The following is a 72,089-nucleotide window of genomic DNA, read 5'->3' as shown; positions in this document are numbered from 1 at the left end:
CTCACATTGGAAAAACCTATTTTAGCTTTGAAAACTCAGTAAAGCTTAATTTGCAGAGAGTCTGTTTACCGCTAGAAACCAGCTCTTTAGGAAATTCAATGATTAAAAGGAGTCTCGTGGAGACATAATAAAATGACTGTTTTTCATGAGTTTGATGGTTCTGAAGACCACTGACATTGCTCGTATAAAGTAAAACGTAATTAGCGTAAATCCCAAAAATTAAAATTAACATAAAGTAGAAAACATGATATAACAAAATTAACATCTAAGCTTAAACAATACGATTCTTGTATATCGGACATACTCAACCTTTCGTTGTAACTCCAAGACATATGCATAGAGGCTATCCTCTACTCTGTATAGTCTCTTTGCAAGATTGGATGGCTGTTCCATTATCACGTATGTTTGTACAATGCGCATGCAATATTTTGATCCGTTGAATCTGAAAGAGGGTATAAACCAATGTATAAATTATGGTGAGGTACAGGAATTTGTGATTTTCCAGTCCAGTTAGCAGCTGACATCCTTTTGAGCTGTCCGGTGTGTTGTGTCTAAAATGAATAGGTAATCAAGTCTCCTTTCTGCAGGCATTGTTGTCATCAAAGGGCTTAGTAGTTCATGTTTTTGTGGGCAATATAGGTTCTCATGTATATAATTTTGAAAGGCTGATTTCTGACAGTACCGCATCTCGTGTCTTGTAGACAGTCTGTATCCTGTTACAGCAGATAACTAGCGCGGAGTAATAACATTTATTGTCATAATTGGTAAGTCATTTGTGGGATGTAAGGATTAAAGGCATTACTTTATTTACAATGTAGTGAAGCTGTTATTATTATTATGCCTGGCCTGTAGGTGGTACAAATGGCCCAGCATAATAATTAGCCCTATCAAGCGTAGCTCCTTATCCTGATAAACAACATCGGAATTGCGCGCCACGCCTACTTGTGCGTTTTCTAATGCGCTTCGCTTGAACAACACCTTAAATTGCAAGCGTATTTGACAAAGTACGGCAGCGTATCCGTAATTCCAATATTTTTAAAACAATGCGCTTAGGCTGAGGTTCCGCTTGATTGCCAGGCAACGCAACAATCCCGTTCGTAACGAAGCTGGTGGTATCTTAGAGCTATTACACATTCGGTAAGCAGATATTTAAGCTTTTACCTGATTTTGACAAATTTAACAGAATTGATGCAGTTTGCATCGGAAAATTGGAAAAATTTTATGTCTAACAGCAATACTTTTTACCCCGATGTCTTATTAAAGAATAAGCTTATTTATTCACGTACTTACTGCTAGGAAAATAGACGACGCTTTCATCAATTTTAAGATATGTCTGCAGTTTTTCTACATGAAAGAAAAAACCGCAATTCTAAAAGCTGCGTATCTTGTTTTTTTACAATAAGTTTGTATAACTAATTGAGCAATATATACCGTATTGAAATGTTTATATCGCTAACAATGCGTCAACGGGCTGGATCACAATTAATATTTTGTTCCCATTCAACTGCGACGAAAAATCATTAGCGTGTGAATTATTGTGTGTTACAAACACGTGTGTTTAAACAATTTATAATTAAACTTAGCACTTAGAGAGTTTAAAAAGAAGCAACATTATGTTTTACAAAATGGATTACCACAAAAACAGTTTCACGAAATGTCACAAATGCTTCAATGAATGAGTTTTTATTTAATAGCTAGTAATTCTATTCTATCTTTATGTAGGTTTTGATTGTTTGATCACAAGTATTTTCTTGTTTTTATTTAGTTAATAAACAAAGAATTCTATAGTACAGCATTTATTTAGTTATTAGTTTAGTAGCAATTAATAAAATATGTTATGGTGCTATTTTAATCTTCTAATCCTTCATGCAGCCTGAGATTACAAACAGTGATAAATTGTGCTGGTGAGATGCACTATATAACTTGAGTTAGTACTGTTTTGACCCATAAAGAGAATGTGATATTAAAAGTTATTAATTGTCTCCCAGCCTGAAATTACAGACAATAAACTGCACTGTTGAGATAAAAGATTGCTTTGAAATTGAATAAAGTTTTTTGCTGCTAAAATGCTCAGAAGAAAAAGATGTGCGCAGACTTGCCCAAAATGATGTATGTAGGGAGGCAGCCTGTCTCTTTCTCTCTTATTCAAATTGGCCATTGCGGTGAAAGTCGAGTCATACGTGGCTGTCTCAGCATAAGTTTAATTATGTATTTCCTCTTGATTGATAGATTAACATTTTTAGTTTAGCTATTTATATATTGCTATAATTGTCTCAAATAAAGTAATTAAAATTTGTCTCATTAATTTTTCTAAATGTTGTGTAAACATTTGAGCACCGACTACAATTCTGATAGTTTATGGTAATTAGGTCCTCGGGTAAACCTAGTTCATCGAAGCCTTGGTATCAGCAAAGTTCTCAGTTGCTATTCAAACTGAAAAGTTGTTAGTAGATGAAATAAGCAAGTCGCATCTTTGAAAAGATTATATTTGAATATAGCTGAAACCAAATACATTCCTAAAAATACATACATATCTAACATTATCTAGTCATTATTGGTATCAGTTCGCAATAATAAAGGCAATAATCTATTCCACGATGTACCTGGGCTAACTTCCTTGTCGGTTATGAAAGCTGAAATATATTAATCCATAACGGTTGAATATTCGAACTTATGCATAGTATTAATCCAGTGAGTAGAGAGTCCTAACAACAGTGTAATAATCATGCATTCTTATACACACACTACTAGTATCACCTTTATTATTTTATTAAAATTCATCACCGCTTGTCAAATCTATGAAAAAACTATTTCAGTTTCTGTATATTACATACACCATAAACTATTAATGATTTCCATCTAATGTTTATATATGTATCTGCTGGTTGCTGTCTGACAAGAGAAACTTATTTAAGGACTAAACAATTATTATACCACCTAGATTAAATGAACAAAAACATTTTATGTCTCTGATAGAGGGCTCGTTCCAATAGCCATTCACCATGGTGATGGTTGCAATGGAATACCCTTAATTTGGTGGAAGGAATGGCAGGACATGCCTGACATGAGTGTCACAGTGTCAATTACATAACATGATAAAATTGATTCCATAATAGGCCTACTGATGTGGTGTGAAGTTTACATTGCTTGTGATTGATAAAAGTGGACAAACATGTGGACAATATTTTAGGGGTATGTGTCTCCTCAGTATCGGTTCAACCAAATTTACAAACAATTTAAATAACTCATTGCTAAGAGAGAGATACATGCCTTTCCAGATTATGATGTTATGACTTATAATAACTTGATAACTTCCATGCTACGGAATAGAGTTCATCGCTACACTGGCAGGGTATTTGCAGCCAGACGTAAGACATTTGTGTAATAAATAATGTAATTTACTAATTGTTTCCTAATGCTGCTTGCTAGGCTATGAAATGTCACTCAAAGTTCGAAAGTGCATCTATATGCAGTAAGATGAATCTCAGACATGTTCATTTTCTTTCTAGATTATAATGGCTCAGGCTGTAGCAGATGTTGAGCAGCTCTTGTAATGAGCTTGAGGTTGAGTTTTTGAGTATTGTTTAGCGTTTGTAGCAGGTACTTGCAGGTGCTAATTTATCTCGACTGCAGACCTTCACACACCCTTAATCACCTTTTAAAACTGAATTTCAACAAATATTGGTTTTGTTAAAGTTAAACATCACAATGGCTGAAGCTCTAGCAGATGTTGAGTGTGAATTTTGCTGCCGTAAAAGTGACACCATTGTCAACCCCAAAGTGCTACCATGCAGTCATGTTCACTGTATGACTTGTTTGACCACCTACTATGAGAGCAAGCACCTGCTGCTGTGTGGAAACAGTGAATGCGGGTGAGTCTTACTATATATTGGTTAAACTTAGATTATATAATATTGCACGTAGCCAGGGCTGTGATGCATTAAAACTGCATTGCACCATTGAAGCATGGTATACAGTAACTTTGCAACCAATTACAACTTTCTAATGTGCAGTTGATACTTACTGCTACTGTATCTGCATTCTTACTACAGATTTCTCCCTGTGATCCACTCCAGATTTACTCCCATGATGCACATAAAAGTGAACCTAGTAATTTATGTACACTGCACATGTACATTCTTCAAAATCCTGAACTGCACATGTACTGCAGCTGTACTTTAGTATGGGGTTAATACTATGGATCAGCTTACACTGCTGATTTTCCAAGTGGTTATACTGCATTGTATAAAATTGCCCTCTGCTGGGTTTATCAAGACCATGAAATTACACTCTAACTCCCATATCATTTCATGTATTTTATGTAGCATGTATAGTCTGTGTAAGCAGGCATATCATGCTAAATGATATCACTAGTTGCTATTATTGCTATAGTAGTAGTATGTAGAGAGCAGATCTACACAAAAAAGTGACGGATCCAGCGGGGGGATAGAAAAAGGGGGTTGCGAATTAAATTGGCTAGGGGTGTAGATTGAATTGCATGGAGTTGAATGAGATGTTAGGGTTTGGGGGGAAATTGTGGTGTAGAGTAGGGGGTTGAATTCGAGAGGGTATGGATCCGCTCCTGGCGTAATCGGCGGATTATCTGTGGATGAGTCATCCGATTAGTGGGGGATGAGTCATCCGATTAAACGTGGATTGTCGCGGGATTAGTCGGGGCAATCGTTGCGGATTAGTCGGCCGAATCGTCGCGGATAATCGGTGGATTAGTGGGGGTGAATATCTGGGACATCGAGGGCTGGTTGGTTTTCCGGAGTGGATCTCGCGGATTATCGAGGAGAGCGAGAGATTACCGGATGAGTGAGGGGGTTAATATCTGGGACACCGAGGGGTTGATTTTCCGGAGATTGTTATATATTTGAAACATTGAATATATATGAGAAAGTGTTTATGTACAAAGTTATTTTTTTGAAGATTTGATGTTTTTGTAATGTTGAAGCTCTTGAATGGTTAAGAATTTTAAGGATTTTATTTTCGGTTTTTTTTGTATATATGTAAGATTGAAATTTGTTGGAGAAATTAATATGTTGAATGAAAGATCAGTTTTATTACAAAATTATTCACTTTAAAAGATATATTTATATGTATTATTCATTATTTCCATCATCATTTCGTTTCAATAAAAATAAAATAGTTTATGTTTAACTTGAAATATATGAAAATGTTCAAGTAGATAGGTCACAATAAAGATAATATAGTATAAATGAAACATTGAATATATATAAGAAAATGTTCATGTACAATCTTTAAAACGAAGTTTGTATCGAGTTGTTCATCAATCACTCATCGTCATCGGAAATAGCTATGATAGCAGGATCCTTTTTGCATTGTGCCGAACACTCGTAAAATCTGCTTGCTTCTTCATGTCCCATGACTACTACATCCTTCCGGGCCGTTTTAGGGGTTGATGGGGAGCTCGGTGGCGGCGGGTTGGCGGATGGTTTGCGAGAGCGTTGGCGTTCATACGTCTTCTCTTTCTTTGCCGTTCTCGAATGAGAATGACGTGTCTGCAATAGAATTATACGTTATTTTTAGAACTCGAATATATATTGAGTGGTAGTATGATATAGGAGATGAGCTACGGAAGGGATGGTATATAAAGTCAGTTGGAGCTCGATAATCTCGATAGGGTTTACAGACGGATTAGATAATTCGGTTAAAGTAAGAACCTCTTATTATTCACTTCGATTGTAAACTTCATAAATTCTGAAATTATCCACCACTGTTATGGATCCACCACTTTTTAAAAGAAAATATTATGTTATTGGAACTTCCGAGGACTCAACTTCACGTACTATGAAATTCAACAATATTTCTGAAAGATTATCCCAATAGGACATACAGACAGACTATGACAAAATAGGACTTATAGTAAAACTAAAACATTCAGACAAATTAGTTCATTCAGTTGAACTAAGGAAATAAATACATGTAATACTTACTGAAGAAGCAAATTCTTCCATCCTTTTCAGAGTATGTTTAGGGATATATCCATTTTGCTGGTGAGATATGGGAATCTACAATAGCATTGATTACAGTCAGACTACAATATACATTCAAACCAACTCATTCAATTAACTCTGAAGAACCAAATTCATCTGTTTTAATCTGAGTAGGGATATAACATACACTTTGCTAAGATATTGGAGTTTGCAATTGCAATGAATACAATCAGCCTAGAACACATAGTTACTACTCAGAAGAGAAGATTCATTGTAACATTCCTACATAACATCTATATTGAATTTGTAGTACTTACTGTAAACCGTAATCTTTCGTTGAGATCTTGATAGAACTTTTCACGTAAGAGAAATCGACAAGCTTTTCGCTTCCGGTCGCTTATTTCCATTCCATGAGAGCAGTAACCCCATCGCTTCACACATTTATCTGCACATTGTAATCGTTCTTGAAATATCCTTTTTCTGTTGTCTCTGGTACTCATTGTGAAGTTATGAACTGAATTGAAAAGGCATATTCGCTCGAAGGTTTTATAACAAGTAGAAGTGTTGTCAAGGTTCATTAATTTTGTGACCTAATGATATATATAAACAGATTTCGCGAAATTGAATTTCGCGAAATTCACTTTCGCGAAATTCAATTTCGCGAAAGTTGACTATATAATATATATAATGTGTAATTTCGCGAAATCCAATTTTGCGAAATTCAATTTCGCGAAAGTTGACTATATAATATATATATAATGTGTAATTTCGCGAAATTCAATTTCGCGAAAATCTGTTTACTATTTGCGCTTCATTGATTCTGTTGGATACGCCACTATTCTTCAATACACTGTATAAGAAGCTTGCTCAGTGTAATTTTCCTTTTCATCACTTAGTCCTGCTCCTGATGCCTACTTATATACAGATTGAGATTTTGGGGCAATCGAGCGTTGATACCATAAGGCTTGTATGCTTCAGCTAGAATTCTGTTAGCCGGCTACTCGCGATTAAGTTCGTTGAGTGTCGCTGTGTTCAGGCTGTCGTGTGGACAAGCGCCTTGGCATTCGACCTGACTGTTCTCCTAGGCTTGCCTATGGAATTCTCCTGTTTGGTTTGGCTAAACCATTCCATAACAGTCTCTTGCCCAGTAAATAGAGAGATGAGCAAAAAAAAGAAGGCCCAATGGACAGATGGAGGAATTGTACTAAGGTAGGTATAGGTAAGTATTCGTTTTGAAGAGAATATAAAGAAAATGAATATATGTATTGTTTTGAATAAATGTAGTACGTATCATTTATTCTCTCAAAGATTGATGAATGATAACAGGGTTCTCTTTACCAAAAGTATTTTGTCATGATTTTATCGAAAGATTGTGTGTTATATATTACTTCACAGTCTTTTCCATATTTTGAAGATATCAGTTAAAATGTGATGCGAGTAGATTCTGGTGTTATTTGGATTAGTTGGGGGAATATTTGAATGAGTGAATTTTTTTTTGTAATTATTCGTAATATTCAATTCGTTTGTCGTTCAGCTTTTGTCATTGGTTACATCATATAGATAGCAACTGAGAAGTTTTTCAAGTTTTGGATTTTATTTTAAGATTCATCTCTTCTTGATGAACAGGAAAATTACATCAACCCAATGAGATAGATAGGGTAGAGGCGATATGTACATTCTCTGTTATTAACTAATGACGACTCGAGCAGTCCACCGTATTGTTGTAGTCAAAACGTAAACAAAAGCACGTGCTCTACCATTGTTGATGTATAGGATGCAGCTAATGATTGGATCAGCAAGCGTACGCACCTACTTCTGTATACGTAATGGCTTTGCCTTTACAACCATAACTGAACTCTCGTCCTACCTCAAGTCACGTGATGTCGCCTATAGTCTGTCTATCTTATTGCGCAAACCTACCTTCATTTTATGAATGGTGAATCATAATCTGTAACTTCGAATTATAACCGAATAGAGCATTTGCAAAATCTCGAACACCACTTCAAGATATACTTATTTCAGAATTTTATCCATTGGATTTGTTATCAGCTCTGACTCATTTAGTCTCCCAAGTAGTTCAGTGTCAGTGCATGGAACTAGCAAGTCTACTAGTTTAATCTAATTAAAAGATCTATGGGTGCTTTACTACTTCATGGAATAATTCTCAATGTACTGATTACTCATGATGATCTCTCATAGTGAATGGAACTAGCAAGTCTACTAGTTTAATCTAATTAAAGGATCTATGGGTGCTTTACCACTTCATGGAATAATTCTCAATATACTGATTACTCTTGATGATCTCTCACAGTGCATGGAACTAGCAAGTCTACTAGTTTAATCCAATTAAAGGATCTATGGTGTTTTACCACTTCATGGAATAATTCTCAATATAATGATTACTCATGATGATCTCTCACAGTGCATGGAACTAGCAAGTCTACTAGTTTAATCTAATTAAAGGATCCATGGGTGCTTTACCATTTCATGGAATAGTTCTCAATATACTGATTACTCATGATGATCTCTCACAGTGCATGGAACTAGCAAGTCTACTAGTTTAATCTAATTAAAGGATCCATGGGTGCTTTACAACTTCCTGGAATAACTCTCAATATACTGATTACTCATGATGATCTTTCACAGTGCATGGAACTAGCAAGTCTACTAGTTTAATCTAATTAAAGGATCTATGGGTGCTTTACCACTTCATGGAATAAATATCAATATACTGATTACTCATGATGATCCCTCACAGTGCATGGAGCTAGCAAGTCTACTAGTTTAATCTAATTAAAGGATCTATGGGTCCTTACCACTTCATGGAATAATTTTCAATATACTGATTACTCATGATGATCTCTCACAGTGCATGGTACTAGCAAGTCTACTAGTTTAATTTAATTAAAGGATCCATGGGTGCTTTACCGCTTCATGGAATAATTCTCAATATACTGATTACTCATGATGATCTCTCAGAGTGCATGGAACTAGCAAGTCTACTAGTTTAATCTAATTAAAGGATCCATGGGTGCTTTACCACTTCATGGAATAATTCTCAATATACCGATTACTCATGATGATCTCTCACAGTGCATGGAACTAGCAAGTGTACTAGTTTAATCTAATTAAAGGATCTATGGGTGCTTTACCACTTCATGGAATAATTCTCAATATACCGATTACTCATGATGATCTCTCACAGTGCATGGAACTAGCAAGTCTACTAGTTTAATCTAATTAAAGGATCCTTGGGTGCTTTACCACTTCATGGAATAATTCTCAATATAATGATTACTCATGATGATCTCTCATGGTGCATGGAACTAGCAAGTCTACTAGTTTAATCCAATTAAAGGATCCATGGGTGCTTTACCACTTCATGGAATAATTCTCAATATACTGATTACTCATGATGATCTCCCACGGTGCATGGAACTAGCGAGTCTACTAGTTTAATCTAATTAAAAGATCCATGGGTGCTTTACCACTTCATGGAATAGTTCTCAATATACTGATTACTTATGATGATCTCTCACGGTGCATGGAACTAGCAAGTCTACTAGTTTAATCTAATTAAAGGATCCATGAGTGCTTTACCTCTTCATGGAATAACTCTCAATATACTGATTACTCATGATGATCTCTCACGGTGCATGGAACTAGCGAGTCTACTAGTTTAATCTAATTAAAAGATCCATGGGTGCTTTACCACTTCATGGAATAATTCTCAATATACTGATTACTCATGATGATCTCTCACGGTGCATGGAACTAGCAAGTCTACTAGTTTAATCTAATTAATGAATCCATGGGTTCTTTACCATTTCATTGAATAGTTCTCAATATACTGATTACTCATGATGATCTCTCACAGTGCATGGAACTAGCAAGTCTACTAGTTTAATCTAATTAAAAGATCTATGGGTGCTTTACCACTTCATTGAATAATTCTCAATTTTAAAGTGAATAATTTCGTAATAAAACTGATCTTTCATTCAACATATTAATTTCTCCAACAAATTTCAATCTTACATATATACAAAAAAAAAACCGAAAATAAAATCCTTAAAATTCTTAACCATTCACGAGCTTCAACGTTACAAAAACATCAAATCTTCAAACAAATAACTTAGTACATAAACACTTTCTCATATATATTCAATGTTTCAAATATATAACAATCTCCGGAAAATCAACCCCTCGGTGTCCCAGATATTAACCCCCTCACTCATCCGGTAGGTAATCTCTCGCTCTCCTCGATAATCCGCGAGATCCACTCCGGAAAACCAACCAGCCCTCGATGTCCCAGATATTCACCCCCACTAATCCACCGATAATCCGCGACGATTCGGCCGACTAATCCGCAACGATTCCCCCGACTAATCCCGCGATAATCCACGTTTAATCGGATGACTCATACCCCCACTAATTGGATGACTCATCCACAGATAATCCGCCGATTACGCCAGGAGTGGATCCATACCCCCTCGAATTCAACCCCCTACTCTACACCACAATTTCCCCCCAAACCCCAACATCTCATTCAACTCCACGCAATTCAATCTACACCCCTAGCCAATTTAATTTGCAACCCCCTTTTTCTATCCCCCCGCTGGATCCGTCACTTTTTTGTGTAGATCTGCTCTCTACATACTACTTATAGTTGATACCGTCTACATTGTTCAGAGTTGCTCAAGCCATTAGTTGCTATAGTTACTATCAGGGTTTAAGTTGCACGGTTAAGTGTCTCTATTCTGCCTCTTTGCACTTATGAACGTCATAATTGCACTTTCGCTCTAATCGCACTAATTGCACACAGTGATCAAAATTTGTCGACTTCAATCTTGAAATATTATTGCTGTCATTTCACCTGAAACATAAATAACAATTGTAGATGATAAAAACCTGCCGATAATTTCTGATAAAATCTATCAAAATTTCGTGCAAGTTCATCTTTAAGTTAGAAATATATTGTTCAGTTTAAAGACAACCTTAATATTAAGATTATATAACATACCGATACTTTGGATAAGATGTACTAATATTTAGTGCAAGTTCATCTTTAAGTTAGAAATATATTGTTCAGTTTAAAGACAACCTTAATATTAAGATTATATAACATACCGATACTTTGGATGAGATGTACTAATATTTAGTGCAAGTTCATCTTTAAGTTAGAAATATATTGTTCAGTTTAAAGACAACCTTAATATTAAGATTATATAACATACCGATACTTTGGATGAGATGTACTAATATTTAGTGCTAGTTCATCTTTAAGTTAGAAATATATTGTTCAGCTTAAATACAACCTTAATATTAAGATTATATAACATACCGATACTTTGGATGAGATGTACTAATATTCAGTGCTAGTTCATCTTTAAGTGAGAAATATATTGTTCAGTTTAAAGACAACCTTAACATTAAGATTATATAACATACCGATACTTTGGATGAGATGTACTAATATTTAGTGCAAGTTCATCTTTAAGTTAGAAATATATTGTTCAGTTTAAAGACAACCTTAATATTAAGATTATATAACATACCGATACTTTGGATGAGATGTACTAATATTTAGTGCAAGTTCATCTTTAAGTTAGAAATATATTGTTCAGTTTAAAGACAACCTTAATATTAAGATTATATAACATACCGATACTTTGGATGAGATGTACTAATATTTAGTGCAAGTTCATCTTTAAGTTAGAAATATATTGTTCAGTTTAAAGACAACCTTAATATTAAGATTATATAACATACCGATACCTTGGATGAGATGTACTAATATTTAGTGCTAGTTCATCTTTAAGTTAGAAATATATTGTTCAGCTTAAAGACAACCTTAATATTAAGATTATATAACATACCGATACTTTGGATGAGATGTACTAATATTCAGTGCTAGTTCATCTTTAAGTGAGAAATATATTGTTCAGTTTAAAGACAACCTTAACATTAAGATTATATAACATACCGATACTTTGGATGAGATGTACTAATATTCAGTGCTAGTTCATCTTTAAGTTAGAAATATATTATTCAGTTTAAAGACAACCTTAATATTAAGATTATATAACATACCGATACTTTAGATGAGATGTATTAATATTTAGTGCAAGTTCATCTTTAAGTTAGAAATATATTGTTCAGTTTAAAGACAACCTTAATACTAAGATTATATAACATACCGATACTTTGGATGAGATGTACTAATATTTAGTACAAGTTCATCTTTAAGTTAGAAATATATTGTTCAGTTTAAAGACAACCTTAATATTAAGATTATATAACATACCGATACTTTAGATGAGATGTATTAATATTTAGTGCAAGTTCATCTTTAAGTTAGAAATATATTGTTCAGTTTAAAGACAACCTTAATACTAAGATTATATAACATACCGATACTTTGGATGAGATGTACTAATATTTAGTACAAGTTCATCTTTAAGTTAGAAATATATTGTTCAGTTTAAAGACAACCTTAATATTAAGATTATATAACATACCGATACTTTGGATGAGATGTACTAATATTTAGTGCTAGTTCATCTTTAAGTTAGAAATATATTGTTCAGTTTAAAGACAACCTTAATATTAAGATTATATAACATACCGATACTTTGGATGAGATGTACTAATATTTAGTGCTAGTTCATCTTTAAGTAGAAATATGTTGTTCAGTTTAAAGACAACCTTAATATTAAGAATATATAACATACCGATACTTTGGATGAGATGTACTAATATTTAGTGCTAGTTCATCTTCAAGTTAGAAATATATTGTTCAGTTTAAAGACAACATTAATATTCCTGTATGATATAATCTGTATGTTTGTCTCAATTGGTATTTAAGAAAAACAGAGACCAGACTCTTAATCCAATGATGGAGTCGTGTCTACATTTTAGCTATTCCAGCTATTCCAGCTTTAATTATGATAATAAAACCTCCCCACTCTGCCCTTTACAAGTGCAGATTCATAGATTGATCTATTACCGATATACAAGCTTAGAAAAGGACTCACCTATCATAGAATGCCTCATAGATTGCACCACCTATCACTGTAAGACCAATATAGACAATAGTTTATCATTTATGGCTAATTGTTTGCAGCCAGGTGTTTGAGATGCCACCAGGCAGTCTCCCATCCTATGACTTGGGTACAGACAAGACACTGTGTGATGTTTGTCTAAAGAAGAGCTCACCAAGACAGAAAGCTATCAGCTATTGTACTTTCTGCTCTAAGAAGTTCTGCCCTGCTCATTTGGAGGTACTAGTGTTTCCTTTTCAGATTTTTATGTGAGAATTCAAATAAGGTATGAGCAGTAGTTTTATGTGAAGTTGTTAGTATATATTATTATTTGCATCAAGCTGATTTTAGTAACCAATTGGTTTTTAGTATCCTACTACGCAAATGCACAAAGGTACAATGGGAAGGTACTATGAATTGTAATAAAAAGTTTCTTGCTCATCATCAAAGAATTTAGCCATGTTTAATTTATAGGCTGGACTTTTTATTTTCACTAACAACAGCTGTTTGTAAAAAAATTTAAAAGGTATACTTCAACTTCAATTTTTTTGTAACTTCAACTATGGTGAATACGGTCTATTGTGGGTTTTATAGCCATTTAATGTTTTTGATTTTTTAAACAATGATAACTTATGTTTTAAAGCTGTAATTGTTATATTGTTGTGAATCAATAACTTAGAGAGCCAATATGATGTACAGCAAGAGAACATGCTTTAGTCTGAGTCTAAATAACTACTCATTGAGTGTTGGCAACTTAACAACTATCTAAGCCTCATAATCTATAAACTCTGGTAAAGGCAACCTGAAACAAATCTGTTCTAAACTAGTTTTATAATTGTCACGTGAATATTTTGCTGATGACAATTGTTCCTCACCATTTTGAAATAGAAAATATGAGATAGTAGCCAAAAGTCACAGTATTGTTTTGACTTTGATATTTCAGTCTCATGATGATGCGCTTGATGAACATCACAAGATTACAATACTTGAGTACCTGGATCAACAGCAAAAAGCTAAAATCAGCAGCTGCCCCAAGCATAAAGACCAACAATATATTCTTGGATGTGGAGTCTGCTATGTTCTCAGCTGCCTGAAGTGTGTTCCTGACTTGCCAACCTGTGACACTGGTATGTAGACTTTTTGTAGGTGTTTCTAGGTCTCTAAATGTTATTAGATATGTTAGACACAATATACAATTAGATCGTATCAGATCTAGTAAGATATTTATTTGCTAAGAACACAGAATGATTGTCTTTGGTTGTAGCTGCTGTGTATTCATTCACCACCACTTCACTCTCCTCTAGCAGGAAGAATAATGCTCGCTTAAACACCCTTCTCCATGTTTATTTACCTATTCCTTAGCTTTATCAATAAGCTGAGAAAGCAACATAATCCTGCAAGCCTGTGTGAGAGGCTTTGCCTCCAAAAGCCTATTTGGCTCCCTTCGCCTAAGTTCATGTAACATAGTCAGGTGCACAAGAGACGCCTGCATATACAACAGTAGCAAGTGTATTGTCTCTTTGTTTGCAAATAATGTAAACAATGCATAAACAAACATAATAATGTTTTTACTATTTACCAAAGTTGTTATTTGTTATGTATGGTTGGTATATGTGAAGTTATCTTCTTGATTTAGGTTCTACACATTCTCTGCTTCCATTAGAGGACTTGGCATCAGCCCTTCTTACAGGCACCATATCTGCTGAGAGTTCAGCTAGAGATGAGCAGTTTGAGGCGCTGTTCAAACAAATATCTAAGATGGTCTCTGAATATGACAGTCAGACTGAAGATATGCTAAATATGATTTATAAAAAGAGATATGAGCAGGTTGGTGAATTAGCTCAATCTTGGTTTGTGTTTAATTACTTTCTGCACCTTCTGACTTGCATTTTCAACTCACTTGTTCCCTATTTTATACATCAATAACAGAATAGAGAGAGATATAGAATTGTTTGTAATTAAAATCTGGTTCAATCAACAAGTCTTATTAGGACATATTCTCTATTTCAAGAGAACAACAGTTAGCTGAAGGAAAGTTGACTCCCATTGTGTATTTAAAAGATTTCCTCTCATGGCGTATGCTGACTTTGAGATTTATGTTGGTAGATTTGCACTTGAACTGAAGTTTGAAAATTTTGAAGATTCCCCCTTAACTCACTTCTTTGCTGCTTTCAACAGGAAAAACCTAGACTTAACTTTTTCAGCAAATGACTATTCTGTAACAGTAGCAGTATTGGTTTGTATCGAAAAATTCTCTCATTTTCATTTCGGTTTTACTTAGCTTATGGTTCATGGCTATGGTAATTCTACAATGATATAAGGAACGCATACTTTCAATGGCATCTCAAAGTGTTTTTGTTTTTATAGAAAGCATTAGGCAATATGGAAATAATAAAAATGTTTTGTTCTGTCTAATATAAAATAAAGCAAAAAACTGTGTCCTTACTTTACCTAAAATTATAATGTCTGCCTAACTTTCCATTTAATGTTTGGTTAAAATATAGTTTTTGATGAGACTCATGCCTGTGACATTCAGTATGATATATTGATACTCTGACGCCTGCAGCACTGATCAATCATTTTAAGCATTTCTGAAAGATTGTACCTATTCCCTGAACTTTTTAGACACACAATCTCACACAGTAAATTAAATATTGTATATATCCATAGAAATAACGGCATGCACTGTTTTCTCTCTATTTTTGGTCTAACTGTAATTATAACATCACAATTATACATTCAATTGTGACGCTACAGTTGCAACAGCATTATAATAATTTATACCGTGTTTGATAATTCGTGCCGTCTTGCTACTTTACGCCATGTGAAAGGTTGTATGTAGCTCGAAACAAAAACTTTACATAAATTTGTCAGGGATAGTGGAATTCACATTATAGGAGGAAGTACACTTTATGGGAGTGTCTGTTGTAGTTGCTGAATGGGGCCAGCTATGATGACCAATGTCAACATACTTTATTGAGTATGTTGGGGTGACTGGGGTATATTTAATTTGTTGAGTAAATCAACACTTATACATTTGCTGAATTATACATATGTGTAATAATATAAATCGTTTGTGTAATATGTCGCTTAGAATCATCTACAGCTGTAACATAAAGATAATATAGAAAGTGGTGGAGACCTTTATGCATGTGGTCGGTATTATCAAGGTGGCTGTAACAATAATGCATCAAATTATTACACATGATATTATAAGATTATTATAATTATAATTATTATATTATTATTATAATAGTGAGTAGAAAGCAATTAAATTTATATTCAGATTAAAACTAACTCAGTATACTTTTGAACTGCTCGAACAGAAAGTGAATGTACAACTTTATTTATATATATAGAAAAACATTTTGGTGTCCCGTTTATATTCATTTTTTGTATCAGATTTAACCGTGACTGTAGATAAACTCACTGAAGGAGCAGTATGATGAAATAGAGAAGAAGGTGCTTGAGAACAGACAGAAGTCTAAAGTACAGATGACTGATTTTCTGGAGGATGTTGTTCTCGACAAGTGGAAAAGCTTCAGAAACCACAGAGAAATGTTGGAGACTAAAATCAAACATTCTCCATCAGTAAGTAAATAATTGAATATATTTAGTGGAACATCAGAGTAGTAGAGGACTCATAGAAATGTATGTAATACTGAAGTTGTAAGTGAAATGTTATGACATCATACCATTCTCTATATAGGTATTATTACTTATAACATGGCTGTGAACTTCATTTATATATATAAATCACAATGTTTGTCTGTCCTCGTTCTTTTGTCCAGTTATAACGGTAAGGGTTTTTTGTAACGAAAAATCACCTTCATACTAAATTCTTACGGTGCGTGGGGCATAATGACAAGTTTATACAAACTTTTTGCTTTGTCATATGCAAAACGATGTTTTTGCCTTCCCGATCCAACATTTTTTGCGCCATGCGCCATTATAAATTTTGAGTTTTTCGAGTTTATATTGCTGAATAAATCAAAATAATGAAGATGCCGATACGCTGTTTGCCGAAATTCTTTCAGCCAATGTTTGAAAGAGATAGCTCACTTGGTCTCTCTCATTTCAGCATTATTCGTTATTACTTGTGGTATAGACTAACCTGGAAACAGAAAAGTAATAAAATTTTAGCTGAAGACAAAGTTGAAGTGTAGTAAAAAACATATTATAACTTATATTTAACTAAGAGATTAGTAAGCTATTATCATTTAAATTAAATTTAACATTTATGTTATACGTCTGTCTTAAAGGTAAGAACTCCTTACAGCAAGTACTACACATAGTTTCTTGTAACGTCACATTTTATTGCAGCTCAAAACCCCTAAACACTAAACACACTAAGGTTAGTGTAGGTAACTATACTTACTACAATTAACACAATATTATGTTGCTATTTTCATTATAACCAGTGTTTATATTAAACTTTGATGATTTTCACCAGGGATTATTGGCATTAGATAATTACTATGGGTTTAAATACTCATCTAAATGAAATGTTTGCCTGATGACGCCAACAGTAATACTTTTTTAAAATCATATGACAAGGGTTCATTTGTGTATTAACTATTGTTCTTTTTTGTGTTTTTACAATTTTCTCGAAAGCTGTCTTTTAACATTACAATTTTCTTTATTTGTAATTTTAAAATGTTCTGTTTTAATTTCAAATGTCCTGGTACACCTGTTATTTCTGGTTTGGGTAAATCTGCCAAAGCTAAATGCTTTTCGTTTGGGCGACAGTATTCTCTGGATCAGGAAATGCCTCTACATTTTCTTTTCATTCGGTCAGACAAAGTATCGTACATCAAAAGTTTAACCTATTGTTATGTCATAACACCGTTGTCCGAGCTGGAGGGGCCAACTCTGTGAGCATTGGCATAGTCAGACAAAATCTTCTTATTAGGGCAGGAGTGTGGCTATCAATAAGCTGAGGGGACTGGGAGTTATCATGAACAAAAGGGGTAGAGCCTATTGAAGAATGACATACTGTAACACCTCTAATTCAATGCCATGGCGCTCTATTTTTCAACCTTTCTCTCATAGTGGCCGTCAAATAGAGGTGGCATTCGATTAGACGTTTTACGGGATATATAGAAATGATTTAAAGTTTGAGTAGTCTTAATGCATCCAGTATGCTTGTTTCTGCTTCAACTTATAAATAAATATATTATATTGAATAAACACTTGGTTTGTTGGGTTATCTGATACGTTCTGTGGAGAGTAAAGGGCTGATGACATCTTTTACAATATTATTTTTACGTTTGTACCAAGAGGTACAAGTATCTTCCATGAAAACTTTAAGTACAACGAGCTTTCTCTGCAACAGTAATTTTTTTATACAAACACTTCCATGAACTCTTTTTGTATTTTTTTAATTCGTTTGAACTACGCGTCAACATTTGTTTATGATATAAAAGTTAAAAGTTTATCATGGTATGAAATTTAGAAGTTACAATGTTATACGTTGTATGTGTTAAATAAAAATAAGTTTTGTATACAAATAAGTTTTTATTATCGTTTACACTGTTTAAATTTTGTACTTGTAGAAAAATATTTAGTAAATACTCCCGTTTAATAGGCTACAAAAAGTTATATTATAACAACATTGATTATGTTAATGTTTTTAACTCATTCGCACCCGACGAATTTCTAGGCGATCAGCCCCAGATACCGCTAATTTTTCAGAAAGTTGTCGTAATTCAAATTGCTACTACAGGAGACAAACTTGAGATAATTTATTCAATCAAACTTCCAAAGAACCAACCAAGTTTCCTCTTTCAAAATATATTACATTCATATAGACACCTTGTATCCCTTTTATGTAGATCTGTGCCTCAAAGAAGGTAGTTTCAGGACATTTCGAATTTTGAAAAAATTGTCATTTGCTTAAACAAAGTTAGATTTGCACCATAAAAATTACAAAATATACAAAGTTTGACTGAAATTACTCATTTATTACAGACAATACATATTTATGATTATTATTTATACATATGCAGTTAGTGATGAACATGAAAATCATGAAACTCTAACTTCGAACTTTTCCTCACGAGCATCATCCTTCAAACAAAATCATAGCAAATCTATATGCCAATATAACTCAAATAAAACATTATGAAAATGTTTCCAATAATAAAAATATGTTCAATAACTCTGTTTTTGACTTTTCAGACTTCATAGACAGCTCTAAGAATCAATATGATCCTATCGAAACTAAAAGATAACGTTAGTCCGACTATTGCTGGCAGCGTGAAGAGTGCATTTTTATTCGAGCATAACGATACAAATTGGCAAAATTAAAAGTTAATAAAAACTTTGAAACACTAAAAATAATGTTTTGATTTGATTTATGCAGTCTTTGAATGTTTTACCACTTCTGAATCTGTATATTTACTTCTGGAGTTGAAAAAAATTATCACGAACGATAAAATTTCAAGTCGGCATGACGATTTCCGGTTTTGATAGAAACTGAGATGGGTGTACTAATTTGGTTATAACTTTCGCCGGAGACTTCGTAGAGGCATATTTTAAAGTTTGTCTGATTAGCCAGAAATTGTTCTTTCTAACTAATCAAAAATATTCTATTATAATTTAAAAATAACGATGCAAGGAGTTGGTAAATTTCAGACGCGTGTTAACTCGCGTTGGGTGCATAGCTACGTTATAAATATGCGAGTTAACTCGCGTTGGGTGCGAATGAGTTAACAGATCAAGAAAAATCAGTCAAGTTCAATAAAATCAACACAAAGTGGATATGTTCCCAGAACAAACTGTTTAACTTTTTAAATATATTCGTAAGCTAAGCTAACTAGCTAGAAACCTGAATAATGTATTCTCTGCTATAAGCAACATTTCTAGCTTTGTTACAATAGCTTATGCACATGCTGTTGGTCTATGTCAAGGTTATACCAGTTTTTAACCCATTGAACATATAGGATGACATCGTGAGAGGGTTCAAAGAGCTGAAAGAACAAATGGACCAATTTATTGGGGAAGAGTTGCCCCGACTGGAAGTGGGAGGACAACTCCAATTAAGGCAAACAGGTATGCTAAAAGAATAGAAATAAATGATGACACTTGTAGTTTTAGAGTAAAATTGTTATATGTACAAGTAAAGAAGCTATCTTTGGTAATTGCTTTGAAGGTGCATTGTGTTCAAAGATATGTTAGCTATATCAGAGCCGTATTAATAGTTTCAGAGTCCCATGACCAAAGAAGCGTATATGGGAGCTCGCTCAATTCTCAACAAACAGGCCGCGCCTACTATTTTTATATAAGTTATAATGGAGAGGCCACATCTTTAACTAACAAAATCTACTCCCACTGGCAGTTGCTTTAAAGTTGATTGTTGTATTATGAACCATTTGAAAGAAAAAAAAGTTTCCTACAAAAAGCTAATAATAACGTTTTTGTAAAAGAGTAAAGTAAATGCAAAAGATAGCGGCATTGAGAACGAGGTACGGATGTTCTATTAGATATCAGCAAGTTGATAGGGTTTGTTAGGAATTAAACATTTTTGTTTTCGGTTCAAGTCGCAAGACTTTGTGAAGCAATATTACTCTGACAGTACAGAGCTGTATAACTTCACAAAGTTTCGCTGTTAACGGAAGTGTATATCGGAACTTCCACGATTCCGAACAAACAAGACACGCCTACTATTTTTGTATAACTTATAATGGAGAGTCCCCATTACTAACCAACAAAAATTACTCCCATTGGCAGTCGCTATGAAATTGATTGTATTATACACCATTTGAACAACATTAGGCTGTAATAGAACTATCTCTTAACCTTAAATGAATAAAAAATCGTGCGTGCTGACCCGGCGCGACTCGATCTTGGCCTTCAGTGCTGACCCTGAGTCTGGCCCGACCCTGCATTCCTTGGTCTCGTTCCAGCTCTAATTAAACACCATTTGAACGAAGACAAAATTTGCTACAAGAAACTACAAATAGTTTTTGTATAAAAATATAGTGAATGCAAAAAAGTGAGATATTGAGAGTGAGGTAAAACTAGTCCATTATATATCAGTATGTCGATTGGTGTTGTTAGGAAACAAGCGTTTCTGTTTCTGGTTTCTGTCTGGGACTCAGAAAATATACGGCTCTGAGCTATGCATGCTCTATATAACAAGTCAAATTACACAGCAAATCGTGGGGCGTTAAAAGTAGGACACGGGTTGAGCCAACAATAGCTACTGGAAGAAAAGCAGCAATTGACCTATTCACATATTTGCAATAACTAAATAGGAATATACGATTTATGTTAAAAATAAGTGTAGAGTAAAATAGGTGATATTTTCCCTCTCCATCTTTTAATAATTAACTAATCTTACAATTTATACTATATTTGCCTGTAAATTAACAGAAATGATAAACACAATCAAAATGCAGAGATATGCATTCTCTACTCTCAGGTTAGGATAATACATAAATACCTATTGTTTTAATTTTTTGTGTGTATAGCAAATAGAAACTGTACAGTCTCTACATACAAGCTTTACTCCCAGGCTAAAATAGATTAGAGACACTGTTAAAAGCTTTTGTGCGCTGAGCTAGTAATTGTTAGCCAGTCTCTAGATGCATGATTTGCTCTGAGGCTAAAACATCATTAAAACACTGTTAGAGTATCTTGATGTATATAACTTGCATTTTGTCACTCCACAACTTTAAGCACCTCTAAACTTTAGTCAGTTATTAAAAGAATCTGTATTTTCATTATTATTATTTTCATATTACACAATTTAATATGTTAAACTTTTTCATGTCTCTCGTAGATGATTTGAGTCAATGAGTAATCAAGTCTTAATTATTTAAACTAAATGAGTAATTAGGTAATCTGTCATTATTCTTTTCTAGGATGTTGTACTGAGCTGCCTACATACAAATATTTTATTACACCTGGTAAGCATGTCATTATGTTATTATATTATTAATGTTTCAGGTGAAAAGCGTGAGATTGAGTTGAAGATTGTTTCAGCTGATGACATAGTAGTTAACAGTAACCAGCACTCTGTAGTTCCTCAACAACAACAACTTCCTTTATCCCCTCCTCCAAAGTCTATAACTCTACTCAAATCCATAAAACTACCATCAGGGCCTGTATCAGTATGTCATCATGAAGGAGTTACATATGTAGGATTGTTTAATGGTACAGTCAGTAGAATTGATAGCAACTACAAGCTGCATGACTCATTCATCTCTACTCCTGGTCCTGTTGAGTCCATCAGCTTCCATGAGAACAGACTATACATATTGTCTTATAGTGGGCCTCGCACAGTGGGTGTCTATGACCTGTCAGGGCAAGTAATCACAACCTGGCATCACCCTTGTCATAGCTCTATATGTAGCATGCTGACTGTAGCAGCAGGTAATGTAGTGGTTGCTGATCCTCTTAACAAGAGACTAACTATTTATTCTCTCACTGGTAACACTCTGCGTAACATCAGCTGCCTCCTTTTAAGTAATAACGAGGTCTCGATATGCGCTGGACATGGTGATGATGTCATCATAGCTGACTATAAGACAAATAAAGTCTCCAGGTTTAACATCACCACTGGGAATGTCATGTGGACTTTCACCCATCCTGATTATCCACAAGGTATGGTGTGCTATGGAGACTACATACTGGTAGCTGCACTCAGCAGCAGTATTATCTACACACTCAGCTATGCTACAGGTAAGTTGTGTGTATGAGGTGCTGGTTAGTAACATTTATTGAGAGTGTCATGTTAGCTTATGGAGTATTTCATAATTTGGTAAAGAGAGTAATTTAGAGCTTTTTTTTAGTAATTTAGTGCATTTTTCGCGAAAATTGATTAAAAATTAAGAAAATTCTTAGCAATTCAGTTACAACTAATTTTAAATACATCATCACTTCATTTATTATATTTAAAATTAAATTAAATTATGTTATAAACTTACACAACTTGAGTAAAATATCATGGAGATATCTCCTTTGGTTCTTCTCTAATGTAAAAGACATGGAAAGTAGTTGATTGTTTATAATTAGTTCACAGGCAATCCCATATGTTAGATATTTAATGTATAATTTCCTATCTGTAAATTAATCTTATGCTACATATAGGTTTGCACAAGTAAGCAAAAAAAATGTGATAACTTTCTTCTAGTAAATTTGGCAAACGTCCAAATGAAACTCTAATCAAATATTTTATAGAGCAAGCAGGCCAGGGCCCAGGTACCAGCTTGTTGCTTAAAGGTGGACTTGCAACAAAGTTCACATTACAGTTATTTGATATGAAAAGATTCACCATGTCTTGCTCTGTTGTGTTGTAGGTGCAAATTATGTGGAAATGTGATTACAATCTCTTAAAAGCTCAAAAACGAACAGTAAATCGCAGCCATCACGAAACCGCTGTAGTTTGGATTCTCTTTCCAAAACGGCTCAAATCTGACGTAGCTGTGGTAGATGGTTTCTGTTTACACTTTCATGCAACCTTATTCGTCGAAATATTTTCACAAATATACTTCACGCATTCAATAAAGCCATGTCTATTGTTCTTACGCATCTGTTTTTTCGCCATTGTAATGCTGTCATTTTTAGCATGGTTATCTTATAACTTACCATAAAAATTTATTTAATTTTTTAGCCTTAGCTTGAAGGAGTACATACCAATGTCTGACAATCATGACGAGCCTGTTGGTCACTTGTGATAATCGAAAAGTGCTGTAGAGATTATTTGCGAAGTATTGAGTCACATGATCAGATTATGACTAGCCGATTTGATCAAACCCAGAGAAAACTGTAAAGTAGCGAGCATCTATATTTGATACCGTGTCTTCGGTAAAACCCGAAGTGTTTGTCATAAACTAATCCTATGATAAGTTTTATATTGAGCTTTTCATTGGCTTTCAATTCACGAGAGAACTTCACGTGACAAGACAATAAATAAATTTCATAACTACGTCAGAGAAATAAAGAGATTCCAATATATGGCTGCTTTTCGTTTTTGAGCTTTTAAGAGCTTGTAATCACATTTCCACATATTTTGCACCTACAACTGTACAACACAACAGAGTAAGACATGGTGAATTTTTTGATACCAAATAACTGTAATGTAAATTTTGTTGCAAGTCAACCTTTAAAGGATACAATCAATTCTTGACTTACACCTTAATATAAATTTTAACATATCCGTAGTGATAAAAATTGACAACTGACAATAAAAACATGTTTGATTTATCAGCATATCATTGGTTTTGATGCTTGTTTACTTTTATAAATTTTCGATTGTAGAATAAATTAGTGAAAATACAGTGAATTCTTATGAAAATATGATCATCATCCGATGCCTATTCGTCATGAAAAAGGCTCATGTAAAGCAATGGAACAATTATAAAAATGAATGTTACAGTAACATATATGGTTGTCATGTAAAAGGTGTGCCAGGGATTGTAGCTACAATAAATGACTCATCCACACCCACCCACATTTTGAAGACTATGTTTTCGTTTTCGGCTTTACGACTGCTTATTAGCAAGATGAGGCTTTCTCGGATAAATTTCTTCCAGAAACACTATTTCCTCGAGTTGATCAATTGTTTTAAAACTAATCAACATAGTTATAATTAAATTGTATTAAGGTAGTTATAGTTTTTTCTGACTAAATGGTGGCCTAGAGATAAATTCATTTTTTCTCAAATAGAACTTGCTAGTTATCTCGTTGTAGCAAAGTGGAAACAAATTTTTTTGCTATGACTTATAATATTATAACATTATAATTCTTAATTAGAATTGCATTATCTTTTTAATAAAAGCACGGTCCTGTTCTCTGTGGAGTAATTATCCATGCAAGTATACAAGCATATAACAAGTGTAGACGTGATGATTGTACAATAATAATAATCAAGATATTCAGATACTTTTATTACAGGTGAGAAAGTATCGGAGATGAGAGATGATGCTATTGTTGGTCTCCTCAACCCTATCCATAGCCTGAGTGTCACTGGTAACACCTTGGTGGTACCTCAGTTGCAGATTAACAAGCTGCTCTTCTATAAACTGAGTGAGAAATAAGGACCACATTTTATTAATCATCATATAACAATATTCATGATCAGGTTTCATCAAGACTGACTACTCTACAGTGAAGTTATACTAACAGTATCATTATTATTATCATCATATTTTATCTTCTATCAACTTTCTTAGCTAAATGACTGACTGTATGATCTTAAACTGATTATTTAGATGTGGTCAGATGTTAAACTTTACTTTACATCATGATATTTCTTTCTAAAGCATGATATTTGTGTTCTAACCTAAATACACATTTGTACATGAAGTTAATACACTTTTGTGATCATCAAATTATACATTACCAATGATGCTGATAAATATATTATATTATAAGGATGATTTTGAATAAGATTCCTGTATGGTAGTTACCTCCTTTTTTATTTATGTTTTGTTGCATATTACTAAATAATATTTGTTGTGTAATTCTAATGCATTAAAATTATTATAAACAGCAGTTAACATCGGTATCAGGCATGAGCATGGAATTGAACGCAAAGCAGGAAATAGAGGACTAACTTTGAAAAAAACTTTTTTTCCTATAATGTAACCACAGCATTTTAGTTAGACCACCCCAAAATAATTTTTTTCACTCAGAACTTATGCTGTCTCCTGCTTATATATTAACATATTCAATCACCGTAAGCCTAAGTTTTGCTGTACTTGACTCGGCGTAAATATTTTGAGAGAGCAGACAAATCTAAGTAATAAAAGCTGCCCTTATCACACTGACAACCACGCTGGTTACATAGAATTGCCTGACTAACACAAAAGCAAACAAAGAGAAGACAATGTCTGTAAGAACTCTGACTGTACACAACTTGCTTGATGTAAGCTAAAATATCAATTTAATTTGACTGGCAAAAAGTCTATTGTCAATTGTTGGTCAATTCAGTAATTGACGCTGTTGTTTATTGGTAGTCTTTACATTTTTTTTGATAGCCATATAGAAAAAAATTTAAATATTTTCTGGATTAAAGTCAAACTAAAAATCGCTGTTGGAGAATTACGGCTTAAATGTCGTTACACGGGAGATAAATTAAATGGAGGATGTTTTAGTATATGTAAATGTGACTGAGGCGCCTTGTCTCTAGTTCCAAACTATCTGGCAGTTATTTTTGTTACTTTTATATCTTTACATATAATGTGAGGTATTATCTTGTTCTAACATAATAAGTTCATACACATTTGCCCGCACATATGTATACATACACAAACATGCGCATACATATGCCCAATCACACACACAATCACATGCATGAGTACGCACACGCATGAAAATGCGCACACACTCATATGCACACATGAACACGCTCAGGTTCACGGACACAATCACTCACATGTAGTACAAACTTTTACAATTAAATTCAAATGCATATACAAAGCTTTAAATAAACTGATGCTTTATTTGGTATTTCCAAATTGGAATTTAAGTTCTCATCCAAAGGCTTAAATGAACAAAACAAACATGTTATTTTATTTTTCCAACGATAATGCAGCTGAGAATCATATTTGTTGTCTATACATTATGCTTCAGACTAAGTTCCCTGAGTCTGTATAGATATCATCTGATAAACAGCCCCTACCCTATGTCTACTATAACTATAAGCTACCATTAAGTTTTAGATATATTATTTTGAATCTTAACATGTCTCTGTAGGTGTATCCATATCTACTGAAGTGAAATCAGGAGTATCGATCTCTTGTTCAAGTCTTGCAGCAGCACCTAAACTAGAAAGTGTTTCTTCTCTCTTTTACCTTCTAATAAAAGTATGATATACATATACACATACACATGAAGATATGGATTACTGTACTCTTATTAATGTCTGCATTGCACCGTTACTAGAATGTCAGAGTAACTCTGTCAGTAAGGAATTTTATGATTAATTCCACCTTCATTAAATTCTTAATGAATTCAGTTCTGAATAAAAAACATTAATATTGACAGGTTGGAGAAGCATAAAATAGCATCTAACATCTATCATCTCTACTAATCAGCCAATATATGTAGTCTATCAATAATAGTGCAAGTTGTTATTCGTTGTGTATGTCAACTTCTGACAATTTTTGAACAAATGAGTGTTTTGCCACTTTATGTTATTCAACTTGCTTTGAATCTAAAATGAGACAATAAAGAAAATTAGAAACAACTGCATTCTTATGTGTTCCGAATATTACATCATGCTTCAACTAGTATCAATAGCCTAAGATCATATAGGTTATACCTAGATGTTACAACTCTATAAGTAATTTTGGCTACATTTTTGGTGTTAAGTATAGGTTATTAAATCAGTGGGGATGTTATTTAAATTTTAAAAAGAATGTGTACAGACCTATCTTAAAAATAACACATCCTGATTAACAAACTTACAATCAAGTAAATAATAAAATATGTGTTTTACTGATTCTACATTTTTGATTTGTAAAACAAATGGGATAATTGTTTAAAACAATAAAAAGGTAAAACTTTATAAGAAAGTGGCTAACATAAATGTTATTATTTGGTCTCTTGAAGTTTAGCAAAGTACTTACAATGGTTTTTCAAAGAACAATCATAGACTGTTTGTTATTTGGATCAATAATATTTTTTTATGAATATATAAATTCTAATGTAATTTATTGTGTTTTTTGATAACCTGATCAGCTCTAAGCCAATTTAACTTAAAGGAACACAAAGACATACAAATATAATAAAAAACTTTATTATTTTTTTCTAGTTAAATTATAAAAAAATAAGTTATGAATGCAGAAGAACAACTGTGATATGCAGAGATTGTCTTATCCTGCAGGTTTGCATGATTTAATCTACTATTCCTTAATTCCCACATATTATTATTAGATTTAGTATTATGGCTAGCATAGAAGGTTTAACTCATTCTTGATATTTTGTCAAGGTTGTCAGTGTATTACCTGTTATTTCTAGCACTCAAAAACACCAGCTTGTCATGTCAATCAACGAGCCTACTCATTTCCTCGTTAACTTATTAAATGAATGACTTCATCGCCTTTGGCTTTTCCCAATTCAAATAACACATTTAAGGCAATTGATTAAAGTTGAAGATAAAACAGGTAAGACAGATAATTAAAAAGTTCACCACGTTTCACTGTCTGCCAGCTGATTTTTCTATATTTTCTATTTTACAAAACCACTTGGTTCAGACTGATTTACCAAAATCGACAATGTTGTAAAGAGTAGCTGCAGGGCTGATAGAATTCAATTCATAGTATCCCTTCAAAAGACAAGGAGTACCACATGCATCAACCTTAGAATTGTAACGTATGTCAAAGAACACTGGCTAAATTTAAACTAATTAGCACAACTATAGTTCAGGTAATTTGCTTTGAATCAATATTAATTAGTCTTAAACTCGCCTTATTGCAAGTTTTTATTGATTTGAAAGCAGATTATTGTCTTGTGTACTAGAAATGTAAGATCGCAGTCTGCTATGTATATAAATGTTGGGTCTTAGGTGTTATGCAAACAACATCAGAAAAATCGTAGAAAAGAGCCGACAAATGGTATACTTTTCTAAACATATTGTGACATGCTACGCATGACTAAAGACGACCGATCATCTGAGCCTTGATCTGAGATTACCCTTGTTAGCTGCTACCTTTGTAGCCTCATGGCAAATTCTAATTCTTACATATCTGGAGGTGATAGTTTTAATTAGCATCTCAGGGACGAGCTTGACTTTCATGATCTTATTTTTCCAGTTCATGGGGCGTTTTGTCAGCTTGTTAGCAAGTCTTAGCCCGATATTTTTCTGGAGTTTATAAAGGTTTTCAATGTAGGTATACATCACCAGGAGGCGATGTATACCCATATTGCTTTTAGTCTACATCGCCTTCTGGGGATTTAAATCTCCGCAAAGTGCCCAGCGAGTTCCTCACTAACTTTAGCATGTGTACCGGGTCCATTGTAACATACACTTTGTGGTCCATCATGGGTGTGGAAAGTATGGCTTTTCTGGGATTTCGGCACCTAGTTTTTTTCAGAGCAGTGATGTTTGCTTGTGCGCCATCGCAAGTTATGTTTATAATCCTGATTACATGTTCGGCGGTAAGGCGTAGGCACTGCTGTATCAGATAAGACAGTAAATCACTGTCAATCTTGTCTACATAGAACTAGCCACAATTGGATTTTGTACACAGCCCATCACTGGAACGAGAAGAAATACCAGTGACTCGCTAACTAGCTAAGTTTTTCCACAATGGTAACATGGCTCTGTACAGGGTCAGTTGATTTCTCCAGACTAAGCTGCTTTCAGATCGCCATACTATCTATCACGATACTGTATACGTTGATTGCACATGTCTTATTACTGATGATTTCAATGACATTTGTTAAAAAACCAGGATCACATTCTACAGACTCGAGCCAGCGTCTCAGAGTTTGTGGATTAGGAAGTTTGAACAACGTTCTGACATATGCATATGCTTTTGGAGATTAGTAGTACATGATGACCGCAAACTATTTAATTTTTGGACTGTAGACCATTTTGGATTTTGTATTTTTGTTTTTGGCTTCGTTTTCTACTAGCTCTTTCAGGCAACTGTCTATCGAGTCAATTGTAGCGCTTTGAAGTTTATTTTCTTTTTTGTAGTAATGTAAAAAAATTCTATCCCCTATGCAGTCTATCAATTTTACGTCAGTCGATGTGTTTTTCTTCCGATGGAAAGGTGTAAAAGATGAGTTTACTGTCTTTTGCTGGAGTATTAGAAATCCCAAACGCACAGCAAAAAGTTCTACACCTCGAGGCCCTCCAAAATAGTTAGTAAATAATCAGCATTCTTATGAGACCATAAAATAAGAATATTTTTGCTTGGGTTTAGCTACACTCCTGTGGTGATAGCACAGCCATCTCCATACTCATTCACTAGCCTATGTCTACCTGCCATGTTGATGAAAAACTTCATGAAATGGGCAACACTTTGTCTACTTCGCGGTTGGCACTTCTTTGCGCCAAACAACCTTTAAAATATTAGTGCAAGCAATTATCTTTAGGAAAAATTTTCGGAAAAACTATTATGTGTATGCATATCTCAAAAAAATCCGCAAGTTTTCTTGCTCTATATATCTAGATACCTCTCACAATCACACTTGAAAACCATTGGAAGAAATTTTACCTTCAAGTCATTTCTAGTGCTCTTAGTTGCTCCACTCTCCATGGCTTCATATTTAAAACAATGGCCTGGATTAGGCAAAGCGACCAAGCAATGATATTGTGTCACGAAGAATGTGACTATTTAAGTAGGACACAATGATGTGCTGTGATGCATTAGATGGTCCAGTCTAACATAGTTAATAGGTCTATGTTTTAGCTTCAATTGTATTTCGTAAATTTTAATCTTCAAACTTCTATGCGGTCAGGTCACCTTAAACATTTTCTGCAACAAAATAATTGAAAGATTGAAAAATACTGATATTTTACCAAATCCGTCTAAGTTTTATAAAATCAGAAAATAAATTTGTTTAAATGAAGTCGACTAAAAAGTTTTGGTAGGTTATATTGTAATTTGTTCTTTTTTTAATGCACTGTTAACCAATAGAAATGGAAGAGAGGCGTCTGCCAATAATATACACCGATAGAAGCGGTCGCTAATAATCGCTTATTGAAAAGGATACATAAAGATTATCTCCATAAGCAGTCACCTTGACACTTATGGTGAATCTTCTGATGCTCTGAGATACTTCCTTTAGTTACTAGCTAGCGAAAATGTTGGTTTACTTCTAACAACTTTATTTTTAACATTTATACTTCCACTTAAAATATTTTGTAAAAATAAAATAATGCTTTATTCGCTTTCAAATCAAATTTTAGCCAGATTGCTGAGAAAACTATAGTACAAAATTTTTTTCGAGGCACGTTTTTTCAAAGAGAACATATTTTTGTAGAACATAAATCTGCGCTTAAAAAGTAGTCTCTAAGTCAATGAAGGTTAGCCAAGAGCAGAATGTGATACATTTAGCTTAAAGTAGTCACCATAGGTAGGGGTGTTTCTGTCAACAGAAATTTTTACTAACTTATCATAATGAAAGAGCAAGCCACAAATACCTTCATTATATAAACTCAAAAATAACTGAACATTCAAATGTTGTATTTAAAAATTATCTAGATCAACAAAATCAATTATTAAAATTGTCTTTGTTGCAGCACCATTGGGAGTAGTCTTATGTGCTTCTCCGAAGTTTTTTTACTCCCTCTATAATTGCTGTCAGCTTTTGTTTTCCTTCAACCTTTGTACACTGAAAACACATTAATTCTTAAAAATACAAATATTTTATATCTTAGCATAATAAAAAATAAATATTAAATAATACATACGTAAACAGGTTTTAGCTAAAACCTCATTATCTAGGTTGTATAGAGAAATGAAAGATGTATTCACACATAAATTCACTTTGAAAACTCGGAAAAACATAATTAGCATTTGCCATTAGGAACCAAAATTCCTGATTTATTTTATTTAAATATTACAAAAATTTTCTAAAAATTATCTTTGAGAAAGGCTTTCTTATAAATAGAAAATAGAGACATAACTACATTACCCAAATAATACAAATTAGAAAGAAAAAGATGATATGACCTAATCATATATTTTAAAAACATTCTTCACACAGAGAGTTTATAAAAAACAACAATTAAATTTTTTTACAACAACAAGCTTGCAATAAAAATAAACAAACCTGCTGAACAATATACAACATATTTAATAAAAGCCTACATTTTGTCGCATTAAATATCTTTTGCAGCAATAAAACAAGATTTCACTGTTAAAATTCATAGCATTTTTTATTGAGCGGGTCAAACTTTTTTAATTAAGATTACAAATAATTGCATAAAAATGTTTGCCCGCCATGCTGTCTTAAAAATCCAGACTTTTGCCTTGTACAGTGCATTGGGTGAAGGTTTTGCCTGTGGCTCTTCGCAACAGTTGAACACTGCTGAACTCTTACGTTGACCGCCACCAACTACCCGCGGTACTCGGGGCGTGGATTAACATTTCATTGCTGATTGGCCTGCAGTGCCTTCATCGAGGTTTTCAGCATTTATGGAAGCCAGCCTGTAATGAGGCATCCACACGGCTCTGTTTACAAAAGCTGCTTTTAAGTGGCAGTGTAACCAATCAAACTAGTTCCTTCACCTGACGTTAAAACTAAAATTTTACATCTATTTCAATGGCTTCCAAATAACCTGCTTCTTTCATTATAATGGTGACTTTACTGAGACGATATCGCAAAATAATCCATATGAGTATTTGCTGTCTTTGCTCTATGTAATGAATGATTGGGCAGATAAACAATTATATGATAGTAATTATAATTTTGCAGATTTCTCTGAGTTTCAAAATGACGATGAAAAGGTGGTCGATAGATATGATGCTATCGCAGGTTTTTAGAAGTTTTTAACATCATACGTTTTTTTACGGTTTTATCCCGATGAACTGGGAAACAATATTGTTTGTATTTAGTGACAGTTACAGTGTTTTGTTAGCATGTGTACATGGTTATTATCTGTAGTTTTAGCTTTCCTGACAATCTCTTACAGTACATGATATTAATTAAATATTAGTATATCATAATATGAACATAAAATTCGATAAGCAATTTAATAATTAATTTTTATTCTAAAGTAGACTAACAAACAGGTCACCTCAAACATAAAACACAGTTACAAATTATGAAAAATACTGATATTTCTGATGAAAGCTGCCAACAACTTTTGACTATATATACTTTATACTATGACTAACCAGTGATAAAAAAGTTTTTGCATGACAAACTTATTTAACATATTCAATATTTACCATTTAACCTTTGACACTTGTCTCTGATGTTACATAAAATGCAATATATAACTTTGATGTACCATTTTATAATAAAGTATTATTATATACCAGAGTACCGTATGGTATAATACATTATAATGCACTATGGTATAATATTACATCACATATTATAACACAATGCTACAGTGTAAGTTCTTGTGTTTTACTTAAATTTGTAATCTCACTAGCTGCACTACCTGTACTACTTTCAAAAATCAGCTTCTAAACAATGAGAGGTAATAAGAGTTGCCTGACACTTGCTATTATCCTATCTCAGTGCCAATGGATAATTTGGGTAAGCTTGCTTATAAGAGCTACCCTTATTACATTGAGTCATCATTTTACGTTGTGACCTAAAGCAGTAGCCTATTTGCGCTATTTGCCTAATGTACTTTTTATCTATCCTGAACATATTCTGTAAGCAGTTAAAAAACTAGAGTTGTATTCTCCTACAAAGCCTCAAGTATAGAAAAGACAAGTACAAACATTGTATGATATTACTAAAAAAGTTATTTCATTACCGGTTTTCCAAATACTGTATACACTACCAAATTATTACAATTATGACAAAACTATTTATACTAAACTAATAAAATAAGCCAGAAAGCTTTGCTTTTACGTTAGTTCTACTTGGGAATTATCTACTCTCTGGGAGCAATGCATAAGAATAAGTAAATTGTTGATATAAGATAAACCCAAAAAAGTTATCTATGATAGGGGTTCAATCTAATTCTACCTTTTCTTCTTTACACAAAAGTAGAACCAATTAAGGGGCTAAAATTACTTCCTTTTCTACAGCCTCACTATGAATAAAGGTCATACGATGGTCAATATGGTGCTTGACTAGTTGCTTCCATGAGCTATGAACAACACCTCTGTAGGTTCGAAAATGCAAAATCATTGCAATTGTATCGAAGTTACCTTGACCAAAGTAATAAAAGTTGCCAGAAAGTTGTGTTTTTATGTGACTTCCACTTAGGAACTATCTACTCTCCGGAAGTATGGCATAAGAATAAGCAAGCCATTGAGATAAGCCAAACTTAATTAAGTTAATTGTAATAAATTTCAAGCATGTTCTACCTTTTCTACTTCACATAAAAGTAGATCCAATTAAGCTGATAAAAAGGCTTAGTACTCTACTACCTGACTATGAGTGAGATCATATGACGGTCAAAATGTTGTTTGACTGGCAGCTTCCATGAGCTGTGAAATGTGCTACTTTAACTTCAGAGTGGCAGCAACGGCCATCATAAAGTAAATCATGTCCTCAGCAGTTGGAGTAGACCTGCATCTACTGTAGCTTATGGCGCTGACTCTCTGGCAAAGTTGAGGCCCCTTTTTTATTGTAATACTATGTTGCTAGTCGGTAGGTTATATCACACATGAGTTGAATGAATTTTAATTTTGTGAAAGTGTCTGGATTGGAGTTAAAAGTCTTTTTTTAACAATTGTTTAAAACTGTTTTCACCTCAAGTTTAAAAACAAACACTATGAACCATTCCAGATTTCCATGAACAAAATCTGCCATCGGAAGAAGATTGGTGTGCAAAACTAGAAACTGACCATGTGGATGTGTTTTAATTCTACCAAGTTAAAAATATTTTGGCAGGGTTTTTATTCACCTTGCTCTGAAAGTCTGTGAACAAGTGTTTTTGTAAACTATAAGCCATTAATTCAAAATTATAAGATACTAGCTGCATTACCGGTCTACAGGAGCAGATTCACGGGCAGCATAAAGTTTATTGAGAGTTGGCTTTCATACCGTAAAACAACTCCAAATATGCATTTACATCTCCCTCTCTCCATCTCTCCCTCTTTCCTCTCTCTCCCCTCTCTCCCCTCTCTCTCCCTCCCTCTTCTCCCTCTTTCTCTCCCTCTCTCTCTCTTTCTCTCCCTCTCTCCGTCTCTCCCCTCTCTCTCCTCTCCCTCTCTCCCCTCTCTCTCCTCTCCTTCTCTCCCCTCTCTCTCTCCCTCTTTCTCTCCCTCTCTCTCCCCCCCTCTCCTTCTCGCTCTCCCTCTCTCTCTCCGTCTTTCCCCTCTCTCTCCCTCCTTCTTTCCCCTCTCTCTCCCTCCCTCTTTCTCCCTCTCTCTCTCCTTCTCCCCTTCTCTCCCTCTTTCCCCTCTCTCTCCCTCCCTCTTTCTCCCTCTCTCTCTCCTTCTCCCCTTCTCTCCCTCTTTCCCCTCTCTCCCTCTCTTCGTCTCTCCCCTCTCTCTCTCCCTCCCTCTTCCCCCTCTCTCTCTCTCTCCCCTTCTCTCCTCCTCTCTCCCTCCCTCTTCCCCCTTTCTCTCTCTCCCTCTTTCTCTCCCCCTCTCTCTCTCTCCCCCTCTCCTCCTCGCTCTCCCTCTCTCTCCCCCCTTCTCTCCCTCTCACTCTCTCCCCCCCCCTCTCCTCCTCGCTCTCTCTCTCCCTTTCTCTCTCTCTCCCTCTCTCTCTCCCTTAGTTCAACGCAACACATGCGGATAGACAACATTTTTGGTTTTTCTGTGGGGCGTATGAAGAAATAGTTTTCGGCGTGTGCCTACTTTTGAGCAGGCGACGTATAGCTGGTCATGGCTGATGCAGGGTGACAGTAAGTCAATAGCAGCTGCTCTCTTTCTTTTCACAATAGCATATCGCAACCCTCGGAGTACTCGTGAAAGTTCTGTAATAGTAAGTTACAATAGGCCTACTTGTAGCTGGAAAAAAATTAGTAACTCGGCTGCTGAAGGAAATGAACATGACCCACTATCACGAACAGCGGCAAATCCAACGTTATTAAGTGGTGGAGATATCAATCAATTTATCTTTGTATACGCTATCCTGCATTACTTATTAGAAGTCATCCTCTCATGTAAATTTTCTTTTAACTTTTACACAAATAATCTCAAACTAAAAATTGTGGTGGAACACAAGATTTCCATCCTCTCTTGTACAGTTTCTAACCAGAGTTATGTTCCCTTTCTTTATTTTGTTAGCCACGCCCCTAAGGGAGGCTGGTCTTATCATCTAATTTGCATAATTTCATGTACATAAGGCAGGGTCTCGGCCCTTTGTATTCATTCAATACATGCAGTGCAATTGAATCATACTCGTTCTGCTACATTAAGCGATACCAGAACCACCCCGGCATATAGCTATCTCCAAAGACTTGGTCTATGGACTGTGCTGTGGGAATAGACTCATAAAAACACTGTCGACCTCTGTCGACCCTGTCGACCTCGTCGACCCCCGGTCGACCTTGTCGACCTAGTATAAAACCTCTTTGGTGCAATCCCTTGTGTGAAGTGGTTAATGTTGACCGGTGGAGTAAGCCGACCTAGTCGCCTCTGCGTGTTGGTCACGGGAAACCAGCACACAGCCCCTGTGAAGGGTGAATGTTGACCGGTAGAGTAAGCCGACCTAGTCACCTCTACGTGTTGGTCGCAGGAACCAACGCACTGGTGGCAGCAGTGGGATTGGACTGCTGTAAAAAGGATTTCTAAGACGACCCTTGTAACCATGCCAAATAGCCGACGGACTGCTACCAGACATCTGTCTGAGGCAGAGCTACAATAGGTCGACCAGATTGGTCAGATGACAGAGGCTATTACCAGAGCTTTACAAATACCTAGGAAGGAGGCTAGCTTCAAGCCACGAAATTAGATGGGAGTGAAGATGTGGAACTATTCATCTCCCAGTTCGAAGAGGTTGCAGAAGCTAATGAGTGGAATGAGAAGGCCACTCTCCCCCACCTGTGTGAGACATTGAAAGAGGGGGCCAGAGGTTGCAGTCGAGGAGATTCACCCGCCTCCATCTTTTCGGCCTTACGCACAAAGTACAGACTCTCTCCGAGAGAGAACAAGAGTAGGCTCCACCTCAAGAGGGAGCCAAAGACTAGCCTTCAAGAGCACGCAACGGAAATGGAGCGTCTAGTGAAAATAGCACACGCTGTAGAGATGCCCCGATTCTAAATTCACCAGCCGATTCAGATACCGATCCGATATACCGATCCTAATTGAAAAATAATCTGATTCAGATACCGATTCAGATCTTTTGTGTTGCATAGATAGTAGCTCATTTTATTATGCAAATACAAACATAATGCAAAGAAAACATGAATATTATTGTATTTATTTGTTTGCATTTGTAACAAAAAATATATACATATTCACATACTGACATACCGTGCATGTAGTAACAAAACAGTCCATGTTTCTTGTAATTTGTAAATAAAGGTAATTACTGTTAGTGGTACAGTTCTATCTGTGATAACGAAGTCCCTCTTCTATTGTTGGATGAACTGCTGTGCCTGTACAAGTTTAGAGCAAATCAATGTTTCTTTTAAAAACCGTTAGTGATTCAATTATCTCAGTAAGACGTCTCTTTTTTTCCGGCATTATCAATGTAGCCAAGCGTACTGAAGGGGGATTCCCTTGCAACAGATGTTGGAGGACAGGCTACATACCGATACGCCACTGGGGTTACCGTTTTTTGTACAATACAAACGATCCATTGTATCGTCAGGATCAAGAGAGTGATAGATAACTTTATGTGTCGACTGTTTAAATTACTTTCGTAATGCTAGTAAATAGAAATATTAAACTGCGTTCTTGTTTCCCATTTTTGTTTTCTTGTTCGTGATTGCTTGCAATGAAACCTATCGCTGTAATTGGGAAATACCACACTTTTTGTTTACGTTCTGGCTAAAAAGTTTCCTTCGCTGTGTTGATCAGGCTATAGACATGAAATAAATTGTGTGGCAGGCCTGAAATTCATTAAGTAAAAGTAAGAAGCTTACAGCTGATGATTTTTTATTAGTATAGCAGGCTAAAATACAGTTTTCTGCTAAATGGTTGATCTGTAAAAAGTATCGGAAGGTTCAGATTTTTTAAGAAAAGATCGGCCGATACCGATTCAGATACTTGACACTCATATCGGCACCGATACCGATTCCGATACCAAAATCGGGGCAACTCTAATACGCTGACCTTCCGGACTCCTACCAAGCTAACATGGCCATGGATGCATTTTCCCTGACTCTAGGAAACACGTACCTCCAACGCCATCTTTTGGCAGTAAGAGCCCAGAGCTTAGAGGAAGCAGTGCAGGCAGGAAATGAGTTCCTGCAAATTCAGCCCACTCTTCCTCCGCCTGGTGCTCGACCCCTAGTAATGACAGTGGAGAATGAGGAGATTACCCCTGCTACAGTCGCCCCCATCCACTCGGATCCTCCATCAGCCACCTTGAATGACGTCCTACTGGCTATGAAAGGGCTAACAGATGGACTAAAAGAAGGAAACCGATTGGGGTGGCGAGGAGCAGAGCGAAAGGAACCTAACTGTTGGGGCTGCAGCCAGACAGGGCACGTACAGCGCCGGTGCCCTCAAACTATCCAAAGACAACCACCTCAAGCCACGAGGTTGGGAAACGGTTCCCATCCACAGCAGTAGGAGGAAGTGCTGACTGTGGATCTACTATACCAATGCAAGACCAGTGGCAACGGCCACAACGAACTAGGCGACATAGGCTCCCCCCTGGTCGCCACCGGTCCCCTTGCATAACCAGTATCAGCCCTTACCTGAGTGTGCAGGTCTCCCACCCTCAGAAACCAAGGAAGAAACATACGTCTGGCCAAAGCCGTCTCGGCCTTCCGAAAAAGGCCCCCAGAGAATGAGCGAAGCCAGACAAACTGATGGAGATGAATTGTGGAAGCCACATAATAGCAGCTATTTCTTGCCAGGTCGCATCGGAGGGCAGCCCGTCCAGTTTCCCGTGGACACCGGATGCACGTCTGATCTGTTGGGACAGCATGTTTTTGAGCGCTTACCCAAGGATGTCAAGAGCCGATTAGAGGTTCGAGAAGACTATGGGCGGATGGCAGATGGTACATGGCTGCAATTTCACGGACTCATCACTCTCCCGGTCAGAGTCAGAAGTGTCCAAGACACTGTATCTCTAGTGGTGTGTGCCCTGAAGGAGGATGCCATCCTGGGCATGCCATTCTTGGTCGACCACCACTGTGAGATGAATTTTCAGCAACCCACGTTGGTGTTAAATGGGCAGAAATTGACTTGTACTGACAGAGAGGGTCGACCCCTGACAAGTGGAGTTCAGATAATGCCAGCCACAATGCTTCCCCCTCGAGCCGAGGTCCTAGTTGCTGGGCATCTCACGTCCTCATCCTATCAGCCAGTAGGGCTAATTGAAGGAGTAAGAAGCAGTTATATGGTGGCCGCCAGCCTACATCAACCCGGTAAAAAGGGAAGAGTGGCAATTCGCTGTATGAATCCTACCGACCATCCAGTCTGTGTGACGACAGGGACGATTGTGGGACAATACACTGGAGTAGGGCCGCACGAAATAGGGGTTCTCTGGACAGCAAAGGAGGATGTCGAGACTCCTAAGGAACATCCCCCTTCACCTTCAAGCGTGCCCCCCCCCCCCCCCACATGCAGGACTTGCTCCAACAAGCGGCGCCGCATTGCTCGTCCCCTACCGAGCACAGAAGGATGGAAGACCTTTTGGTTCGTTATGCGGATGTGTTCAGCCAAGGAAGCGAAGACGTGGGGCGTACCACCCTGGTACAACATGAAATCACCCTTCTCCCAGAGGCACAGCCCATCCGTCAACTCCCATATCGAGTAGGACATGAGAATGAAGCCAAAATCGAGCGACAGGTTTCGGCTCTTGAGAAACAAGGCATGATTGAGCCCGCTCACGGGGCCTGGAGCTCTCCGGTGGTCTTGGTGAGGAAGAAGGACGGGGCGTGGCGACTATGTGTGGACTATAGAAAGCTCAATAGTGTCACTCGCCAGGACGCCTACCCCCTTCCCCGAATCGACGAGAGTTTAGATGCCTTGTCTGGCAGCAAGTTTTTCAGTACCCTGGATATGATGAGCGGGTATTAGCAGGTACCTCTCCCTGCTGAGGCCCAGGAACGGTCAGCATTTACCACACGCAATGGATTATGGAGATGGAAGGTGCTCCCCTTTGAGCTGACCTCCGCTCCGGCTACCTTCCAGCGGCTAATGGAACGCGTCCTTCAAGGGCTACACTGGAAAACTTTGCTGCTATACCTAGACAACATCATCGTCATGTCGGCAGACTTCTCTAGTCATGTAGCTAGGCTGGCAGAGGTGTTGGAACGATTGAGGCAAGCAGGATTAAAATTGAAGCCATCTAAATGCAGTCTGTTCCAGACCCAAGTCAAGTACCTGGGCCACATAGTCAGCGACACTGGAGTGGCTACCGACCCTGAGAAAATTCAGGCCATCAGTAAATGGGCAGCACCACAGGATGTGACTCAATTAAGATCGTACTTGGGTACAACTGGGTACTACCACTGATGCGTACCTGACTACGCCTCGATCGCCAAACCTCTCACCCTGTTGACTAGCGAGGGGGCCCCCTGGAAGTGGAGAGAAGATGAACAGGAAGCTTTCCTTAAGCTCAAGTGGTCACTGACGCACGCTCTAGTACTGGCATATCCTGATCCCTCTTTACCCTATGTACTCGATACTGATGCTAGTAACGTAGGGACCGGAGCTGTGTTATCCCAGGTCCAGCAAGGCAATGAGCAACCTATAGCCTACTATAGCAAGACCCTCTCCCCCGCCGAACGCAACTACTGCGTGACTAGAAGAGAGCTGCTGGCAGTCGTGCTAGCTGTCCGACGTTTCCGGCCATACCTATATGGCAGAGAGTTTACCATCCGGACAGATCATGCCTCCTTGGTTTGGCTGCACCGGAGAAAGGAACTCTCTTGCAAGGTGGCCCGGTGGCTGGAGAGCCTAGCCGAGCACAAGTATCGAATCATCCATCGAAAAGGCGTTAAGCACGGTAACGCCGATGGGTTGAGTCGACAACAGTGCATCGACTGCCGGCAGTGTGCTGCCATTGAGAAGCGGGATCGAGGGCCAACTAGGTCACAAGTGTGTGACTCTTTAGTACCCCCAGGGACCAATTGGGAAACTACTGTACCAGTGGACCAAGTTCCAGTACACCCACCAAGAGGTACAGGAGGACCCAGTCCTAGCGCCCACCAGTTGGACGAAGACGAATGGCCTCGACTACCCAGCAGCAGACATACATCATGGCCCAGCCTCTCAACTCCCACACCAGCCAGCCTAGTTCCAGTACGGCTGCCATGCGGTGCGGGGTCACCCAGAGTGTTGGACAACCTTCTCAGAAAGTCGCAAAACCCTCGGTTATGGGCCATCAAGGTGGCAGGTGAGCCAGGACTCGTTGTGGAGACTGACCAAGTTACAGTACGATCAGAGGCTAGGGCCACGAGTTTAGATTTCTCACCGCCAGATGCCCTAAAGGTCCCAAAATTGTTGACAGTAGTACAAACCTCACTAGATGAAGTACGAGCATTGCAACAGAGACCCACTACCGACCTAGGGATAATTTACCAGGCCGTCAGGAACCGGAAAAGAGTCGAAGAGGCAGTATTGCAAGTAGGCAGCTCCGAGTTGCAGCGGTTGGCCCGGATTTTCCATCAGCTCCAGATTGACGAATCAGGTGTATTGACCCTTCATCTCATTCAGAATGGGCGAGAAAGGGTGGTGGTGGTGTGCCCCCAAACTCTGCGACAGGAGATCCTGTGGAAGGCCCACAAACAAACTCACTGCGTTGTGGAAAGGACCCTGAAGCGCGTCTAGTTGGATTGGTACTGGCCGGGCATGACTGGAGATATCAGGAGGGCAGTTCTCTCTTGTGAAGTTTGCCAGCGGGCTAGGACGGGAAAGGCTCGGACCTCCGGAAGTCGACAACGGTTGTACGCTGGTAGGCCATGGCAACGTCTAGCAATAGATTTAGTGGGACCCCTACCTCAGACACTTCGAGGAAATAGCTGGGTGTTGGTACTCACTGACCATTTCACTCGGTGGTCGGATGCCTTGGCTATCCCTGACGCTACAGCTCCAACGGTGGCCCAAGTCTTGGATGAAAGAGTATTCAGTTACTTCGGTCTGCCCAAAATTATCCACACCGACCAGGGGAGCCAATTCGAGTCCTCATTGCATCAAGAGCTATGTGACTTGTGGGAAGTCGACAAATCTAGGACCACTCCGTACCACCCCGAAGGAAATTGTGTGGTTGAAAGAAACAACCGAGTATTGGGTGACTCCCTACGAGCACTTTTACTGGGCAGAGAACAAGAGGACTGGGATCAACTATTGCCACAGATCATGCGGACGCTGCGAGGGCTACCGCACTCCGCCACTAAGGAAACACCCAATTATTTGATGTTGGGTCGAGAGCTTCGTCTTCCTGACCAATTGCTGCATGGAAATAGGTTGGAGTTATTTACTAGCACACACGAGTATGTCCAGACTGTTCACGACCGGTTGATACAAGCTCACACTCTTCTCCGAGATAGACAGAAGGAAATTGTATCAACCGACGTAAGGGAGCCCCCGCTGTTCAATGAGGGTGACCTCGTATGGTTGCTAAGCAAGCGAAGAAGAAAAGGCAACAAATCCGAAATTAGCGGCCAAGTATGTGGGGCCCTATCGCGCACTAAGGAGTCACGAAAATCATAAGTACGAAGTAGAAAGATATGGACAGCGATTCACTCAGGCCGAAGGAAGATTAAGGCTCTGTCACCCTAGCCCTGCGCAACAAGGTCGAGCCCCAACTGAAGTCGAACCTGCCAGACGTCCCAACATGAGAGGTTATCCCCGGAGACGAGTATCACAGAAAAACGGTAATCCAGATGCTGTTATTTCCGAATCACTTCTGCCTAGTCGATTAATAGATTTACCAATACCGCAATCGCCAGGAAGATTGGAACCACCTCGGCTCCACAACAAAGATTTTTTGGTCTCTCCGAGTAAACACAACTCTGACTCGAGGGCTGGCCTCGACACTAGCTGCGAATTGGCGACCGAAGAAACAAGAGCTACGGGGAATGAAGGAGTCCAGGCTAGTACCACTGGGACCGGAAATACCACGCGGCCACAACGAATAAGAAAGCCCCCTGCGTATCTAGCAGATTACGACGCAAGTACTGTCCAATCAGAAGAGGCCAAAAGGGGTCAAGGCCGAAGGGCGGCCATTTTAAAAAATAAAGAAAGCCCTCTCACTGTTTGTTACCAGCTCGACACGCACGCACGCGCACACTTACACCCTCCAGCCTCAGACGAACGGCCCGCCGCCTGGAAGAGTTGGCTAACCAGATGTCGACTAAGTGAAAGATTACGATACAGATTCCATTAAAAACATTGACTATTCCTAGAAACCATTATTTACACATCCTTTATCTTGTAGTATATTCTAGCTCGTTTGTGTTTTTTTTTGTTTTTTTTGTTTTTTTATTATAGCCGATTGCCGTCTATAGGGGCGGCGTGTGTGGTGGAACACAAGATTTGCATCCTCTCTTGTACAGTTTCTAACCAGAGTTATGTTGCCTTTCTTTCTTTTGTTAGCCACGCCCCTAAGGGAGGCTGGTCTTATCATCTAATTTGCATAATTTCATGTGTATAAGGCAGGGTCTCGGCCCTTTGTATTCATTCAATACATGCAGTGCAATTGAATCATACTCGTTCTGCTACATTAAGCGATACCAGAACCACCCCGGCATATAGCTATCTCCAAAGACTTGATCTATGGACTGTGCTGTGGGAATAGACTCATAAAAACACTGTCGACCTCTGTCGACCCTGTCGACCTCGTCGACCTCGTCGACCTCCGGTCGACCTAGTATAAAACTTCTTTGGTGCAATCCCTTGTGTGAAGTGGTTAATGTTGACCGGTGGAGTAAGCCGACCTAGTCGCCTCTGCGTGTTGGTCACGGGAAACCAGCACGCAGCCCCTGTGAAGGGTGAATGTTGACCGGTGGAGTAAGCCGACCTAGTCGCCTCTACGTGTTGGTCGCAGGAACCAACACAATATGAATTGTTCACTACTATATTGCATTCAGGATTCTTCTACAGTTTCCGTTTTATTGGATAATATGCCTGCAAATAGAGGCTTTTTGTTATTTTGTTATCAGCAAAATAAAAGATTACTAACTAACTAATGATCGAATCGAAAAAAAAGACCGCCATATACGGTAATTTATTTATACTGCTCATATTTGGGAGTTATCGGTGACTCAATATATCGAGAGGACAACTCATACTATTAGCATATCAGTATTGATCGTCCATCCCTCCGATGAATAGCAGGTTATGTATTATAAAAGAGGCGTGTACTAACCGGAGATTCCCGTTAATGCGCCCTAGTGGTGAAAAAAGCTGCAGAATAGACACGCCCTTATATAAAAGTAGCGGCTAATAGTCGGAAAGGTACGGTACTCTATAAAGCGGACAGACACACAGATAGATAGATAGATAGATAGATAGACAGACAACGATTTCCGTTTATATAGTAGATTACCAGGATGTCCGGGTCATACATGTATGTTCCAAATGCAATGTGAATTACTGATTCAGATATCATGTTATTTGTAATCTTACTGCTCCACCTTAAAACAACACCTGCTAGCTAACAATAAAACATTCAAACAAAAAATGACTGTTTTGCAGCTTTTTACGTGATCCAACTTGCTTTAAATCTAAAGTAAGCTCACAGAGAGAAAATAGAAACAACTGCATCATTTTGACTTCTAGATAATATTACATCATACTTCAACTACTACCAATAGCCTGGGATCCTATGATTTTTACATACATGTATCTGCTCCATAATTATTTTTTACTACTTGTTTTGTGTGTAATTTATTAAATCAGCAGTGATGTTATATAAATCTGGATAGAAACTTTTAAATCCCTACTTAAAAAAGAACACCTTATGGTTGACAATTCACTTACATTCAAGTAAATATAAAAATAAGTGTTTTTTGGATTCTTAATTTTGTTCAAGCTAAAAAGGTGAATAATGATTTAAAATGATAAGTAGGTAAAAGGTGATATAAAAGTAGCTTTCATGAATGTTATTTGTAGGTATTTAATAAATTTAACAGAGCACTTAAATGGTTTTCTAAGGAATGATCAAACCATCAACAATAAATGAAAGCATAAACTACACTGTCCTTTGAAGTGACCTTTGATAAACGGATCAGCGTTAAGAGGCCTGAAATATAGAATTTTGAAAAATTCAAAGACATAAAAATGAACTTGAAAATAGAAAGAAAACAACAAATTGTTCAAAACTTTTATTTGTAAAATTATGAAAAAAATTGGGAAAGGACCACTGTTATATGCTGAAATTGTCTTATCCTGCAGGTTTACACAGTCTACTACTCCTGAGACCTCCCATATTATTAATACATTTAGTATGTGACCAGCATAGAAAGTTCAGCTCATTTTTGAAACTCTGTCAAGGCTGTCAGTGCATTACCTGCTATTTCTAGCAGCTTAAATCACCTGCCTAACATGTCAACGAACCTGCTTACTCATTTCCTCATTGGCTTATTAAAGAAATGACTTGATCATCTTTTTTGGCTTCTCTCAATTCAAATAAAGCAGTTAATGCACATGATTAAGGAAATTCAGCCCCTTTTATTTTTGCTAGTTATTTATCTATATTTTTTATCTCTATAAAACCACTTAGTAGAAAGGAATTTACTAAATTCAGCAATGTTGTAAATGGTAGCTGCAGTGCTGATTAATTTCCATTCATAGTATCTCTTCAAAGGACTAGGAGTGCCGCATGGATAATTATTAGAATTGTTACGTATGTCAAGGAACATTGGCTAAACTTCAACTAATTAGCTCAACTATAGTTTAACTAATTTTCTCCAAATAGCATGTCAGTTAGTCTCAAGCTTGTCTTATTGCCAGTTTTTTATTAGTTTCAAAGCAGATTTTTATTATGTGCATCAATATTATAACATCCCCAAATTAGCAACTGGAGCAACCTTTCATAATTTTTCACAATAATTTGAATCCGGAAATATAAATAAAATGAATGTAGAAACCTCGTTTGTATGGTGCTTTCAAATAATCAACAATCTGTGGAGCACTGCATAGTGGTAAGACAACCCCCAGGTATATTTACAGAATTCTTGAAGACCCGCTCGCAGCGAATTTTAATTGGTTCTATCATAAAGCATTGGTATCATTTTATCATTTGCAATTGTTATTGATGTCTGAGGGAATCTGACAACTAAGATGTTTCAAGATTAAAATCAACCAAACTTTATGTTGGTTAAAATTGTCAGACAAAAAAATGCCTAGACTTGCTTAAAAATAATCTACATAATAATGGCCGCCTGTCTCTTGCTCGTATTCACATCAGCTATTGATATCCATTTCTTTTAAATCAATTTACCACCGATTCAACTCTGAAAATAAACTTTTCGGAAAAAAAGAGTTAACAAAAGCTTTCCTGATTCTGGTTGGTGGTTTGTGGAGTGGACTCTACTGTTTTCACTTAGTAGTGTGAAGCATGAAATTGTTCAAGTAGTTGTTTATATTTGGTCCATTAGAACTGAATCGATCTAAGCAGAACTACATCTTAAAACAGCTCTAATTACACTTCATAAATCAATTTATTAGGCAAGATTTCAACACTGGTGGCAACAGGGCTGTGATGAATTCAAGATGTTTTGCAAGTCATGTTTTGCATTAGCTTCAACAATATTACTTTCTTATATAATTTTTACAAACCAAAGATTTTTTATCACTCCATAAAGTCTTCATTAAAAAAATCTATTGAAGATATGGTCACTCAAATAATTTCAGCTCACATAACAGGTATAATTACTCTACTGCAGTAAACTCAAACTCTGTATGTATCATATCTGGATATTTCTCCCCATCTTTAATCCTAGGATAAGTAGCTCTCACTATAATGTATATGCAGGTTAGCAGTGGTCACTATGTTGCTATTGTAAGTCATTCTGGGTATGTCCAAAATACAATTGATCAGTAGATGCTTGAATCCTTCTGTTTCTGCATACCACGTCATACATCTTATGTTCCTGTTGCCTTTTAAATGGTTTGAGACTCTGCACATCGAGATATTTGGGTACTAACAAAGTATTAAATTTTCATTACTTTTTGATAATTTATTGAATGTCGCTTGGAAGTTATATGATATTCAGTAAAATGGCAGCAGCAAAAATAGAATAAGATTTGAGAACAGCTGCTATTAATTGACTTTTGGTCATTGAGCTCAAAGTGTTTACAAAACTTTGTCATTTTACTGAGTGTAGAACTTATAAAAGTGTCTCTACCTCTTTTTTAAAATTTGAGATCTGAAAAATGTCCGGTACATATTTTGCTCCACTATTTTTGTCTCCCTAAATGTCATATTTAAAAAGATTAGTTTAGCTTTAAAAAATCATTCAAGCTTATGTTGCAGAGGCTCTGTTTACCGCTAGAAGACAGGTTTTGGAAAACTCTATGAATAAATGAAATCTTGTGGAGACATATCTTAAATGACTGTTTTTCATGAGTTTGATAATTTCTGAGAACCTCTTTGACATTGCTAGTGTACAACTAAATAAAGTTGGCATAAATTAAAAGTAACACGAAGTAGAAGCTGTAAAATACAAAAATTAAAAAGTAAGCTCAAGCGATGCAATTCTTGTCTATGTGACAGACTCAACCTTTCCTTGTAGCTCGGGGATATATGCAAGAAGGCTCTCCTCTACTCTATATAATATCTTTGCAGGATTGGATAGCTGTTCCATTCGTGTGTCTCTTCTTTTGATGTTTATTCAAAATTCTGCTGAATTGAATCTGAATGATTATACAAATAAATATTTAAATAAATATATTTTAGTGAGATCCCGAGATTTGTGGTTTTGCCATCAAGTCAGCATCTGATACCTTTTGTGTGGTCTGGTGTGTTGTGTCTAGGATGAATAAATAGTTAAATCTCCTTTCTGGACGAACTTTTGCCATCATAGGGACAAGTATTTTACAATTTTTTTCGGCAAAACATGTATTCATGTGCATATTTTTTGGCAGGGCTGTTATCTGACAGTACTGGATCTCATGTTTAGTAGACAGTTTGTATTATGCTACAGCTAACAAGCAGCATGATGTATCAGCATTTACTGTCATAATTGATTAGTTTGAAGGCTATGTGGAATGAAAGGTATAAAGGAATGACTTAATTTACAAGCAGTAAAGACGTGATTGCCCAGTCGGGCCCAATCAGGTGTAGCTCCTCATTTTAATAAATAACATTTGCATGGCGTACCACGCCTACCTGCACGTTTTCCAGTGTGCTTCGCTTGAACAAAACCTTTAATCACAAGCTTATTTGGCAGAGTACGGGAGCGTCTGCTTAATTCAACTAATTATATAATAATGCACTAAGGCTAAAATTCTGATTGATTGCCAGGCAACGCAACAATCCAGTTCTTAACAAAGCTGGTAGGGTCTTAGAGTTATTACACATTTAGTAAGGAGATATTTAAGGTTTTGCCGCATTTTGAGGAATTAAACAGAAATTACAGAGTTGGCAGCGCAAATAAGCATACGTTTATAGTCAACAACAACACAGTACCAATTTGGTCTACCAGTACCTAATGGCGACCCTGCTGGTCAGCTTACATTAATCTTGATTTGCACTAAAATTGTCTATAATTATAGAAGACTATGTCGACTCTCAGGTTCCACAGTCTGAGTAACTTAGGTTGACCCTTCTTTCAGGTGATGACCAGGTCGACCCATTCAGATCACATTAGTTGCTGACTCGCGTAGTCAACTGATTAACTGATGACTGTTATACTTGTACTGATTGTCTATCAAGAAAGAATTATTCAATTGATCTCTCAAGCATGAATGAAGAGAGTGTGCGCATGTGTATAACTGTATTGCTATCTCACTAAAACTGGCCCACTGCGGACTATACATTCATTTATATAGGTTGTTCAATCAAGCGTACGGTTCAGCCATATAAGGGAATAATGGCTATATAAGGTAATGGTGACCATACAAGGATACCTGACTGGTAGGTCAATTAAGGATATTATAAATGAGATAAAAGATAAAAACTAACCAAAATGTAATAAGAATAGTAGCAAATCTGCCATAATACTTTTTACCGTTACGCCTCGTCAACAATAATCTTATTTAATCGCTGTTTACTCTGATGAAAATATACACTTCCATCAATTTAAAGACATGTACAGAGTTTTCTTAGACAAAACAGAGTCGTTATTCAAAAAGCTGTCTATATTGTTTCATCTACAATAACATTTATTATTCAATTGAGTATTATATGGCGAAAGGAAGTGTTGAAATTGCTAAAGATGCATAAACTGGTTAGATCACTATTAGTATGCTGTTCCCATTCATTTGCGACAATATAACATTATATTATTACCGCGGGAGTTTTTGTGTGTTGAAAATAAAATATGTGTGCTTAACAGATGTTTAATTAAAAATACCATTTGGAAAATTTAAGAAGAGGCCAAATTATATTTTGTAAAAGGACTGACACAAAAAATTTCATGACATGTCACACGTGCTTTAATGAATATGGTTTTATTTGATAGGTCCTATTTTTCTTTTTATACACTTATTGATTGGTTGATTACATGTATTTATTAGTTTTTATTTAGCTATTAAACAGATAAACATTAAATACAGGCTTTATTAAGTTATTTAGTAGCAATTAATAATTTTTTTTAGCAACTTAATTCATTTTTCATACAACCAGAGACCAACAGTGATAATTTTTGCTAGTGAAATGCGTTAAATTACTATATTTAATACTGTATTGCCATATAAAGATAATGTGACATTAAAGGTTATTAATTATCATGAAACCTGAGATTACAGACAATAAACTGTACTGTTGAGATAAAATATTGCTTTGAAATCAACAAAACCTTGTCCCTGTTGAAATTCTGAAAAAAAGATGTGTTCAGACTTGCCAAAAATGATATATATAGGGAGGCAGCCTGTCTCGATATCTCTTAGTTACATTGGCTATTGCAGTACAAATCGAGTTCTCCGCGACTGTATTGGCATGCGTTTAATTTTATGTTTGCTCATGAACGCTAGAATAAAATTTTAAGTCTAGCTACAGATACATTATTACAGTTATAAATGTCTCAAACATCTCAAATAAGGATAATTTAACGTTTGGCATATCAGTTTCCTCTAAATGCTGTGTAAACATCTAAGTACCGACTATGATTCTGCCAGTCTATAGTAACTAGGTTATTGCCTGAACTTACTTCATTAAGGCTTTTGTATCAGCAAAGTTCTCAGTTCCAAACTGAAAAGTAATTAGTAGATAAAATAAGCAAGTCACATCTTTGAAATGAATATGTTTGTATATAGCTGAAGCCAACCACATTTCTAAAAAGTCATGCATAGTCAACATTATTTAGTCATTATTAGTATAAGTTTGTAGAGATAATTTTATTGGTCACATTTAATTAGTTGATTTAAGTACAACACAAATGGATTTTCTAAATTGACATAACTGCGTACTCAAAACAACGAGATTTTTGTTTGAATTAATTTATTAACCCACTGATTCTAGCAAAGGGTTATTAAGGTTACTTCCCACACCTATTTGGCGTTTTTAGTGTGGACTCACCTATTTTCACTTAGTAGTGAGGAGCATAGAATCTATTGACTAGCTCTCAATATTTGGCCATAATAACAATATAAGGCAAATATAACAATATAACAGGCAAATAACAAGTCATGTGATTTTAGAAAGTGATGTTCACTGTAAATAATATAAAAAAGTTGGTAAGATATGCCTTTCTGAGTGTACTGTAAGATATAGTTTAGGGAACACAGGCTAACATGAATGTACCTTTGTAGAGGTACTTTTAACTTTACTGTTCACTTCAACCTTTTGTTGTAACTTTCAAAGCGTATGCAATATTTTGTTGTGTTGAATTGGAAAAAGGGTATAAACCAATGTTTAAATTATGATGAAATACAGGAATTTGTGGTTTTCGAGTCTAGTTAGCAGCTGACATCCTTTGGGCAGTATGGTGTGTTGTGTCTAAAATGACTAGGTAATAAAATCTCCTTTCTTCAGGCTTTGTTTTCATTATAGGACAGAGTTGTTTATGGATTTTTTTGTGCAAAATGTGTCCTCTTGTACATAATCTTTGCAGTGTTAATATCTAACAATACAGAATCTCATGTCTAGAAGACAATCCGTATAATGTTACAGCTAACAAGCAGCGTGGTGGCTAATAACTAGCACTGCCTAAAAACATTTATTGTCATAATTGGTAAGTTATTTGGGGGATGTAAAGATTAAATGCATTAATTTATTTACGATGTAGTGAAGCCGATATTATTATTATTCTTATTGTTGTAAAAGTTTTTCTTCCCAGTCGTGTGGTGGCAGGTGACTGGTTTTAGTCCGTGTTGAGTCCGGGCCATAACAAAGGGCCAAAGGATCCAACATCTTCCTCAATTCCACTAAGAGAGGACCTTTCTCAATATGTGAGCTATTCCTAAGATGGCTGTCTTCTGTATAGTCTCAAAATACATGTTCACTCCCACCTCGGCCAAGTATGCTATATGCTTCATTGATATTGTTCTGAGTGCACCAATTACTATTGGTATCAATTCAGTCTTCACCTTCCACAGTCTGTTTTTCTCGAACCCAAGCCTTTTGTATTTACCAATCTTCTCATCTTTCTTCTGTACTACTCTTGTGTCTCCAGGTATCGCTATGTCTATGACCTGTCAATGTTTGATTTCTTCGTTTATTAGTATCAGTATTATTATAACTATTATAATTATTATGTCTGGTCTGTTTACAGTAGGGGCTACAATAGCCCAGCATAATAATTAGCCCAACCAAGCATAGCTCGTCATTCTGACCAACAACATTCGCATACAAGGATAACTGACTGGTGGATCAATTAAGAATATTATAAATGAGATAAAAGATAAAAACTAACCAAAATGTAATAAGAATAGTAGCAAATCTGCCATAATACTTTTTACCGTTACGCCTCGTCCACAATAATCTTATTTAATCTCTCTTTATGGTGATGAAAATAGACACTTCCATCAATTTAAAGACATGTACAGAGTTTTCTTAGACAAAACAGAGTCGCAATTCAAAAAGCTGTTAATTTTGTTTCATTTACAATAACATTAATTAATCAATTGAGTATTAAATTATGGAATGAAGTGTTGATATCGCTAAAAATGCATAAACTGGTTAGATCACTATTAGTATGCTGTCCCCATTCAACTGCGACAATATAACATTATATTATTACCGCGGGAATTTTTGTGTGTTGAAAATCAAATACGTGTGCTTAACAGATGTTTAATTAAAAATACCATTTGGAAAATTTAAGAAGAGGCCAAATTATATTTTGTAAAAGGATTGACACAAAAAATTTCATGACATGTCACACGTGCTTTAATGAATATGGTTTTATTTGATAGGTCCTATTTTTCTTTTTATACACTTATTGATTGGTTGATTACATGTATTTATTAGTTTTTATTTAGCTATTAAACAGATAAACATTAAATACAGGCTTTATTACGTTATTTAGTAGCCATTAATAATTTTGTTTAGCGATTTAATCATTTTTCAACTGACCAGAGACCAACAGTGGTAACTTTTGCTGGTGAAATGCGTTAAATTACTATATTTAATACTGTTTTGCCATATAAAGTTAATGTGACATTAAAGGTTATTAATTATCATGAAACCTGATATTACAGACAATAAACTGTACTATTGAGATAAAATATTGCTTTGAAATCAACAAAACCTTGTCGCTGTTGAAATTCTGAAAAAAAGATCTTTTCAGACTTGCCTAAAATGCTGTATATAGGGAGGCAGCGTGTCTCGATATCTCTTAGTTATGTTGGCTATTGCAGTACAAATCGAGTTCTCCATGACTGTATTGGCATGTGTTTTATTTTATGTTTGCTCATGAACGCTAGAATAAATTTTCAAGTCTAGCTACAGATACATTATTACAGTTATAAATGTCTCAAACATCTTAAATAAGGATAATTTAACGTTTGGCATATCGGTTTCCTCTAAATGTTGTGTAAACATCTAAGTACCGACTATGATTCTGCCAGTCTATGGTAACTAGGTTATTGCCTGAACTTACTTCATTAAGGCTTTTTGTATCAGCAAAGTTCTCAGTTCCAAACTGAAAAGTAATTAGTAGATAAAATAAGCAAGTCACATCTTTGAAATGAATATGTTTGAGTACAGCTGAAACCAACCACATTTCTAAAGAGTCATGCATAGTCAACATTATCTAGTCATTATTAGTATAAGTTTGTAGAGATAATTTTATAGGTCGCATTTGATTAGTTGATTTAAGTACAACACAAATGGATTTTCTTAATTGACATAACTGCGTACTCAAAACAACGAGATTTTTGTTTGAACTAATTAATTAACTCACTGATTCTAGCAAAGGGTTATTAAGGTTACTTCCACACCTAGTTGGCGTTGTTTAGTGTGGACTCACCTATTTTCACTTAGTAGTGAGGAGCATAGAATCTTTTGACTAGCTCTCAATATTTGGCCCGTAGGAATTGAGTCGAGTGAAATATTACTTGTCAATACAGCTCTTATTAAACCCTCATATGCCAATCTAGCAGAACAAAACTTTTGCAAAGGTAACAGCGAGGCAAAGATTTCATCCACATGTTATGCAAATTAAGTTTTGCATTATCTATAAAGCTAACATATTATTATATAATTTTCAAGGCTTCAAAATTTTCATCTCAGCAAAATATTTTCATTTAAAAAATCCATCCAAGATATGGCCCTTCACATGTTTTTTGCTCATACAGTAGAAAAACTTACTCTACTGCAGTAAATTCAAACACCTGTATGTATCATAGGACTCGACCTTCCTTTGAACTAACATGTACTTATATACTGTGTAGTACTGTGTAATCCTTCGGTTCACTTATCATAACCTTTGGTTCACTCCACTTATCATAACTGCCTTGACTAACCCTGACAGCCGGAAGATCAGACACCGATATAGTCTGAGTGTCATGCATCCCATCATTCAACAGCTATTCTTTTCTAGTTATTTGTTTCAAGCCTGATCAATTGTGAGTTTAATCATTGGCTAAGCGACTGATAATGAGACCCACATAATACTTTGGGTTAGCGATTCCCTTTGTAGTTACCCTTCCTTGTACTCCACATTTGACATAGAGTGTGTAGAACATAGGCCTATCCCTTTCTACTTTCCAATGTTTGTTATATTGATAAATGTGTGAAGCAAGAAATTAATCAGACATTCAGATAAGAATTATATTATTATTTGTTGCTTTCATATTCTTATATATCTTTTGTGCAATACTAAAACAGAATATGAATCAATTGTTGTTTGTCTCATTTAGTAAGCTCTTATTTTGGAGAAGTATTATTTGCCAAATATTGGTTCACATGATCAGATTGCAGTCTAATCATTAGACCAAGTCAAAACAAAACAGTAAAGTAGTGACCGTCTATATCTGATACAGGGTCTTCGGTAAAACCAGAAGTGTTTGTCATAAACTAGTGCTACGATAAGTTTTATATTGAGCCTTTTAATGGCCTTTCAATTTACATGATAAAACAATAACCAAATTAAATGACTATATGTCAGAGAAATAAACTGATTCAAATCTACGGCATTTTTTCTTTTTTAGCTTTTAAGAGCTTGTAATCACAATTCCACATATTTGGCACTTACAGCACAACAGAGTAAGACATGGTGAATATTTTGATACCAAATAACTGTAATGCCAAGTTTGTTGCAAGTCAACCTTTAACGTTATCCTTTCTTGCGCTCCATAGAGTAATTGTAACATATGGCTAAAATGTATGAACATATATACTTACATGTGTTGTAGCAAAGAAAAACTTTATCTTTTTTTGCAATAACATATACCTATATACTGTGTAGTACTATGTAATTCTCCGGCATGCTCTACTTATCATAACTGCATTGACTAGCAGTAACAGCTGTGAGCTGATGTGAGTATCAGTAGTACAAATAACCAATTATACATGTTCATAATTATTCCTTGTTTCTGTATATGGAGTCATTATATGTGTAGCCATTATCTAATCATATGTTGAGGGTGGGCCTGTCTTTCATTACAAATTTTCATGAACCTAGCTGATCTTTTGACCTGGGTGAACTGGCTAAGATATATATATATATATATATAACTATAAATTCCTAAGAATTATGGGCTAGTATTACTAAAATTAGAGTGCTCAACAAATATATTGGAGCAGCTATATACTAATAAATTATTTGAAAGCAATACTTATCTTTTTTTTCCAGCTACTGTCAGTTTCATGATATTCTCATTCGTCAGGCTGTGTTGGAATAAACAAGATGGTGACTAATCTCTTCTTGGCTATTTTTCCCTCCCTTTTGTTCTTATTGTTTAATTTCTTCTTCTTCTGATTGGCTGTTGGTTAGTAGCTACAAAATGAGAGAGAAGATAATTTCTGGAATGACGACAGGTTGAGACTAATTCAGATTTTTTATTAAGTGTTGCTAAGTCAGGTCTATTAATGATGTAGTATTTTTCTGTCAAACATAGGTTGCATCTTTTGCTGGAGTTGTTGTAGGATTTTGTCTGTTTTAGTACAGTCCAGTCTAGTTTGTAGTTAATGTCTTGGTCTTTCAGTTTCCAAATGTGTTTGCTTAGTTCAGTTGCGTTTCGCTTGGTGCTGTTTTTGATACTAGTTTTGTGGTTACTATATCGTGTTTTAAAGTCAGTTTCACAAAGTCCTATGTATGATTCAGTAGTGTTGTTGTCTAGTCGTGTCACTTTGGCTTGGTATATCACACTTTTTTGCAGGCAGTTTTCATTAAGCGGGCATTCACTTTTGACACGGCAGTTACAGTTTTTGTCATTTACTGGAGTTTCATTGCTTTTACCAAGGATTTTTTTGTTGTGTGCATCAATTTTATTCTTCATGTTGGGCATTGTGGAATAGCTGATTTTTACTGTGTTCTTGTTGAATATTTTGCCTAGTGGGTTCTTTTTGTCAAAGCATTTGTTTACAATTTTTAAGAATATTTTGCCAATGTTAGTCTGTACATTGCTGTTATATGGTGGGTTGTACCATATTACTTTTCGTTGCCTGTTACGTTTTTTAGTTGTGGTTTCTGGTTTGTATTTTAGCCTGTACTTGTAGTTACTGTCATTTAGTGCTTGCTGGTATGGTGTTTTTGATTGCTCAAATATATGTTTGTTAGCAGAGAGTCGAGAGAGTCTTTTGTTGACATTTTCTGGTAAGTTTTTAATGATGTTAGGGGGGTGGTTACTTTGGGCATGAACATATTGTATGTTGTTGTTGGGTTTAGTGTATGGGCTGTGTGTACCACTGTTTAGGTCTAGGGTTACATCTAAAAAATTGATGATTTTTTGGTTAGCTTCAATAGTGATTTTTAGTTTGTTCTGTTTGAATGTTTTGCATATTTGTTTCTTCATGTTTTCGATGCTGCGAGGTGTGCCATCGCAGATTGCAAGTCCGTCATCACGATAGAGTCCAGTGTTGCGTTTGAGTTCGTCTGGAAGTAAAGAAAGTAAGTAAGTCCCTACCAGTTCACAAGTCTCAGCTCCGTCATAGCTTCCCATAGTCACGTCGAACATGCTAGCATTGTCTTTTTTTCTCCAAGTTTCTTGTCCATATGTCAAGTATGCGTTTTTTGTGTGAATGATTATGTGTTCTTCATTGTCAGTAATGGTAGTATATTGTCGAGCAAAGCGTATTGCATTAGTTAGTAGTTCATGTGTTATTGAAGGGTAAAATTCACAGACGTCAAATGAGATGAATGAGTAATTTTGCTTGTTAGCAATGTTTTTGAACCAATCTATCACTTCTGTAGTGTTTCTCCATAAAGTCGCATGGGTTTTAGTTCGCAGTGTTTTATTTATTTTCTCAAGTATGTGCTTACTAACTTTTCCAAGTTCTGGTTTAGTAGGGTTGATTAGTCTGTGAGTAGGGTTATTGGGAAAATTGGGTTTGTGGTCTTTTATAGTGATAAAGGCATCTCTTCGAGCGGTTTGTTCAATGCGGTCGTCAAGTTCTAGTTGTTGGGCAATTTGTTGGTCATTAGCAGTTATTTTATTTATGGTGTCATTGTCAGTCTTTTTGTAATTTTTTGTAATGTTGTTTTGTAGTGCCTTGTTATAATTTTCTGGAGATATTTTGTAATAGTTGGTCGTCTTGTCAGCTTTCACTAGTATGCTGTTTTCTTTATTGATAGTTTTTAAGTCTAAATTGAGCTTAGTTTGAAAGTGGTTTTTGTTGCTTTTGAAGCTTAAGTCATGTATTAAGTTGGCCATTTCTTCTTCAAAGTCAGTCATATCTTTTAGAGTAGGGGCAGTTTTTCTTGAATTAAATCCAAAAGTTTCTTGAGTCTTAGGTTTAGTGTTAGGGTTAAGGTAAAAGTAGGCTTTCCATCGCATTCTCTTGATTAGCTTCTCAGTCATTTCAATCAGTCTAGTTTTGTATTCACATACATTAGCTACAGGGATATTCTTCATAGAGTACTGCAGATTAAAACAATCCATTTTAGCTATACAAAAGTGCTCAACTTGTAAAGTGAAATCAGTGAATCAAGAAATTAGTTCACTAAATCAGTCTAAAGGAGCTGTATAAACTATAAATTCCTAAGAATTATGGGCTAGTATTACTAAAATTAGAGTGCTCAACAAATATATTGGAGCAGCTATATACTAATAAATTATTTGAAAGCAATACTTATCTTTTTTTTCCAGCTACTGTCAGTTTCATGATATTCTCATTCGTCAGGCTGTGTTGGAATAAACAAGATGGTGACTAATCTCTTCTTGGCTATTTTTCCCTCCCTTTTGTTCTTATTGTTTAATTTCTTCTTCTTCTGATTGGCTGTTGGTTAGTAGCTACAAAATGAGAGAGAAGATAATTTCTGGAATGACGACAGGTTGAGACTAATTCAGATTTTTTATTAAGTGTTGCTAAGTCAGGTCTATTAATGATGTAGTATTTTTCTGTCAAACATAGGTTGCATCTTTTGCTGGAGTTGTTGTAGGATTTTGTCTGTTTTAGTACAGTCCAGTCTAGTTTGTAGTTAATGTCTTGGTCTTTCAGTTTCCAAATGTGTTTGCTTAGTTCAGTTGCGTTTCGCTTGGTGCTGTTTTTGATACTAGTTTTGTGGTTACTATATCGTGTTTTAAAGTCAGTTTCACAAAGTCCTATGTATGATTCAGTAGTGTTGTTGTCTAGTCGTGTCACTTTGGCTTGGTATATCACACTTTTTTGCAGGCAGTTTTCATTAAGCGGGCATTCACTTTTGACACGGCAGTTACAGTTTTTGTCATTTACTGGAGTTTCATTGCTTTTACCAAGGATTTTTTTGTTGTGTGCATCAATTTTATTCTTCATGTTGGGCATTGTGGAATAGCTGATTTTTACTGCGTTCTTGTTGAATATTTTGCCTAGTGGGTTCTTTTTGTCAAAGCATTTGTTTACAATTTTTAAGAATATTTTGCCAATGTTAGTCTGTACATTGCTGTTATATGGTGGGTTGTACCATATTACTTTTCGTTGCCTGTTACGTTTTTTAGTTGTGGTTTCTGGTTTGTATTTTAGCCTGTACTTGTAGTTACTGTCATTTAGTGCTTGCTGGTATGGTGTTTTTGATTGCTCAAATATATGTTTGTTAGCAGAGAGTCGAGAGAGTCTTTTGTTGACATTTTCTGGTAAGTTTTTAATGATGTTAGGGGGGTGGTTACTTTGGGCATGAACATATTGTATGTTGTTGTTGGGTTTAGTGTATGGGCTGTGTGTACCACTGTTTAGGTCTAGGGTTACATCTAAAAAATTGATGATTTTTTGGTTAGCTTCAATAGTGATTTTTAGTTTGTTCTGTTTGAATGTTTTGCATATTTGTTTCTTCATGTTTTCGATGCTGCGAGGTGTGCCATCGCAGATTGCAAGTCCGTCATCACGATAGAGTCCAGTGTTGCGTTTGAGTTCGTCTGGAAGTAAAGAAAGTAAGTAAGTCCCTACCAGTTCACAAGTCTCAGCTCCGTCATAGCTTCCCATAGTCACGTCGAACATGCTAGCATTGTCTTTTTTTCTCCAAGTTTCTTGTCCATATGTCAAGTATGCGTTTTTTGTGTGAATGATTATGTGTTCTTCATTGTCAGTAATGGTAGTATATTGTCGAGCAAAGCGTATTGCATTAGTTAGTAGTTCATGTGTTATTGAAGGGTAAAATTCACAGACGTCAAATGAGATGAATGAGTAATTTTGCTTGTTAGCAATGTTTTTGAACCAATCTATCACTTCTGTAGTGTTTCTCCATAAAGTCGCATGGGTTTTAGTTCGCAGTGTTTTATTTATTTTCTCAAGTATGTGCTTACTAACTTTTCCAAGTTCTGGTTTAGTAGGGTTGATTAGTCTGTGAGTAGGGTTATTGGGAAAATTGGGTTTGTGGTCTTTTATAGTGATAAAGGCATCTCTTCGAGCGGTTTGTTCAATGCGGTCGTCAAGTTCTAGTTGTTGGGCAATTTGTTGGTCATTAGCAGTTATTTTATTTATGGTGTCATTGTCAGTCTTTTTGTAATTTTTTGTAATGTTGTTTTGTAGTGCCTTGTTATAATTTTCTGGAGATATTTTGTAATAGTTGGTCGTCTTGTCAGCTTTCACTAGTATGCTGTTTTCTTTATTGATAGTTTTTAAGTCTAAATTGAGCTTAGTTTGAAAGTGGTTTTTGTTGCTTTTGAAGCTTAAGTCATGTATTAAGTTGGCCATTTCTTCTTCAAAGTCAGTCATATCTTTTAGAGTAGGGGCAGTTTTTCTTGAATTAAATCCAAAAGTTTCTTGAGTCTTAGGTTTAGTGTTAGGGTTAAGGTAAAAGTAGGCTTTCCATCGCATTCTCTTGATTAGCTTCTCAGTCATTTCAATCAGTCTAGTTTTGTATTCACATACATTAGCTACAGGGATATTCTTCATAGAGTACTGCAGATTAAAACAATCCATTTTAGCTATACAAAAGTGCTCAACTTGTAAAGTGAAATCAGTGAATCAAGAAATTAGTTCACTAAATCAGTCTAAAGGAGCTGTATAAACTATAAATTCCTAAGAATTATGGGCTAGTATTACTAAAATTAGAGTGCTCAACAAATATATTGGAGCAGCTATATACTAATAAATTATTTGAAAGCAATACTTATCTTTTTTTTCCAGCTACTGTCAGTTTCATGATATTCTCATTCGTCAGGCTGTGTTGGAATAAACAAGATGGTGACTAATCTCTTCTTGGCTATTTTTCCCTCCCTTTTGTTCTTATTGTTTAATTTCTTCTTCTTCTGATTGGCTGTTGGTTAGTAGCTACAAAATGAGAGAGAAGATAATTTCTGGAATGACGACAGGTTGAGACTAATTCAGATTTTTTATTAAGTGTTGCTAAGTCAGGTCTATTAATGATGTAGTATTTTTCTGTCAAACATAGGTTGCATCTTTTGCTGGAGTTGTTGTAGGATTTTGTCTGTTTTAGTACAGTCCAGTCTAGTTTGTAGTTAATGTCTTGGTCTTTCAGTTTCCAAATGTGTTTGCTTAGTTCAGTTGCGTTTCGCTTGGTGCTGTTTTTGATACTAGTTTTGTGGTTACTATATCGTGTTTTAAAGTCAGTTTCACAAAGTCCTATGTATGATTCAGTAGTGTTGTTGTCTAGTCGTGTCACTTTGGCTTGGTATATCACACTTTTTTGCAGGCAGTTTTCATTAAGCGGGCATTCACTTTTGACACGGCAGTTACAGTTACATATGGACAAGAAACTTGGAGAAAAAAAGACAATGCTAGCATGTTCGACGTGACTATGGGAAGCTATGACGGAGCTGAGACTTGTGAACTGGTAGGGACTTACTTACTTTCTTTACTTCCAGACGAACTCAAACGCAACACTGGACTCTATCGTGATGACGGACTTGCAATCTGCGATGGCACACCTCGCAGCATCGAAAACATGAAGAAACAAATATGCAAAACATTCAAACAGAACAAACTAAAAATCACTATTGAAGCTAACCAAAAAATCATCAATTTTTTAGATGTAACCCTAGACCTAAACAGTGGTACACACAGCCCATACACTAAACCCAACAACAACATACAATATGTTCATGCCCAAAGTAACCACCCCCCTAACATCATTAAAAACTTACCAGAAAATGTCAACAAAAGACTCTCTCGACTCTCTGCTAACAAACATATATTTGAGCAATCAAAAACACCATACCAGCAAGCACTAAATGACAGTAACTACAAGTACAGGCTAAAATACAAACCAGAAACCACAACTAAAAAACGTAACAGGCAACGAAAAGTAATATGGTACAACCCACCATATAACAGCAATGTACAGACTAACATTGGCAAAATATTCTTAAAAATTGTAAACAAATGCTTTGACAAAAAGAACCCACTAGGCAAAATATTCAACAAGAACACAGTAAAAATCAGCTATTCCACAATGCCCAACATGAAGAATAAAATTGATGCACACAACAAAAAAATCCTTGGTAAAAGCAATGAAACTCCAGTAAATGACAAAAACTGTAACTGCCGTGTCAAAAGTGAATGCCCGCTTAATGAAAACTGCCTGCAAAAAAGTGTGATATACCAAGCCAAAGTGACACGACTAGACAACAACACTACTGAATCATACATAGGACTTTGTGAAACTGACTTTAAAACACGATATAGTAACCACAAAACTAGTATCAAAAACAGCACCAAGCGAAACGCAACTGAACTAAGCAAACACATTTGGAAACTGAAAGACCAAGACATTAACTACAAACTAGACTGGACTGTACTAAAACAGACAAAATCCTACAACAACTCCAGCAAAAGATGCAACCTATGTTTGACAGAAAAATACTACATCATTAATAGACCTGACTTAGCAACACTTAATAAAAAATCTGAATTAGTCTCAACCTGTCGTCATTCCAGAAATTATCTTCTCTCTCATTTTGTAGCTACTAACCAACAGCCAATCAGAAGAAGAAGAAATTAAACAATAAGAACAAAAGGGAGGGAAAAATAGCCAAGAAGAGATTAGTCACCATCTTGTTTATTCCAACACAGCCTGACGAATGAGAATATCATGAAACTGACAGTAGCTGGAAAAAAAAGATAAGTATTGCTTTCAAATAATTTATTAGTATATAGCTGCTCCAATATATTTGTTGAGCACTCTAATTTTAGTAATACTAGCCCATAATTCTTAGGAATTTATAGTTTATACAGCTCCTTTAGACTGATTTAGTGAACTAATTTCTTGATTCACTGATTTCACTTTACAAGTTGAGCACTTTTGTATAGCTAAAATGGATTGTTTTAATCTGCAGTACTCTATGAAGAATATCCCTGTAGCTAATGTATGTGAATACAAAACTAGACTGATTGAAATGACTGAGAAGCTAATCAAGAGAATGCGATGGAAAGCCTACTTTTACCTTAACCCTAACACTAAACCTAAGACTCAAGAAACTTTTGGATTTAATTCAAGAAAAACTGCCCCTACTCTAAAAGATATGACTGACTTTGAAGAAGAAATGGCCAACTTAATACATGACTTAAGCTTCAAAAGCAACAAAAACCACTTTCAAACTAAGCTCAATTTAGACTTAAAAACTATCAATAAAGAAAACAGCATACTAGTGAAAGCTGACAAGACGACCAACTATTACAAAATATCTCCAGAAAATTATAACAAGGCACTACAAAACAACATTACAAAAAATTACAAAAAGACTGACAATGACACCATAAATAAAATAACTGCTAATGACCAACAAATTGCCCAACAACTAGAACTTGACGACCGCATTGAACAAACCGCTCGAAGAGATGCCTTTATCACTATAAAAGACCACAAACCCAATTTTCCCAATAACCCTACTCACAGACTAATCAACCCTACTAAACCAGAACTTGGAAAAGTTAGTAAGCACATACTTGAGAAAATAAATAAAACACTGCGAACTAAAACCCATGCGACTTTATGGAGAAACACTACAGAAGTGATAGATTGGTTCAAAAACATTGCTAACAAGCAAAATTACTCATTCATCTCATTTGACGTCTGTGAATTTTACCCTTCAATAACACATGAACTACTAACTAATGCAATACGCTTTGCTCGACAATATACTACCATTACTGACAATGAAGAACACATAATCATTCACACAAAAAACGCATACTTGACATATGGACAAGAAACTTGGAGAAAAAAAGACAATGCTAGCATGTTCGACGTGACTATGGGAAGCTATGACGGAGCTGAGACTTGTGAACTGGTAGGGACTTACTTACTTTCTTTACTTCCAGACGAACTCAAACGCAACACTGGACTCTATCGTGATGACGGACTTGCAATCTGCGATGGCACACCTCGCAGCATCGAAAACATGAAGAAACAAATATGCAAAACATTCAAACAGAACAAACTAAAAATCACTATTGAAGCTAACCAAAAAATCATCAATTTTTTAGATGTAACCCTAGACCTAAACAGTGGTACACACAGCCCATACACTAAACCCAACAACAACATACAATATGTTCATGCCCAAAGTAACCACCCCCCTAACATCATTAAAAACTTACCAGAAAATGTCAACAAAAGACTCTCTCGACTCTCTGCTAACAAACATATATTTGAGCAATCAAAAACACCATACCAGCAAGCACTAAATGACAGTAACTACAAGTACAGGCTAAAATACAAACCAGAAACCACAACTAAAAAACGTAACAGGCAACGAAAAGTAATATGGTACAACCCACCATATAACAGCAATGTACAGACTAACATTGGCAAAATATTCTTAAAAATTGTAAACAAATGCTTTGACAAAAAGAACCCACTAGGCAAAATATTCAACAAGAACACAGTAAAAATCAGCTATTCCACAATGCCCAACATGAAGAATAAAATTGATGCACACAACAAAAAAATCCTTGGTAAAAGCAATGAAACTCCAGTAAATGACAAAAACTGTAACTGCCGTGTCAAAAGTGAATGCCCGCTTAATGAAAACTGCCTGCAAAAAAGTGTGATATACCAAGCCAAAGTGACACGACTAGACAACAACACTACTGAATCATACATAGGACTTTGTGAAACTGACTTTAAAACACGATATAGTAACCACAAAACTAGTATCAAAAACAGCACCAAGCGAAACGCAACTGAACTAAGCAAACACATTTGGAAACTGAAAGACCAAGACATTAACTACAAACTAGACTGGACTGTACTAAAACAGACAAAATCCTACAACAACTCCAGCAAAAGATGCAACCTATGTTTGACAGAAAAATACTACATCATTAATAGACCTGACTTAGCAACACTTAATAAAAAATCTGAATTAGTCTCAACCTGTCGTCATTCCAGAAATTATCTTCTCTCTCATTTTGTAGCTACTAACCAACAGCCAATCAGAAGAAGAAGAAATTAAACAATAAGAACAAAAGGGAGGGAAAAATAGCCAAGAAGAGATTAGTCACCATCTTGTTTATTCCAACACAGCCTGACGAATGAGAATATCATGAAACTGACAGTAGCTGGAAAAAAAAGATAAGTATTGCTTTCAAATAATTTATTAGTATATAGCTGCTCCAATATATTTGTTGAGCACTCTAATTTTAGTAATACTAGCCCATAATTCTTAGGAATTTATAGTTTATACAGCTCCTTTAGACTGATTTAGTGAACTAATTTCTTGATTCACTGATTTCACTTTACAAGTTGAGCACTTTTGTATAGCTAAAATGGATTGTTTTAATCTGCAGTACTCTATGAAGAATATCCCTGTAGCTAATGTATGTGAATACAAAACTAGACTGATTGAAATGACTGAGAAGCTAATCAAGAGAATGCGATGGAAAGCCTACTTTTACCTTAACCCTAACACTAAACCTAAGACTCAAGAAACTTTTGGATTTAATTCAAGAAAAACTGCCCCTACTCTAAAAGATATGACTGACTTTGAAGAAGAAATGGCCAACTTAATACATGACTTAAGCTTCAAAAGCAACAAAAACCACTTTCAAACTAAGCTCAATTTAGACTTAAAAACTATCAATAAAGAAAACAGCATACTAGTGAAAGCTGACAAGACGACCAACTATTACAAAATATCTCCAGAAAATTATAACAAGGCACTACAAAACAACATTACAAAAAATTACAAAAAGACTGACAATGACACCATAAATAAAATAACTGCTAATGACCAACAAATTGCCCAACAACTAGAACTTGACGACCGCATTGAACAAACCGCTCGAAGAGATGCCTTTATCACTATAAAAGACCACAAACCCAATTTTCCCAATAACCCTACTCACAGACTAATCAACCCTACTAAACCAGAACTTGGAAAAGTTAGTAAGCACATACTTGAGAAAATAAATAAAACACTGCGAACTAAAACCCATGCGACTTTATGGAGAAACACTACAGAAGTGATAGATTGGTTCAAAAACATTGCTAACAAGCAAAATTACTCATTCATCTCATTTGACGTCTGTGAATTTTACCCTTCAATAACACATGAACTACTAACTAATGCAATACGCTTTGCTCGACAATATACTACCATTACTGACAATGAAGAACACATAATCATTCACACAAAAAACGCATACTTGACATATGGACAAGAAACTTGGAGAAAAAAAGACAATGCTAGCATGTTCGACGTGACTATGGGAAGCTATGACGGAGCTGAGACTTGTGAACTGGTAGGGACTTACTTACTTTCTTTACTTCCAGACGAACTCAAACGCAACACTGGACTCTATCGTGATGACGGACTTGCAATCTGCGATGGCACACCTCGCAGCATCGAAAACATGAAGAAACAAATATGCAAAACATTCAAACAGAACAAACTAAAAATCACTATTGAAGCTAACCAAAAAATCATCAATTTTTTAGATGTAACCCTAGACCTAAACAGTGGTACACACAGCCCATACACTAAACCCAACAACAACATACAATATGTTCATGCCCAAAGTAACCACCCCCCTAACATCATTAAAAACTTACCAGAAAATGTCAACAAAAGACTCTCTCGACTCTCTGCTAACAAACATATATTTGAGCAATCAAAAACACCATACCAGCAAGCACTAAATGACAGTAACTACAAGTACAGGCTAAAATACAAACCAGAAACCACAACTAAAAAACGTAACAGGCAACGAAAAGTAATATGGTACAACCCACCATATAACAGCAATGTACAGACTAACATTGGCAAAATATTCTTAAAAATTGTAAACAAATGCTTTGACAAAAAGAACCCACTAGGCAAAATATTCAACAAGAACACAGTAAAAATCAGCTATTCCACAATGCCCAACATGAAGAATAAAATTGATGCACACAACAAAAAAATCCTTGGTAAAAGCAATGAAACTCCAGTAAATGACAAAAACTGTAACTGCCGTGTCAAAAGTGAATGCCCGCTTAATGAAAACTGCCTGCAAAAAAGTGTGATATACCAAGCCAAAGTGACACGACTAGACAACAACACTACTGAATCATACATAGGACTTTGTGAAACTGACTTTAAAACACGATATAGTAACCACAAAACTAGTATCAAAAACAGCACCAAGCGAAACGCAACTGAACTAAGCAAACACATTTGGAAACTGAAAGACCAAGACATTAACTACAAACTAGACTGGACTGTACTAAAACAGACAAAATCCTACAACAACTCCAGCAAAAGATGCAACCTATGTTTGACAGAAAAATACTACATCATTAATAGACCTGACTTAGCAACACTTAATAAAAAATCTGAATTAGTCTCAACCTGTCGTCATTCCAGAAATTATCTTCTCTCTCATTTTGTAGCTACTAACCAACAGCCAATCAGAAGAAGAAGAAATTAAACAATAAGAACAAAAGGGAGGGAAAAATAGCCAAGAAGAGATTAGTCACCATCTTGTTTATTCCAACACAGCCTGACGAATGAGAATATCATGAAACTGACAGTAGCTGGAAAAAAAAGATAAGTATTGCTTTCAAATAATTTATTAGTATATAGCTGCTCCAATATATTTGTTGAGCACTCTAATTTTAGTAATACTAGCCCATAATTCTTAGGAATTTATAGTTTATACAGCTCCTTTAGACTGATTTAGTGAACTAATTTCTTGATTCACTGATTTCACTTTACAAGTTGAGCACTTTTGTATAGCTAAAATGGATTGTTTTAATCTGCAGTACTCTATGAAGAATATCCCTGTAGCTAATGTATGTGAATACAAAACTAGACTGATTGAAATGACTGAGAAGCTAATCAAGAGAATGCGATGGAAAGCCTACTTTTACCTTAACCCTAACACTAAACCTAAAACTCAAGAAACTTTTGGATTTAATTCAAGAAAAACTGCCCCTACTCTAAAAGATATGACTGACTTTGAAGAAGAAATGGCCAACTTAATACATGACTTAAGCTTCAAAAGCAACAAAAACCACTTTCAAACTAAGCTCAATTTAGACTTAAAAACTATCAATAAAGAAAACAGCATACTAGTGAAAGCTGACAAGACGACCAACTATTACAAAATATCTCCAGAAAATTATAACAAGGCACTACAAAACAACATTACAAAAAATTACAAAAAGACTGACAATGACACCATAAATAAAATAACTGCTAATGACCAACAAATTGCCCAACAACTAGAACTTGACGACCGCATTGAACAAACCGCTCGAAGAGATGCCTTTATCACTATAAAAGACCACAAACCCAATTTTCCCAATAACCCTACTCACAGACTAATCAACCCTACTAAACCAGAACTTGGAAAAGTTAGTAAGCACATACTTGAGAAAATAAATAAAACACTGCGAACTAAAACCCATGCGACTTTATGGAGAAACACTACAGAAGTGATAGATTGGTTCAAAAACATTGCTAACAAGCAAAATTACTCATTCATCTCATTTGACGTCTGTGAATTTTACCCTTCAATAACACATGAACTACTAACTAATGCAATACGCTTTGCTCGACAATATACTACCATTACTGACAATGAAGAACACATAATCATTCACACAAAAAACGCATACTTGACATATGGACAAGAAACTTGGAGAAAAAAAGACAATGCTAGCATGTTCGACGTGACTATGGGAAGCTATGACGGAGCTGAGACTTGTGAACTGGTAGGGACTTACTTACTTTCTTTACTTCCAGACGAACTCAAACGCAACACTGGACTCTATCGTGATGACGGACTTGCAATCTGCGATGGCACACCTCGCAGCATCGAAAACATGAAGAAACAAATATGCAAAACATTCAAACAGAACAAACTAAAAATCACTATTGAAGCTAACCAAAAAATCATCAATTTTTTAGATGTAACCCTAGACCTAAACAGTGGTACACACAGCCCATACACTAAACCCAACAACAACATACAATATGTTCATGCCCAAAGTAACCACCCCCCTAACATCATTAAAAACTTACCAGAAAATGTCAACAAAAGACTCTCTCGACTCTCTGCTAACAAACATATATTTGAGCAATCAAAAACACCATACCAGCAAGCACTAAATGACAGTAACTACAAGTACAGGCTAAAATACAAACCAGAAACCACAACTAAAAAACGTAACAGGCAACGAAAAGTAATATGGTACAACCCACCATATAACAGCAATGTACAGACTAACATTGGCAAAATATTCTTAAAAATTGTAAACAAATGCTTTGACAAAAAGAACCCACTAGGCAAAATATTCAACAAGAACACAGTAAAAATCAGCTATTCCACAATGCCCAACATGAAGAATAAAATTGATGCACACAACAAAAAAATCCTTGGTAAAAGCAATGAAACTCCAGTAAATGACAAAAACTGTAACTGCCGTGTCAAAAGTGAATGCCCGCTTAATGAAAACTGCCTGCAAAAAAGTGTGATATACCAAGCCAAAGTGACACGACTAGACAACAACACTACTGAATCATACATAGGACTTTGTGAAACTGACTTTAAAACACGATATAGTAACCACAAAACTAGTATCAAAAACAGCACCAAGCGAAACGCAACTGAACTAAGCAAACACATTTGGAAACTGAAAGACCAAGACATTAACTACAAACTAGACTGGACTGTACTAAAACAGACAAAATCCTACAACAACTCCAGCAAAAGATGCAACCTATGTTTGACAGAAAAATACTACATCATTAATAGACCTGACTTAGCAACACTTAATAAAAAATCTGAATTAGTCTCAACCTGTCGTCATTCCAGAAATTATCTTCTCTCTCATTTTGTAGCTACTAACCAACAGCCAATCAGAAGAAGAAGAAATTAAACAATAAGAACAAAAGGGAGGGAAAAATAGCCAAGAAGAGATTAGTCACCATCTTGTTTATTCCAACACAGCCTGACGAATGAGAATATCATGAAACTGACAGTAGCTGGAAAAAAAAGATAAGTATTGCTTTCAAATAATTTATTAGTATATAGCTGCTCCAATATATTTGTTGAGCACTCTAATTTTAGTAATACTAGCCCATAATTCTTAGGAATTTATAGTTTATACAGCTCCTTTAGACTGATTTAGTGAACTAATTTCTTGATTCACTGATTTCACTTTACAAGTTGAGCACTTTTGTATAGCTAAAATGGATTGTTTTAATCTGCAGTACTCTATGAAGAATATCCCTGTAGCTAATGTATGTGAATACAAAACTAGACTGATTGAAATGACTGAGAAGCTAATCAAGAGAATGCGATGGAAAGCCTACTTTTACCTTAACCCTAACACTAAACCTAAGACTCAAGAAACTTTTGGATTTAATTCAAGAAAAACTGCCCCTACTCTAAAAGATATGACTGACTTTGAAGAAGAAATGGCCAACTTAATACATGACTTAAGCTTCAAAAGCAACAAAAACCACTTTCAAACTAAGCTCAATTTAGACTTAAAAACTATCAATAAAGAAAACAGCATACTAGTGAAAGCTGACAAGACGACCAACTATTACAAAATATCTCCAGAAAATTATAACAAGGCACTACAAAACAACATTACAAAAAATTACAAAAAGACTGACAATGACACCATAAATAAAATAACTGCTAATGACCAACAAATTGCCCAACAACTAGAACTTGACGACCGCATTGAACAAACCGCTCGAAGAGATGCCTTTATCACTATAAAAGACCACAAACCCAATTTTCCCAATAACCCTACTCACAGACTAATCAACCCTACTAAACCAGAACTTGGAAAAGTTAGTAAGCACATACTTGAGAAAATAAATAAAACACTGCGAACTAAAACCCATGCGACTTTATGGAGAAACACTACAGAAGTGATAGATTGGTTCAAAAACATTGCTAACAAGCAAAATTACTCATTCATCTCATTTGACGTCTGTGAATTTTACCCTTCAATAACACATGAACTACTAACTAATGCAATACGCTTTGCTCGACAATATACTACCATTACTGACAATGAAGAACACATAATCATTCACACAAAAAACGCATACTTGACATATGGACAAGAAACTTGGAGAAAAAAAGACAATGCTAGCATGTTCGACGTGACTATGGGAAGCTATGACGGAGCTGAGACTTGTGAACTGGTAGGGACTTACTTACTTTCTTTACTTCCAGACGAACTCAAACGCAACACTGGACTCTATCGTGATGACGGACTTGCAATCTGCGATGGCACACCTCGCAGCATCGAAAACATGAAGAAACAAATATGCAAAACATTCAAACAGAACAAACTAAAAATCACTATTGAAGCTAACCAAAAAATCATCAATTTTTTAGATGTAACCCTAGACCTAAACAGTGGTACACACAGCCCATACACTAAACCCAACAACAACATACAATATGTTCATGCCCAAAGTAACCACCCCCCTAACATCATTAAAAACTTACCAGAAAATGTCAACAAAAGACTCTCTCGACTCTCTGCTAACAAACATATATTTGAGCAATCAAAAACACCATACCAGCAAGCACTAAATGACAGTAACTACAAGTACAGGCTAAAATACAAACCAGAAACCACAACTAAAAAACGTAACAGGCAACGAAAAGTAATATGGTACAACCCACCATATAACAGCAATGTACAGACTAACATTGGCAAAATATTCTTAAAAATTGTAAACAAATGCTTTGACAAAAAGAACCCACTAGGCAAAATATTCAACAAGAACACAGTAAAAATCAGCTATTCCACAATGCCCAACATGAAGAATAAAATTGATGCACACAACAAAAAAATCCTTGGTAAAAGCAATGAAACTCCAGTAAATGACAAAAACTGTAACTGCCGTGTCAAAAGTGAATGCCCGCTTAATGAAAACTGCCTGCAAAAAAGTGTGATATACCAAGCCAAAGTGACACGACTAGACAACAACACTACTGAATCATACATAGGACTTTGTGAAACTGACTTTAAAACACGATATAGTAACCACAAAACTAGTATCAAAAACAGCACCAAGCGAAACGCAACTGAACTAAGCAAACACATTTGGAAACTGAAAGACCAAGACATTAACTACAAACTAGACTGGACTGTACTAAAACAGACAAAATCCTACAACAACTCCAGCAAAAGATGCAACCTATGTTTGACAGAAAAATACTACATCATTAATAGACCTGACTTAGCAACACTTAATAAAAAATCTGAATTAGTCTCAACCTGTCGTCATTCCAGAAATTATCTTCTCTCTCATTTTGTAGCTACTAACCAACAGCCAATCAGAAGAAGAAGAAATTAAACAATAAGAACAAAAGGGAGGGAAAAATAGCCAAGAAGAGATTAGTCACCATCTTGTTTATTCCAACACAGCCTGACGAATGAGAATATCATGAAACTGACAGTAGCTGGAAAAAAAAGATAAGTATTGCTTTCAAATAATTTATTAGTATATAGCTGCTCCAATATATTTGTTGAGCACTCTAATTTTAGTAATACTAGCCCATAATTCTTAGGAATTTATAGTTTATATATATATATATATATATATATATATATATATATATATATATATATATATATATATATATATATATATATATATATATATATATATATATATATATATATATATATATATATATATATATATATATATATATATATATATATATATATATATATATATATAGACTGTTGTTTATTCATTAGGCTCAGCTTACTTTTGTAGTCTACCAAGAATCACATGTAAGC

The sequence above is a fragment of the Watersipora subatra genome, chromosome 8 (genome assembly GCF_963576615.1).
Source record: "Watersipora subatra chromosome 8, tzWatSuba1.1, whole genome shotgun sequence".
NCBI classification, from domain to species: domain Eukaryota; kingdom Metazoa; phylum Bryozoa; class Gymnolaemata; order Cheilostomatida; family Watersiporidae; genus Watersipora; species Watersipora subatra.
Note: the sequence above shows the minus strand (reverse complement) of the source record.